The sequence below is a fragment of the Macadamia integrifolia genome, chromosome 11, assembly GCF_013358625.1.
Source record: "Macadamia integrifolia cultivar HAES 741 chromosome 11, SCU_Mint_v3, whole genome shotgun sequence".
NCBI classification, from domain to species: domain Eukaryota; kingdom Viridiplantae; phylum Streptophyta; class Magnoliopsida; order Proteales; family Proteaceae; genus Macadamia; species Macadamia integrifolia.
In genome coordinates this window covers 31547913-31612483 of record NC_056567.1, presented here as the reverse complement: position 1 = coordinate 31612483, position 64571 = coordinate 31547913, and the positions used below count along the sequence as shown (strand labels likewise).

At 38.6% G+C, this 64571-nt stretch overlaps 3 protein-coding genes across 3 annotated transcripts; 2 read left to right on the top strand and 1 right to left on the bottom strand.

Annotated features, from left to right (window-relative positions):
• Positions 1–20920: 20920 nt before the first annotated feature.
• LOC122093092 lies at positions 20921–21721 on the bottom strand. Its single transcript, XM_042663342.1, has one exon. It carries the CDS (start codon positions 21719–21721, stop codon positions 20921–20923), a length of 801 nt encoding a protein of 266 aa, XP_042519276.1.
• A 1657-nt stretch (positions 21722–23378) lies between these two features.
• LOC122093091 (probable protein phosphatase 2C 63) lies at positions 23379–24124 on the top strand. Its single transcript, XM_042663341.1, has 2 exons — positions 23379–23649; positions 23754–24124. The coding sequence occupies exons 1-2, from the start codon at positions 23379–23381 to the stop codon at positions 24122–24124; spliced, it is 642 nt and encodes a 213-aa protein (XP_042519275.1).
• Positions 24125–29960: 5836 nt separating this feature from the next.
• LOC122093413 (F-box protein At3g07870-like) lies at positions 29961–32482 on the top strand. The gene is made up of 2 exons (XM_042663754.1): positions 29961–30333; positions 32155–32482. The coding sequence occupies exons 1-2, from the start codon at positions 30020–30022 to the stop codon at positions 32177–32179; spliced, it is 339 nt and encodes a 112-aa protein (XP_042519688.1). The 5' UTR covers positions 29961–30019; the 3' UTR covers positions 32180–32482.
• The last annotated feature ends 32089 nt before the right edge of the window (positions 32483–64571 follow it).

Here is a 64571-nt window from a genome sequence, read left to right as displayed (position 1 = left end):
GACCCACCCATGTGAATTACTTAGTATTTTAAAGAAGTATATATAGCATTTATACTTTTCTTTTCTTTTCTCATTTATGACACTCAAACGTTGGTGAGAAGAGTAAAGAGGAGAGAGAAAAGAAAGGGAAGAAGAAGAGAAGAGAAGGAAGAGGAAGAAGGGATGGATTTTAGCGGCGTCGAGGCTTGATCTCACCATTCCGGCGCCGGAAGAGTGATCTTCAACACTAGATCTACATTTGGAGGTAAGCAAATTTTGGGTTCCTTAAACCTTCACCATACCCAAGTAAAACCCTTGATTTGGGTAGGGTTTCTTGAGGTCTTGTAAATCCACTTTCAAATGATGAATCTAAGGTTTAATAGATGATTTATGTGTTGATCTTGAAGGATTTGAAGAAGTATTTACAAGGTTGGAGAAGCATTGTGGATTTGAAGTGATTTTTGGGGTTTGAAGGTGTTCTTGAGCAAAGAAGGTAAGATGGCTTCCCATTCCTTAAATCTAACCTAAATCTAGGTTAGAACCATCCTATAAGACCTTGAAGGTGTGAAGAATGGGTTTGAAAAAGCCCCATTTGAATCCCCAAAGAATGGAAGAAGTTGGGAAGAAACAACAGGTTTCCCACCAAGACCGGTGGGCCATCTGGCCCGCCTGTGGGCACCCGCCTGAGAGGGCAGGGCCCTCGGGCACAACCGACGGGCTAACAGGCAGGCCACCCTACCCACCGGTCTTAGCAGACCCCCTAGCCCAACCGGTGGGCCAGACCGGCGGGCCAACCAACGGGCCAACCTACCTGCTGGTCCAGACCGGTGGGCAGACAGGTGAGCTGTCTGACCCACCTGAGAGGCTCCGAATGTGATTTTTCCATCCGTTTGGGTCCAAATCGGGCGTGTGACCTTCTTTTAGGATTATAAACATGATCGTGTCATTGGATCGTGTTAATTTTGATTCTAAAATGGTGAAATACTAATCCCGCTCACTCATGTTAGGTTCACCAAATCCTATGTTTCTCGCACCGGATCTCACCCATACCGAACGGGAATCCTTGTACACTACAGGTACATGGGGAGAGGACATTTGGCATTGTTTCAAGGCATTGTTTGGCATTCATTTAATTGTATCTAGTCTAGCCATGTCATCATGAAAATGCTATGTAGATTAGTTCATCCTCACATTGTTATGCATGAGTGTTATGTTTACTTTCCAAATGCCAAGTGATAAGATGCTCATGTGATGAATGTTGACATCATTGTGCATAGTGCATTAATAGACTAGATGTCGTAGTCGGCTTGGAAACGAGTGCATTAGTGGCCCGTGGTATGGGATGCGGTGGTACTATGCAATCGTACTATTGTCATATAGGAGCATGCGGTTTGGGATTTTTACCATCCTGTGCTACGACCCTTCCCAACAAGGGTTAAGGTGTTGGGTTACCATTTGGGGGGAAGCAGTGGTCGCGGTTGTTGGGTCACTGTGGCGGTTAGACATAACGCCCGGTGGGTCATTAGGACAGTCGGCAACCCCGGTGGTATATTCAAGAGGGCCAATCGTACTGATTTTAAATTGTTGGAGTCAGTACCTTTAATTTCAGTCATTTACTTTTCTATTGAGAGCCGGTGGTCGGCATGTTTTTACTTTTTCGAGTACTCACGGTGGGCCTTCTCCGACAGCCCTATGGGCGTATCGCGGGATGGAGTTCGCGGCTCGTACTAGGAGTATACGCGCACTGTGACTGTAGTAGCACTAAACCAAAGACTTAGTAATGTTGCTTAGGTGGATGTGATTTAAAATGTATTGCATAGCATGTAGTGCATATGATTGTGTTTTGTTGTGTGGACTGCTGTGTGGTCCATCTTTCCACTTACTGAGCTAGTGAGCTCATCCCATGTGTGCACCCCTTTTTAGATGATTTTGCAGGTCATCCATCTAAAGAGCACGGGTCGGGTCCCACGGTTGAGTTCCCTGAAGAGGACTGGTGGGCCCCTGACGAGTTAGAGCACGGCACTGATTGCTCGTGCGAGAGTTGTGCTGGGGGACCGCAGTTCTGATGCCGAGCTAAGCTCCACTTTTGAGGCCGAGCTGAGCTCTACCATGTGATGCCGAGCTGGGCTCAACCCTTGATACCGAGCTGAGCTCTAGCCTTTGATACTGAGCCGAGCTGTATACTCTGATTTTTTATGGTTTCCTTTATGTACTTGATATGTGAATTGTACTTTTATTGTGTAAGTATCATGCCTTCGGGTCCACATGTATATAACTATTGTATCACAATTCGGGTATCAAGTATTATGGGAATATTCACAGGTAAACCAAGTCTTCTGCTGATCTGATAAGCTTTTATTAGTTGTGTGTATGCTGTGGTGGAATACAGTATCAGATGATCCTGACAGGTTTGGGATTAACCGGTGTTAACCCGGTCATTGGCCCGATTCAGTGTGAACGGGGTGTGACAGAAGTACCCAAGAGCGTAATAGAAATTAGAAGTTTCTTGGGTTTGGTAGGTTACTATAGACGCTTCATCAAGAACTTTTCTCGGATTTCAGCACCAATGACCAAGTTTACTAGGAAGGGTATAATGTTTGATTGGTTAAAGAAGTGTGAAGAAAGTTTTCAAGAGATGAAGAAGCAGCCAGTGTCAGCACCAGTGTTGATTATTCCTAAAGGCACAGGTGGAATGACAGTGTATGCCGATGCTTCCAAAGTTGGATTGGGCTGTGTACTTATACAACATGGCAAGGTGGTAGCATATGCGTCTAGACAGTTGAAGGACTATGAAAAGAACTACCCTACCCATGACTTGGAGCTAGCTGCGGTCATTTTTGCCTTAAAGATTTGGCGTCACTACTTGTATGGTGAAAAATGCAAAATATACAGTGATCATAAAAGTCTTAAGTACTTTTTCACCAAAAAAGATTTGAATATGAGACAAAGAAGATGGCTTGAGCTTATGAAAGATTATGATTGTGATATTCAATATCACCCAGGGAAGGCCAATATAGTGGCAGATGCATTAAGCTAGAAAGCTCAAACTGTGTCACTTTCCTATCTAGCTGTCAGTCCAGAGCTCGTACAGGAGGCAATGTTAATAGATGAAATCCTCTTGTATGAGGGAGTGACCTTGGAACTAGAGCACCAATCAGGTGATGTCCAGCAGTTGATTATGTCCTTGGCAACTCTACAGGTACACTTATCCATCAGGGAAGAAATCCTAATGAAACAGCCCTTGGATTCTGAGTTACAACAGACCAGAGAGAAGATTCAAGAGCAAATAATAAATGAACCTAGCTTTGTGTGTACCCTGTGATGAGGCAATACAAGACAAAACGGTAAATAAAGCACACAGTTCTGAGTACTCTCTTCACCCTGGAAGTATCAAGATGTACAAGGACCTAAAGCAGCACTACTGGTGGCCAGTAATGAAGTCCACAATAGCTCTGTATGTGTCGACTTGCCTTGCATGTCAAAAAGGCAGAGCTGAATGGCATTGACCTTTTGGCACTCTTCAACCACTTCTAGTACCTGAATGGAAGTGGAATAACATTACAATGGACTTTGTCACTGGACTACCACGTACACCCAAAGGAATGACTGTAATTTGGGTAGTAGTTGACAGGCTTACTAAGACAACTCACTTAATTCCGATTAGGACCAATTACACTATGGATAAGCTGGCATAGCTTTACATGGATAATTTGTAGGCTTACATGGTGTACCAGAAAGCATTGTATCAGACAGAGACCCGAGGTTTACCTTTAGATTCTGGAGGGGCTTCCAGTAAGCCTTGGGATCACAATTGAATCTGAGTACAACCTTCCATCCATAGATAGACAGACAGTTCGAGTGGACAATACAAACATTAGAAGATATGCTCCAGGCCCATGCCATAGAAATGAGTGGTAGTTGGGAGGGGTATATACCTGTTATGGAGTTTTCTTACAATAACAGCTACCAAGCTACAATTGGGATGGCTCCATATGAAGCATTGTATGGTAGAAAGTGCAGAACTCCTCTATACTGTGACGAAGTAGGTGATCGTCAAATGCTTGAACCAGAAATGATTCAGATGATATTTGATAAATTTGATGTCATTAGAGAAAGAATTAAAGTAGCCCAATCACGTCAAAAAAGCTATGCAGATAGCCGTAGGAAGGAAATAGAATTCCAAGAGGGAGAGAAAGTGTTCCTTGAAATATCTCCTACCAAAGGCCTGCGCAGATTTCACAAGAAAGGCAAGTTAAATCCGAGATATATTGGGCCATATGAGATTTTGAAGCGAGTTGGAGCAGTAGCATACATGTTGGTATTACCACCTTCTCTCAGTAGTGTTCACAATGTCTTCCATGTATCCATGTTGAAGCAGTATGTTCATGATCCATCCTACATACTACCTGTGGAACCATAATACTTAGAAGCTGATATAACATATGAAGAACATCCGGCTGAGATCTTAGATTGGAAGGTGAAAACTCTCTACAACTGCTCCATCGCTTTTGTGAAGATTCGGTGGGCCAACCACCCGATCGAAGAGGCATCTTGGGAGAAAAATGATGATATTCAAACCTTGTATCCTCATCTTTTCGGACAACTAGGTACTACAATTTTAGGGATGAAATTTTTAAAAGGGGGGGTAATGTGATACCCTACTTCTAAACCCGATCTAATTACCTGTATTGACTTGGTTGATCATAAAGGGGCTGAACCGGAGAGAACCGACACAAGTACCATATGGAATATGGTAGCAAGGGTGACCTCGAACTGGGTTGGCCTGACATGACCGAGCGGGTGTCAAGTGTAATACGTGCACCCAAGCCTTGCATTTGCACGCACCATGAGGCCACATATAAAAAGTAAATGTACGTACTAGTATTTGTGGGTGCCAACGTAATCTAATATTATATGAGTGTTTATTGCCATTGAAGCCCACCTGAGATAACCCACCTGAGATTTACCTGCCTGAGATAGCCCACCTGAGATATACCCAGCTGAGATTTAGCCCACATGAGATTTACCTATTTGAGGTATACCCACCTAAGATATAGCCCACATGAGATAGCCCACCTGAGAATAGAAGATATTTTAGGGGGCCCAAGTATAAAAGAGGAGACATTAATTGTCTTTTCCCTCATTAATATTAGTTAGTCGGTGGGGGAGTAAAGAAGAGAGAGAAAGAAGAAGAAAGGAAAAGAGGAAGAAGAAGAAGAAGATAGAAGGAAAAATCGACCGTAGAGCTTCATCGGAGCTGGGTCTTAGTATTTTAAGCCCGGATTAATGATCAACTCCCTGAGATCTTCGATTTGAGGGAGGTATTGTGCACATTCTATGGATTTTTAGGGAAACCCCTTTCTTAAACCTTCTTTTTGATTTTTAGGAAAAAACCCAGTTGGATCTTGCTAATCCTACTTAGATAATCAAATCTAAGGTCTAATGGAAGGTGTGTATACTGATTTTGAAGGATTTGGAAGGAGTGTTGGTGAAGATCCAGAGTATTTAGAAGTTTTTGAGCAAAAGAAGTGAAATTTGGGGTTTTATTGGTGTTCTTGAGAAAGAGGTAAGAATCTTTCTTTTTCTTTTGATTTGATCTTAGATCTAGGTTGAGAGTACATGATTGGACCTTAGATAAGTGATTTGAGTCACCGGATCGTCCCCAAACAAGTTCCCTAAGCTGGAGGAAAGTCGGGAATGATATTGAAAAAAATTTCGTTTAAAGACTGGGGGGTATTTTTACCCTACCTATTTTCTGGTTTTAGCCCACCTGAGTTCCTAGAACTCAGTTTCTAGGCTCTGGTGTAATAGCCCGCTTGTCTTTGGCTCTAGCCCACTTAACTTTCTAGAATTCCTAGAATTGGTCTAAATTTGATGGGTAACCCCCATTTATGATCCTAAACCTGATTTTAGTGTTCAAACATGATTTTGACCTCAAAATAGTGAAATGAGTGTTTATAATATGTTATACTCAATATACGCGTACCCACACATTAGATTTCTTTCGTACCGGGTACAAGCACCATGTACATATACAAGGAAGTGGGGAGTGGACTCTGATTTAATTTCAAAATGTTATGCATCCTTTAACATTTGTTAGTATAGTCATGTCATCATATCACTTGTGTGTAGACTAGACATCTCATATTCCATATCACGCATTGTATGTGCATTTACATAACATACTATACTTTGCTTTATGATGAATATCCTTTATGTTTTGATGTATGTGATGGAAGAATTTTATTGGACATGATGTATATGCTAAATTAGATGCCGTAGTCGGTTTGAAAATGAGTGTATGGTAGCTTGTGGAATGGGACGCGGCCCCATTGTGTAATCGTACTATGCTCATGTAGAGACATGTGGCTAGGATGTGATTTACCCTTGTGCTATGACCCTTTCCAACAGGGATTTGTGTTGGGGGATCATTGGGGGGGGGAAACATCGGGTTACGATTGTCGAACTCCTACAGCGATTAGAAGTACGCATGACTGATTGCTAGGACAGTCGGTATCCTCAGTGATATATTCAGAGGGCCAATCGTACTGCTTTTATTTCGGATGGAGTCACCCATTCACTTTTTATCATTTAAATTTATCGGAGGTCGGCGTGTATTTAAATTTTGGTGCCAACGATGGGCCTTTTCTGACAACCCTATGAGTGTATCGCGGGATGGAGTTCGCGGCTCGTACCCAGGGCATACGCGCAGTATGGTTGTGAGTAGCACATAACCTATGACCTAGTAATATTGTTAGGATAATAGATTTAAAATGAATTGCATATAGGTGCATTTGCGTTGTGACTGTCTGTGTGATTTTCCTTGTGTGATCTTCCTTTCCACTTATTGGGCTAGTGAGCTCATCCCACGTGCACAAATTTTTTTAGGTGATATTGTAGGTTACCTGCCTAGAGATCAAGAGAGGGGTCCCACTGTGGAGTTTCTCTCTGAGGACTGGTGGGTCCCTGATGAGTTTGAGCACGGTGCCGATTGTACGTGCGATGATTGTGCTGTATGGCAGTAGTGACTCCTATGTGATTCTTTTTGATTCTTTTGTTGTACTCCCTTTTGATTACTTGATGCTTAAATTGTTATATCTTTGTGTATATATCATGCCTTCGGGCCCAAATGTATATAAATTTTATGAATCAATTTGGGTATCAAGTATTTGGGAAACAATTACAGGTATTATTATGAACAGGTTTTCCGCTGAAAAAACATGTCTTATCTTAGTTTAGCAGATATATGCTATATTGCAGTTACTGTATTATTGATCTGGGCAGTTTTGTGAGTTAACCAGAGTTAACTCGGTCACCGGCTTGACTGTGTGCGAGCAGGGTGTGACACTATCCTTTCTTGAGTTATTCCCATTTGATATAATCCAAGTGATTACCTAGATTCAGTTACCTCTCTACCCTCGAAGAAGAAGAGCAACCCAATGCACGAGGCTCCTGCTACTGCAAGGTTTGGGAGGGGCAAGTAACCTCTACACCCCTGCATCTAAAATTTGGTTTGCATTTTGGGGATCTTGCTGTAAGTTTCATTTGATTTTTGGCAGTTTTACCGACTAAAGAAGTAACCAAAATCTTTTACTTCCCAATTCGAGTAATTCTGTGGATTGGTATGAGTTTGTGACAAATGCAATTTTTTCTGTTAGTATAGTTTATTTCAAAATATTTATATCGTCGCTTTTATATGGGCCTTTTTAAAATTAATGAGGATCAAACATGAAGCTATGGCAATACAAATGAGGAGAGTTCAAAGAATTAGAAGGTATCAGGATCTGATGCTCTGCCACTTCCAATTTGAAATGGGCGATTCGCCCAATCCAATTCCGATTACTTCAACCATGCTGAATGGAGGAAGAAAGTTTTTCAATGCCAACTGAATTCTCGAGGTCCAAGGGGTTAACAGTAAGCTGTCCTTTTAAATGTTCCATAGAGTGACCTATTGCTTCAATAAGCTAACTGTACTTGCCCTTAAAAAGGAAGAAATGAAATGTAACAATGGAGACATTAACATAGAAACCTAAACGAACTAGATTAGTAATTAAGCCACTGCATCTAATGTGGTAACCTAGAAGAACCTAAGGATTGCAACCATAGTAGACATTAGGAGTGGAGCTGTAATAGGAACTGCCATTAATTTAACTGCACCATTGTGACCTGAAGGCAGACTTTGGTGGTTCCAACACCTCGATGATCATCTTCTGTCCTCTCTCGCAGTGACCCGATATGCCGCTGATGAAGTAATACACTCCCAGACGATCTAACATGAAGGTGGTATCACCATTGTTGGAGAAGAAGATTGGATGTGAAGAATGGCAATTGTCATACTCGTCATTAGTCACTTCCAACACTGAATCATCCTTGTACTTGAAATCTGAAGAAACCATTAATTGTGAAAGTACAACATAAATCAAAGTGCACTTAAAAAATTGGTAGAAGAAGCTAGATAACAATGTAATGTTAGTTTTGGGTAAATCGTACTTAAGGACAGTGTCGTCCATTAGGAACCGATGTTTAAATGCCCATTGGTTATAGAAATCATTACCATCTCTGGAAGAGGAAGGGAGAACTCAGCCTTTATCATCACCGACTTCAAATTCATGTGAATCCACCGAGAAGAAATGGGTGGAAGAGAGGAGGATTAAGCATATCAGGATTTTGTAGGAATCCATCATGAAGTGAGAGTAGGCCATATTTTTGTTCTTTGAAGCTGCAGTGTGAGCTGAGTAGTATGGTTTGTGAGAGAAAAACAGAGCAAAGCATAGCAGATTACTTGGGTTGAAATTTGATTTTGAAGTGTGTTGTTAGGAGTTAGTTACATAGATAGGGAGAGAGAGAGAGAGAGAGAGAGAGAGAGAGAGAGAGAGAGAGAGAGAGAGAGAGAGAGAGAGAGAGAGAGAGAGAGAGAGAGAGAGAGAGAGAGAGAGTTTATTGGAGTTTACAGTTACTGAAGCTAACTTTTGACTTGGTCCCAAGTCCTAACTGTATTTCAAAAAGAGCCATACATGAGCCTGAATGCAAGATTCTGAGTCAATCAACACACTCAAGAAAATGATCTTTCTTGCACCCTGTGTTCTGATGCTAATCTGTGTAAAAAAATGTACATTTCATGTGTGCTCTACACAGTTAAGAATTGCATATTTTAGACCTTAACTGTGTAGAGCACACATGAAATGTACATTTTTTTTTTCTTCACTTGTTCTTCTCTAAATATATAAATTTCTGAAGTTCCATGTTGTTACTGGATAAAGTCTGTAGGTAAGAAAATTATCAGATGTAAATCTAATTTCTAAAAACTAGACATGAAGAGGAAATAACCATTGCACCAACTACTGCTCATTTATATATTAGACTTGAATTTCTCTGATTTAAATTTTTTATTTTTTTCAGAGCTTGTTTGTCTGCTCAAAGCCAGAATTTGATCCCTTTCTAGATCGATGGTTGTTCTGGTTTAGCAACATATATGGTTTCACCTGAAAATGTTCATTTCACATGGTTCATAAGTGGAGACAACAAACAGTGCCTAAATGGTTAACTCCTAAATCATTTGCTCCATATTTCTTATTTTATTTTATTTTTTTAATTTTCCTTTTTTTGCTATTACATTCTAAAGAGCTGCCTAAGGGGACTTTACTCACACACACTAGAGGGGAGGGGAGGGGAGGGGAGGGGAGGGGGGAAGGGGGGAAGGGGGAAAGAGGGGTGGGGGGAGAAGAACACATGTGACAAGAGTCGATCCTTAGACCCCACACTCTTGACGCCTCCAGTGCATCTACATTTCTACACAAGGTGAAATGACTCTTTTATTTCACAATTAATTTCTGTAGAAATTCCTTAAAAAAATGTGGAAATTAATTTCAGTTTCTTAGAAATAAGGTGCCAAAATCATATCAGACACCTCGGAAATTGAAATCACCCTGATCATTTTCGAAAGCATGCCAAGAGCATCTAGATTGTGTGTAAGAACTCTTGGCTCGAACCCTAAACCGCTGAAACCGAAAGTTTCATGCCCCTATAGCAGAAAACCCTTCCCTCTTTCCATTTCCATTTACAGTTCTCAAAGTTTTAGACGAAGCAAGATCCTTTCACTAATGGAGGGGAAAATGGGGTTTTTCTATGATATTTATTTAACGTGACAAATCTTGGATTACTCTGCAGGTTCAGTTAATGGGGCTGTTGAGGTTTGATTTCAATGTTGGAAGTCAAGAGGCTGGCTCAGACGGAATTGAGATCGATATTCGATGGGAAACACATGGGTAGGACCCAATCTGGGCAACAATGGATCCTTATAAAGTGTGTTTTAGGGTAGACCCGTTTAGAGCCTGTTAAGAGCCTGTTTAGATTTAAATATGTTTGTAACCTAGTTTAGGCTCGTTTAAGGTAGCTTGAATAAAGCCTGATAATGATCGGCCTAATTATAAACCGCACCATGCTCTTTAAAGCTAGGCCTGTTTACTTAATCAGACGTTCAAGGTGTAAAATTACCAAGTGGTCAAGCCCGACTCGGCTCAACCAAGACTGACCTAGCCTGATCGAGTGACCCTTGTAACTGCAGGGACCATAGAGACTATTTATAATGGTCTACTCTGTCATAACCTAATCCCACAATAGGTGGGTTGGACCTAGCCCCTTAATTGGGTTTAACCACTATGACCCAATGGGTCACCCATATTAGTGTAGCCCACAACCCAACAGATACATCAGAGCTAGTTAAGTTAGTTGAAGCATTAGCGCTGAAGGAACCAAAACCTGATATACATAGTTTCAACGCATTGATTAAAGGACTTTGAAATGATGGGGATTTAGAGGCGGCCATAAGGATTTATAGTGAATTAGCGAAAAATCATCACACTGAATCAATCTACATTTAAGGCACTTGTCCCTTGCCTTTGTAAGAAGAGGGATTTTGATCTGAAAGGTAATGAACAAAACACTCATCAGAAAGTGCATGGAATAAGAACCTGACAATTTAATGATATCAAAGGGGCTTCTAAACAATGTTTCTTTTTTTCTTGACTGAAATTACATAAATGGCTCTTTCTGTATGTTCAATAGCTATTCCATTGCTAAATGTGTATGGGAAATTATGAATTTACCCACATTAGGCGCAAGAATGTCTGAGGTTTATACTGAAGTTGTTGTTGCCCATGATCTTTGCATAAAGTTCATGACTGCTTGATCAGGCACGCCCATACCCAGAATCCATTCTCTTAATTCTCTTATCAGATGCCATGTGATGGTTTGGTTGGGGCTCAGTTTGGTGGACATGTAATCCGCATTATCTTTATTTCTATGATAAATGTCTTACCAATTTAACATCCTTGTATCATTATAGAGGTTTAAAAAAGATTAAAAATTCTAAGAAATGAACTCCACATGAATTTAACAGGAATTATTGAAAAATTAAGGGGGAAAAAATCCATAATGGTTGGACACTAGAATTAACATTGGTGATCCCAAATCCATCCAACGGTCGTCAGCCTTCCAATTCATCAATCTACATGGTTGAAAAGTGATAGGCGTGACAGAATATTATTTTCCTTTTCATCATTGTATCATCTGAAGAGCCAAGAAAGAGAGAATACATGGATAAAAAAGGATATAGTTGAGAGATGGCTTATCAATGGATTTGGAAATTAAGGGGGACTTCATTAGTTTCACGCCAGTAGAGCAAGGGTATGCTAATTAGCTGTTGCTTGGATTTTATTTGGAACTTGATGTGGATCAAAATAATCTATGGATTAATCGTTCAAAATTTTTAATGTTAAGTTTGTCTCGAATTCTTGATCCGTTTTGAGGAATGATTCCTTTCGACATATTTTGGTGGTGACCTGAATGGTATTTTTTTTCTTCTTTTCTTTCTAAGATTTGTGATGGAAGCAGAGGGGTTGGGTTGGTCCGATAGACCCAAGCCCGGGGCCCAACACTGATCTCGTATGGGGGTGCAGAGGCATAGCCCCTGGGTACAGTTCAATCCGATCAACTGTGACCTGATCGATCAACCCACGACTTGGAGGAATATATAATGTACTATCGTCTTCTTGAGCAAGTAGTTGTAATTTGGTGTTTTTGAGTTAGGAGTTTCAGAGTGAGTTTTATTGCCATTGTTTGGGTGTAATATCTCTTTTACATAATGAAACTTCTTCTTCTTCGCACGAGGACGTATCACATCACATCGGTGTGTGAACCTTGTTAAATCTCTGTGAATTGTGCGGATCTATCTTGATTTATTTTTGTATTTATTGGTGTTTGGTATGACATTTAAAATATCAAGAAAATGTCCATTCTGTTAGCCCTTGTAAGCAGTTGAGACATGGAGCCATCATGCTTGGTATACACGCCGTAGTATCTTCTTACTTTCTCATGGTTTCATTGCATCAAAGATCGACACCTTATTCATCGGTCAAACCAGTGGCATTGTGCTCTATTTTTTAATCTATGTTGATGAAATGCTACTCAAGGGAAATGACTCTGCAGCTATTAAAGATCGCATTCAGGTCTTATCTTCCACATTTCCTCAAAGGACCTTGGGGATTTGCATTATTTTCTTGGACTTGAGGTCTCTCGATCCCCTATTGCCTATTGGTATGCTCATACCTCAGCGGGAGTATATTACAGAGCTCTTTCGAAGCTCTAATATGGCTATGCCAAGCACATCTCCACCCCTCTTGCTACTGGCCCTTCTTTTGGTCTTCGTGACTGTGGTATGCCTTTGGATGATGGTTCTGAAAATTGTCTTATTGTTGAAGCTCTCCAATATTTGACAACGACCAGACCTGACATCAGCTTTGCTGTTAACAAAGTTGCCCAGTTCATGGATTCCCTAACAAATAGTCATTGGTCTGTTGTAAAACGCATATTGGGTTACCTTAAAGTACTCCAAATGATGGTCTTGTCCTGAGCTCTTCTGAAAAAATGGTTCTCACAGCTTACTGTGATGCTGATTGGGCGAGCTGCCCAGACAATTGCAAGTCAACGATTGGTTATACTGTGATTTCTAGTCCTAATTTGATATCCTAATGTTCCCGCAAGTAACGAGGATTGTCTCTTGGTCCTCCATGGAGTCTGAATATCCAGTTGTTGCATCTGTGGCTACAAGATACTCGGATTACGATCACTGCTCTTTGAGCTTGGGGTCTTTCCCTCCCAGACTTGACTTATTCTTTGTGATAACATTGGTGCAAAATACCTTGTGTGAATCCGGTCTTTCATGCATGTATGAAACACATAGAAATTGATTTTTATTTTGCAGTCATTTGCAGGTTCGCTATGGTTCAATTGATCAATTTGCGGATGGTCTAACAAAGAGCATCTCTCGACATCAGTTCAACCTACTTAAAGGCAAGCTCATAGTGGGATCTCCCCCAGGGCCAATTAGAGATAGGAGTTAGTTAGGACTAAGTTATGCCACATGTTCAACTGTAATTGGTCATTCATTTGACTTCTCTGCTATTGTACCCTATATATATATAGATATATATTTTGTTCCTCAATAATATCGACATAACTTCAAATCACTTTATCAGCACTTGGTGATGGTCTCCGTCAATTACGCCTTTTCCAATGGCCGTAATCCAAGCTTGAAGATGAGAAGACTCACTTTCCTCATTTACAAAATACAATATTCTCTTGTGTTTTGCAATTAGGTTTCGGTGTTAGCTTTTAACATGGAGCTAAAATTGGATGTTACAATATGATGGTACTCATCCTCTCAAAGTGATGTGATCCTAAAAAAGTAGTCTTTGAATTGTCTTTAATTGCACAAAATGAAAATCTTACCAAAGATATAACCTAAAACCCCGTGATAGAAAAATTTTTATTACGTTTTCTCCCCCACACAACTAACACCCACAATGGACCTTGTAAGCATGAAATATTATCACCTTCATAAACCCTAATCCATTGAACCATAGAATGAGAGTATTATGACCTATGGCACTGAGTATACGCAAAAAAGTTTGAAAACACTTTCCAAATAATATTTATTTGATAATAATAAAATAAAACTCTTTTGACTCTTCATAAAATAAGCATACCAAGTCAAACATTTTGACTGTCACAATCAGAGGAGTCACTCACTTTGTTATTCTCTTTAATAAAGCAATGAAAAATATATTGAACGTCACTGCGTTCACATTCATACCCTGCACGGTGAGCAAACTGATATATAATCAATTCTATGAGGAGACAAAGTTAATAGAGTTGATTGGGTCATAATTATGAATGAAATTATTATTTAATTGTTGATTTTTTTGTATATCATGATTAAAAGGATTCTCATTTGCTATTTTATAGTGATTATAGGGTTTTAAAGGTAGAATTGGATTTTTAAAGAAAAGAGAAAAAAAAAAAAAAAAAAAAAAAAAAAGAACCACACGATCTCTATCTCTCTCTTTCTCTCACGTCCCTCCCTTCTCCCTCCCCTAAAAAATCTCTCCAATTTTTTCTCTCTTTTTTGTTTTCTAAAACTTCTCACCTTGTCCAAAATGGAATAGGATCCCATTCGCTCTCTTTTGTAATTTTCTTCTTCTACTATCTCTCCGTCACACGTTTCGCTCTCCTCTATTTTTTTTTTCTCTCTCGCGCCATCTCTTTCCCTCTGTTTTCTACCACTCACGCCTCACACTCAATCTCACACTACCAATTTTCTCTCCCATCCAAATGATTTCCCTTTTTCCTTAAAATCTCTCTCCAAATCTCTCACGCCCTCTTTTCACCTAAAATCTCTCTCCTATATTATCTCTCCCTCCCATATCTCTCTCACTCCAAAAGTCTCACGCCAATTCTCTCTTTTATCTACTCCCACAACTCCATCTCAGCCCACAACTCCATATTCTCCATCTATTTTCCAGCGACTCCAACACACAGTAGTTCTCCCTCTTCTTCCTCTCCTCCATAGACAACAACCATCTCTTCTATCTCACACTACTACCATTTTTTCTGGAGAAGACTTCATGGAGAATACTATCGTTCACCGGTGTTCGTTTGCATCTATGGAAATCTATAGTTGTTGTTCTTCATTGATTCACACCATGAGCGATTATGACTCTTTTTATCTTTAGGTTTAGATGAAATTTCGATTTATTATTATTTGATTTCTGTTTGTAAAGCATAGATGATTGTTTGATGTTAAAGACCCCTTCTCTTGTGGATGGTTTTTAATAGTTAAGTTAATTTAAAATATTTGTCCCTGTGATCCACTTGTTCTATTCAAACAATCGTTTTTATGTGATTTTTGGCAAATAGTGACGATAGCCTTTTAATCAAACTAAGCATTCTAAGTGAAAGCAATAGATGGCAATGTTTGACAGAATAGGTAATACTTAGGGTAGTCTGGGATTATAATTTTGTTGTTGCATTGGAACATTTAGTTTTAGTGATTTGAAGTATAAGCCATAGATTAGATAATAATATCAAAACGGATTCAAACCCTAAAGATTACTTCTTCTAATTAATTCACATCTTTGTTAATTAGCTCCTACTTATGTTTATTTTGAATTTTGAATTTTACAAATTTGATTTTCAAAACAACATTAACATCAATTTTAGTAAATTTAGCATTTCAATTCTCTATGGGTTCGACCCCTTTCTTACCACTATCTCATAATTCAGTTAGGGTTTTATTTTGATTTGTTCATGACAGCAATCAGATGCGAACTGCTGTTAATAGGGGTGTCAATGGGTTGAGTTGGGCCAGGTTTTTTAAAACCCCATCCCAAACCTTAGGTCTCTTCACTTAGTCCATGCCCAGCATAGCCCTAGGTCGGGTTGGGGTATCTTGGCCTAGGCCCAACCTTTTGGGCTCAGCTCAACCCAGCGCAACCCTGATTGATCCTGATTGGGCTGGGCTAGACCGGGTTGGCCCTAATTGACTCTAGCAGCCCCTATACATTGTCATTTGTGTCCCTATATGAACTGATCAGAAAAAAATGAAACATGTTGTCAACCTATAATATATAAATCAATAGAACGTAACCGTAATATATCAATAACATGTAATACAAGCATCAAAATAAAAATAGTTCATATTTCATAAGCAAACTTCAAAGTTCAAACCCCCCACCCCCCCAAAAAAAAAAATTGATAATTATATTTTTATATACATATACTAAGATAAACATAGTATCTATAGGGTTGGGTTGGGTCGGCCAGGCCTGGCTTGGACCCGCCTCGGGCTTTAAAATCCCAGCCCAAGCGCGTTGTACGGATTGAAAAATTAAGCCCAAGCTTTGTCTGGCCTCTGGGTGGGGTTGGGCAGGCTCGAACTGACTTGGCTTCTATGACACCCCTAGTTGTTAATTAGGTCAACTGATCAAGATACCATGAATACCAATAATATTATATGTACTATAATGAAGAGGCAAAATTGGGCAAGTAATGCTTTTGGCTACTGACTGAACCAGCCCTAGTTAATGATCCCTTTCAGGCATAGGACAACCTCCAGGTTCATGTTGCATTGCTTGAGTTTAGTGAGCTCTCTTTGTTCATCCCAATTCTTTGTTTTCTTCGTATGGAATCTGTTAGCTATCTTTTTTTGTGGCCCATGTATATTCTTATTGTAAAAATGCTTAACACAACAAGAAATTTGAACCTTCTTGATTTAATGGTTGACCTTAAAACCCTCAAAAGTGATGTGGGTTGGTGGGTGAAGTGTCCAATATGGTTTGTATTCGGAACATGCTCAACCTAAATTGAGCCAATGACTCTATATAATACAACTTTGTCCTAATCAAACCAACACTTAAAAATTCAGGTTACGTAGACGAGTTTGGATCACCTCCCCTCAGGGAAGGTCCCCTCTGGTGATCAAGTGACATAGGGGGGCCTTACCATGAGTCAGAGGTGTCAGACTCCATAGACGGCTGGATAAAAATCATCTATTTTTCTGCATCCTGTTTTGCAGTGTTTTGCTACCTGCAGAAGAAGACACGTGTCCAGTTTTGCATCAACGGTCAAGATTAGATTGGTTTGAAAGGGTTATTAATCCAGTTTAAATGGATGACTCGAACCAACCATTTTTGAACTGGTCCTTTACCAAACAACTCATTCGTAGGTTTGAATTTCAAATCCCTAAAACCCATTTTTGAATTTCATTCTCTGTTGGTTGCTTTCTCTCTAAGAAACTGAATTTCATTCTCTGTTGGTTGCTTTCTCTCTAAGAAACTGTCTCTCTGTCCCTCACATCTCTCGAAGCTCACGAATGGAAATCTCCCACTGGTTGCCCTCTCTTGCACGATACGCTCTCTCTCATCCGTCTCTCTATCCCTCACATCTCTCACTGCTCACAGAGGAGAAACCCTAGTGGTGGTTTCTTCTACTACTCCAGGTCAAGGTCGAAGCTCACGAAGGGTTTTTACTTGTAGACGAAGGGGATTAGTTGTCTCTCTGTCTTGCAAAGGGGATTTTTTGCTGGGTTTGAGTCACTATCGTGCCAAACTTTTTTCTGGGTTTGATTCATTCACTTTTTTTTTTTTTTGGTGTTGTTCTACAATGGAGGTTTTTTGCCACGACGGGTTTTCTCTGCTCTGTCGCGGTCTCCTCTGCTCGTGAAGGTCTCTCTTCCTCCAGAGGTATGTTTCTAGTGTTAGGATTTTTATGTGGGCTTAACTGATACCGATTGATCCATTGGGCCCAAGCAATTATAGACCCACTCTGATTAGGAAACTCCTAGCCCAATCCATTATGTGAATGAATTAGGGTTTTAGGGATTCTATTATAAATAGAAGCTAAAGGTCCCTGTAGCCGTTACTTTAACACCTTCATGGTTTTGAAAGTATGGACTCCCCCACAGGAATAGTGCATGTGAGTGTATTCCAAGGGTAAAAGGCTGCAGAAGATCTTAGCGGTTGGGATTCCATTGTGTAGTTCTTTGTTACAATTTTCATGGGACTTATCTTCAAGCACATGGGAGAGAGTTAAGTGATCAATACTTATGGGACTTCTGAACTTACACACATATGTTCTTCTACTCCAATTGATTATCATGTATGGGGTAAATTTATATGTTTGTGTGTTCTTGGTTTAGGGACTACACCAATGGTTAATCTTTTATGATTGGTTTATGATTCTTGTATTCTAACATCAATAGGGTTATTCATATGATTCTATGGTAAAGAATCCCCAACATCCAGATCTGAACAAGTAATGTAGTGTTGTCATCGTGTTGCGTCTCAGTTGTAAATGTGGATGCTGTTGAACATTTCAATATGGTTCATATTCCAGATCTGAACAAGTAAATGTGGATGTTGTTGAACATGTCAATATGGTTGTTTTGTTTAAAAAATTCTATCGGATATTCCTTCTTCTCTATTGTGCCCGCGTCTGTGGTTCTCTATTAATTCATTTATTTGTTTGTGTCTGTGGCATTTTTTTTCTTCTTTTTTCCAGTTTATTTAGTTCATTTTGCATTGCTTATATATATATATATACTGTTCTTGATCCAACCTATAATTGAAGCATAGAAATTTTGATTTTCATGATTAACATGTTATGTAGGAAATTGTAGACCTATTTGCAAATCCATATTTCCGATTGGAGATAGGTTTTTTATTAAATTAGAATCAATCATGATTATACGTTGTAGTTGTTTGTTCTCTTACAACATGTATTCTGAAGCGTATATATAAAATTGAAGTGGGCTTTGATTGATTTGCCTTTTGTTAACCCACATAACAAAAGGGGTACTAGGTTGTTCAGAACAGATTGGAACAATATCTAGAAGTATTAGGACCATATCTAGAACAATATCTAGAAGTGGGTAAGGAGTCTTTAGCTCAAAATGGTAGAGCATCTGGGTTAATGCCCAGGTTATGGTGGTTCGAATCCACCAAGACTTTGGACAAAACACTTTTGAAACACTGTTAATGTTTATTTTGAGTTTTTGATGAATGTAGGTTTGGTGTTATTTTTTTGGGTTGTAATTGTATGCTTTCTGATGAATTAACTACTTCACTTCTCTGATTTCTTGAATCTGAAGTTTATGTTTCTGGTTCTGTTGATGATTAAATGCTAATGAATTGAGTTCAAATTTGAATTAGTTTTGTAAAACTAGATTGACAGTACTGTGTGCTTCTCATTGTTATGGAAACTACTTCTCATTGTGCTTCTTAATGTTTCTCTATCTGAATTTGTTCATTCTTCAGTAGAATCATTTTTTTAGGTTTTGAGGTGAGAAAAAAGTTCTAGTGTCTGTATTTCTTTCTTCTATTAGTAGAAAATCACTCTGGTAGTTGATACCATTGCATAATGGTTATCTCACTCTTTTGAGTGTCATGACCTGGTGACAACAGGGCCCAGTCCTTAACAGCTGTGGTAGCTAGCACCTTCATGTATTTGCTTTCTTTCAATTAGAAAGAAGGAACAATTAGTATGGAGAGATGGACAAACAGGTTTTTGAGGTGGCATTATATTAAATGTTTCTTGGCTTTGATCAGATGTTGCAGGAGCTACACTTAGTGAAGCATGATGATGGTAAATAGTCCTGGTTTCTAACTTGCCAAGAAAATAGGTGTTAGTGGATGGACTGGGTAGCTCTGTCGCGTGACAAGGCGTGTAGTGCAAATTCAAGGGCTGGTATCCATGCCTTGGGCCGTGTCCAAGGGCTCCCAGCCCTTGGATCTGTGCTACACTGTAACACTCTACAGAGGAGCCAGATCCTAGTGATACCAGTTGGAAACAATCCAAGTAATGGTTACTTTCTTTTATTGTACCAATTGGGAAACATGAATTGTTCATAAGAAAAAAAATATCCTGTGACAGTGAAAGGAAATTTTCCTACAATTGGGATTCCAGCACAAAAAATACATTGGAGCATACTTTTGTATCATCAGGTGAATCATGGATATATGTACTTAAATCTTGGCAAAAGGTACAGTATCTATTCCTGGTGAGCACACACAATAAACCGCATGCATAAACTCTCAATCAGCCAGGCTTCCTCTTAAATGCTTCAACATATCACAGAGTGATGGCTTGGAGTTGCAGCTCATCTGTTGTGGTGATCAACTTGAAAATCTGCCTTTAAATTTGCTCTTCTAGTAAAGTCCACCTCACACTGCTACTCTTATGGATCATTGCCTTGTTGTTGTGTATTTTCCATGATCCATCCAACATCTACCTATGGAACCAATAGACCATGATGTCAGATTGCCCCCTCCATCCCCACCTTAGTTAATTCGTGTGAGCTTTTGGCTGATCCTGTGATACTGCAACTAAAGTAGATTTGCACCCTTTGACAAGTTTCATATTGATTTTCTTGAATGTATGGTTTAACATTGCTTAAATGCTTGATTATCTAGATTCAATGGTAATTAAGATTGCTGAAATGCTTGATTATCGAAATGATTTTCGGTGATTAATATGCATTTGGTGATGGTGTAGTCAAACATGCCTAATGAGGAGAATGATCATGAAATTGATCATGGTGGTATTATAATGCCTTTTGTTGGGTTGGATGATCTTGAGTTCTTGACAAAGCACAGGCAGTTGAAAACTCAGATGGAACATTTTTTTTTTTCATTGTCAATCATTATTACTTACATAGCATTAAGGAAGTATTGAAGTCCAATTACATGCCCATTTCATATTCAGTCCAATTACATACCCATTTCATTTCCTACTAGTGACCTTGTGAAACACAGACCAAAATCTTCTTCAGGAGCAGTGGCAGATAAATTCCAGTTGGTACTTAATGTTATTTTCCTTCACTTCATTGCAATTGGAGGAGGAAAATAAGTACAAAACACTATTTTCTCCTCTTCCTTCCTTTATTCTGGCTTCTTTTTTTTTCTTTTTTTTTTGTTAAAAGATGATATTATAAAATAAAAGGGGAAAATACACCAACATAAAAGAAAGGAAACATAGCCGAGACCACTAGAGAAACTTGCTCTCTCCACCTTCGGCATGGCCATCAGCAGAGAAAGCAAGAAACACCCTAGTAGAATCTAAATCTATGCCTGTCCATTGCATCATTTTCAATCTCCATCATAATATGGTTGGGGAATGTCACAGAGGTTTCTGTGATTCCTGATTTTGAAGCCTTCCTTGCCAAATAATCTGCAACCACATTTGCCTCGCGAAAATAATGTGAAATTTTCCACGAAATAGAGTTCAAATAGGGGAGAATAACTCTCCATCGTTGGAGCACAAACCATGGAACTTGGTTCTTCTGCACAGTAGACACCACACCAGCAGAATCTGACTCAACCCACACTTCACTCGCACCATATCTCTTTGCCATGATCAGACCTTCCAAAACTGTTTCAAACTCAGCCTCAAAGATTTTTTTAATGCCTAAATAAATACTAAAAGAGTTGCAAATCTGACCCTCTTTGTTACGAGCAATGCCACCAGCACTTGCCCTTCCTGGATTCCCCAGAGAACTCCCGTCTACATTGATTTTAAACCAATTTGAATGGGGTTTACACCAATGAACTTCTAGAGGCAGAATATACTTAGGGGCCTCTACATGTAACCCTAATTTCCTGCAGCATAAAAGATTGCTGATGCTCTTCACTTCACCCTTCGAACTACCCAAACAAAGACCAATCTCATGGCAAATTAATTCAAAAATATGCGCATCAGATCGAGCCTTGTCCTCATGGCTTCGTCTATTTCTCTCCCACCAAATATTAGTGGCAATGATTGAGAAGCTCAGTAGCCATGGGTTTTTTAAGTTTAAGATTCTTGCCTTGGACTTCCACCATGTTATCAAACCTTCTATAGATTGATGCATCGGCCAAGAAATCCCAAAACAAGCATAGAACCTTTCCCATATGCAAGTTGAGTATGGACAGTGAATAAATACATGGTCAATGCCATCTTCATCTTGGTTGCAAAAGAAACATCTCGATGCCATCATGATGCCTTTCGCTTTGATCAGCTCGTCCATTGGGAGTTTCCTATGAGCAAGCCGCCATCCTAAGGTAGAATACCGTGGGGGATGACCTTTCCTCCAAATCAAAGAGAACCAAGGAACTTTTGGGGATTTTTCTCTAATTTCATCCCATGTAGAAGCCGTAGAAAAATTCCCCATAGGAGATAATTCCCAGGCACAGAAGTTAGGGTTGGATTGGGTCGGGTTGGGCTGGGCCTAGAACTCAATCCGGGCCTGACCCAACCCTGACCCAAGGTTGTGGCTTTTCAACCCCAACCCGCCCTCAGGGTCAAAAACTTGGCCCAAGCCCTTTTCGGGCTCAGGACAGGTTAGGGCGGGTTTGGGTTGTCAGGGTCCAACTTTCACCCCTAATGCCAGCCTTGCAGTCAATAATGTTAGCCACATACTCTGCTCCTATTAGACATTCCTCAAATAAATTGCAACCAATGAAACAAAATAGAAGATAGAGAATGAACTATCCGTTTTAAGCTCAAAAGAAACTATAGAGACCAATAGGACAAGTCTTATCACAAAATCTTCATGTCAGCTAAAAGAGAGCATGTTCTTATGGAAAACTATCTATAGATAGCAACACACCACATAGATAAAAGAAAAGAAAAGAACTTCATTAAATAAATAAAAAAGGGTAATTTACAATGCCACCCCCTAGAGAATGCCAATATTATAGAGACACCCCATCTCTTTCACTAAATTAGACTTGGACCCTTTTCCATCATCACTGTTAAATGAAGAGTTAAAATGACTGTTATACTCTATTCACTAAAACTCATGTTTTAACCCAAGATTTAAAAAGAGAGAGAGTGTGTAAACCCAACATGCATGTCTACCTTATACTCTCCAGTTGAGAATCTATGCAAAGAAGAAAACAACGGCTTACCGGAGTCTAGAAACCAGATTCCATCCACACCTCCCTTACCCCATGGTCCTTAACCTTACCCTTCTCTTTCCAAGAGTAATAAAAAAGGGGGTTGAGTAATAAAGATGCAACTATTTATTCTATCCAAGAAAATCTTCAAGGATCTTTCTTTCTTTGTGATAGATGATGATCTCTCTTCTCTTCTTCAATAATGTCAACCAAAGAGAGCAGCACCGAACTGGAATATTATCCTGCTTGCATCTCCTACAAGATTGATGAGAGTGGTACGGAAGAGAGAGAGAGAGAGAGAGAGAGAGAGAGAGAGAGAGAGAGAGAGGCTGGATTCACTGTCGCTGATGAGGAAAACATCCTAATCTATGAGGGAGAGATTACAAGAAAATGTTCAGTGAAAGTACAATACCAGAGGAGGGAGCTGGTTCAATCTAGGTTCCTTCGGGTCTGAGCAATCATAGTCACCCAGAAGAAAAAGGGAAAAGGAGGATCCCAGTTCATCCCATAGATAAAAAAAACCCAACCCAACTCATGCAACAAAACAAATAGATTCAACTAGGAATAAGACAGTAGAGAAGAAAAAGGCTCCTCCCCTTCTGTTTAGCCACATGTGCAAGGAAGAAGACGATGGAGAGAGAGAGAGAGAGAGAGAGAGAGAGACTTTCACCTTCTGGTTTGGGCGGCAGCGATGGCGGAGGCAGACTTCTTTGGCATATGGACTTGAAACCTCACGCTTTTGGCGATTTTTTGATTGCTGTCGTTCAAGCTAACTCTTCCCTTGAAGATCAAAGCCAACTCTTCACATCTCCTTCAGCCACTTATGTTGGCATCTACGATGGACATGGTGGCCATGAAGCTTCTCGATTCATCAATAACCATCTCTTCCCTTATCTTCACAGTAACCCACGTTACCAATTTTCCTTTTTCTTCATTCTGTTTTAGATTATTCTATTGGTTAATGAGGACTTACTCAATTTCTTCTTTGTTCCACTATCTCTACAGAGTTTGTGGCAGAACATGGGGGATTTTCAGTGGATGTCATAAAGAAGACTTTTGATGCCATTGAGGAGGAGTTCTTGCATTTGGTGAAGCGTTTGTGGCCGGCCCGACCGCAAATCACTTATGTGGGTTCTTATTGTTTGGTTGGTGCCATTTCTGATGATATGTTGCATGTGGCCAACCTTGGGGGCTCTAGGGCTGTTCTTGGGCAGAAGGCATCCATTGGTCAAAGGATTCCGGTGCTGGCGAAACGCTTGTCCACCGATCATAATGTTGCAGTGGAGGAAGTAAGGAAGGGTCGAGATGCTACATCCATACGAGAACGTGGAGTTTGGCGGGTTAAGGATATAGGACGAGTACCAAAATGTACATAATTTTAGGTAGTAAGGGAATTTTGGTATTTAAAATAAAATATAGTAATTGATATTAGCATTCTTGGTATATTCTGCAACACTGATTGACGGTAGGGGGTCCAAGTCTAATTTGGTAAAAGAGAAGGGGTGTCCCTCTAATATTGGCATCTTCCAAGGGGTGGCGCTGTAAATTACCCATAAATAAAAAAAAAAAAGACAATAGAGACTCCACTGGACTTGTAAAAAAAATTATTTAACATCAATGCAAAGAGTAAATAAAACCTTCAGAGTTTTGTCTCTAGGAATTCTTCAAGCCAGAACTATTAAAGCCACTTGACTCTATGGGGTAGAGCTGGTTCTTGGTAATGTCTCCCCATTTTTTGAAATCACACAACCAAGTAGGCATACTCTGTTACGAGGGATGGAAGGGTCGATCTTGGTTACATTGGCAATGTCCACCCCAGTGTTTCACTAAAACTGGAGACATGTAAGAACTGAAGGTCAATGAACAAATGCATGCTATACTTATCCCCAAACATCCAAGTATCATTAATCTTTTATAATGTTAAATCTTACATTTTCTCAACCATATACACTTGGGTTGAAATGGTTAACAGATTGTACAATATTTTCTCCACCATCTGGACCCTTATGTTGATGTTAGGTAGACTTCATACTATTCAACAGAAAGATAAGTAAAATGAAACTACTTGGGCTGACTCAGAGGCTACATTGAATTTCTCCCTGCAAACAGAGTAACAAGATCAGCTCTAGGAACAAATAAGGATGAAACATAATCAAGAAAGAGCAAACATCCACCTAGCTCACCTCAATGAAAACCAAGAGCAACTGATTCAGTCAATCTATCACAAACCACAAACCAGTTTGACTGAAAACAAATACCCACTCTTCAGCATCCCTGAACTTACACAATGTTGTTACATGTCAAAATGATATTTTTTTGTTCCTTTTGAATGGCAACCAAAGCCACATAAACTCACAAAGAGAAAGCAATGAAAGTCTAATGGTAAAACATAAAGACAAATTTTAACAAAAAAAAAAAAAAAAAATCCCAATGTAGAAGCTACATTCATAAAATGAAGGGTAATTTACAACGCCACCCCCTAGGGAATGCCACAATTATAAGACCACCCCTTCTATTTCACCAAATTAGACTTAGACTCTTTATGTTAGTCACTGTTAAATGAAAAGTTAAAATGACCTTTATACCTTCCCTATTCACGAAAACTCAGGTTTTACTTTTGATATTCAGTACGAGCTCCTCGACGGCGACAACAAAGGAAACTCATAGCCCTCCCCTACAACGAATCACTGGATGTCATCACTTTCATCTCCTCCCATGCCCACAACGGTAAGATCGGCTTTCTTCAACACAACCACCGGTCGCTACCTCATCTTCCCCCAAGTCTGGTGTGCGATTGATTCCATCACCTCCTGTCTGTCTGAGATGGGTGTTCGAAGGGCAACGTTGTTCTCCTCCTTTCCCCCAATTCCATCTTCTTCCATGTAATCTTCCTCTCCGTCATGTCTCTCGGCACCATCATCACCTCCACTAACCCTCTCAATACCCCTCAAGAGATCCATAAACAGATCGTCGATTCCAAATCCATCATCGTCGATACTGGTGGCGCTAATCAACCATGCGGAGGTGGTGAAGGTGAAATACGATCTTAGACTACTGTTGACTGGCTCTTTTTCTCATTGCAGGGTGCCAACGGTTAATGGTTATTAGATGTTGTAGATTGTTTCTTTGCAAATTCTCATTTGATGGGCCTGAGACGCTATTACTTTGGATTTTGTGCTTAGCTTCTGTACAATTGAAATGCTTGATTCTGTTTGGTGTGGGAGTCAAATTATACTTTATGTTTGGATACCCATTTCTACAATGACCAATGTGAGAAACTGTGTTGGCGAAAACCTTTCATTCGAAGCACTAAATGCCTCAAAAGCTTGTATTGTACAGCTAAAATTTCAAGAGCATGTTGATCTGTCCGATACAGACCTGCTTCATTGGAACCATGACTAAATTAAAGCACAAAGCATATTCATTATTTGTGGGGATGAATAGTCAGTCAGGGGTACTCAGGACAGTTAAGATACAATCACAATTGCAAACTTATCCTCTCAGATATTCTCATGATGTTTGAAGAAATTTGATCACCACCCAAATTCCACACCACTTTCCCCAGCCGCAGCTCGCATTATGTCCTCGATCAATCCCACATTTCTCAATGGTCACCGCTCTCCCCTCCCCTCCCCTCAAGAAGATTAGTAGATGACTTGTGACTGTACCTGCGTATATAGATGGAGAGATGCTGGAAGGGTTGAAACGGTCCTTAAGCCGCCGCCGTGATCTCTGGTGCTCTGAACGATCGTCAGTGGTCCAAATGATTTACGGATGAGACTTATTACATGGGTATTTTACGTACTTCATATTTAGTAAGAGCATTTTGGTATTTAAAATAAAATATAGTAGCTGACATCAGCATATAAAGTATATTCCTTAACAAAGACTGACAGTAGGGATAACATATTCCTTTGGAATCCTTTTACTAGACAACATTGAAAGCTACCCGTTTCACTTCCTGAGTATTTTGATAAATACAGTAGATGCCTTTTTTGTTTTTGGATTGGGTTATGACCCCAGCTCTAACGATTACAAACTAGTAATGTTTATGCCATTTTGTGACTGTGGACCTCTGGAGGTGATGATCTACTCACTTAAGAGCAATTCATGGAGAAGGATCTAGTACATGGCCCGGGACTTCAACATCCCCCTCTATTGAGCATTTGGGGTTTTTGCAAATTCTGCTTTTCATTGGGTTGCATATCGACAGGCGGCACCTGCTCATTGTCCCAGTGTTACCAAATTATTGTTTCCATTGACCTTCAAGATGAGAAGTATTGAGAGCTACCACTGCTTGACTCTATGTGTGATACCCTACTTTCTAAACCTGGTCTAATTACCCCTATTGACTTGGTTTGATCATATAGGGGCTGAATTGGAGAGAACCGACACAGGTACCATATGGAATATGGTATCAAGGGTGACCTTGGAACTTGGGTTGGCCTGACATGATCGAGCGGGTACCAAATGTAATACGTGCACCCAAGCCTTGCACTTGCACGCACCACGAGACCATGTATAAAAAGTAAAGGTACATACTAATATTTGTGGGTGCTAACGTAATTTAATATTATGTGGGAGTTTATTCCCATTGAAGCCCACCTGAGATAGCCCACCTGAGATTTAGCCCACCTGAGATAGTCCACCTAAGATTTAGCCCACTTGAGATATACCCACTTAAGATATACCCACCTGAGATGTACCCACTTGAGATATAGCTCACCTGAGATTTAGCCCATCTGATTTAGCCCACCCGAGATAGCCCACTTGAGATTTAGCCCCCCTGAGATAGCCGACTTGAGATTTAAAAGATATTTTGGGGGGCCCAGGTATAAAAGAGGAGACATTAATTGTCTCTTCTCTCATTAATGTTTGTTGGTCGGTGGGACAGTAAAGAGGAGAGAGAAAGAAGAAGAAAGGAAAAGAGGAAGAAGAAGAAGAAGAAAGAAGAAGGGAAAACCATAGAGCTTCACCGGTGCTAGGTCTTGATATTTTGAGCTTGGATTAATGATCAACTCACCGAGATCTTCGATTTGAGGTAGGTGTTGTACACATTCCAATGATTCTTAGGAAAACCCTTTTCTTAAAACCTCTTTTTTGATTTTTGGAAAAGAACCCACTTAGATCTTGCTAATCCTACTTGGATAATCAAATCTAAGGTCTAATGGAAAGTGCGTATAATGATTTTGAAGGATTTGGAAGGAGTGTTGGTGAAGATCTAGAGTATTTGGAGGTTCTTGAGCAAAAGAAGTAGAATTTGGGGTTTCATTGGTGTTCTTGAGAAAGAGGTAAGAATCTTCCTTTTTCTTTTAATTTGATCTTAGATCTAGGTTGAGGGTACATGATTAGACCTTAGATAAGTGATTTGAGTCATCGGATCGTCCCCAAACAAGTTCCTTAAGCCGGAGAAAAGTCGGGAATGAGGTTTGAAAGAATTTCGTTTAAAGACTTGAGGGGTATTTTTAGCCCACCTGAGTTCCTAGAACTCAGTTTCTAGGCTTTGGTGTAACCGACGGGCTGAAACCGATGGGTTACATAGCCACCTGTCTTCTGGCTCTGACCCACCTGAGTTCCTAGAACTCAGTTTCTAGGCTCTAGTGTAACCAGCATGCTGAAACTGGCAGGCTACATAGCCTGTCTGTCTTTGGCTCTAGCCCACATGTCTTTCCAGAATTTTCAGAATTGGTCCAAATTTGATGGGTAACCCCCATTTATGATTCTAAACCCGATTTTAGTGTTCAAACATGATGATTTTGACCCCAAAATAGTGAAATGATAAACAATTATGTTTATGATAGGTTACACTCAATATACGCGTACCCACACATCGAATCTTTTCGTACCGGGTACAAGCACCGTGTACATATACAAGTAAGTGAGGAGTGGACTCTGATTTAATTTCAAAATGTTATGCATCATTAACATGTGTTAGTCTAGCCATATCATCATATCACTTGTGTATAGATTAGACATCACATATGCCATATCACGCATTGTATGTGCATTTACATAACATGCTATGCTTTGCTTTATGATGAATATCCTTTATGTCTTGATGTATATGATGGAAGAATATCATTTAGATATGATGTATATGCTAGATTAGATGCCGTAGTCGGCTTAAAAATAAGTGCATAGTGGCTTGTGGTATGGGACGCATCACCATTGTGTAATCATACTATGCTCATGTAGAGGCATGTGGCTAGGATGTGATTTACCCTTGTGCTACGACCCTTCTCAATAGGTGTTTACGTGTTGGGGGATTATTGGGGGGAAGCATCAGGTTACGGTTGTTGAACTCCTACAGTGGTTAGAAGTACGCACGACTGATCTTTAGGATAGTCGGTAACCTCGGTGGTATATTCAAAGGGCCGATTGTATTGCTTTTATTTCAGGTGGAGTCACCTATTTACTTTCTATCATTTAAATTTTCCTAAAGTTGGCTTGCATTTTAAATTTCAGTACCAACGGTGGGCCTTCTCCGACAACCTATTGGGCATATCGTGGAATGGGGTTCACGGCTCGTACCCGGGGCATACGTGCACTGTGGTTGTGAGTAGCACATAACCTATGACCTAGTAATGTTATTAGGCTAATATGGTTAAAATGAATTGCATATAGGCGCATTTGTGTTATGATTGTTTGTGTGGTTTTTCTTGCGTAGTCTTTCTTTCCACTTACTGGGCTAGTGAGCCCATCCCACGTGTACAACTCTTTTAGGTGATTTTATAGGTTACTCGCCTATTGGTCAGGAGTCAGGCCCCACTGTGGAGTTTCCATTTGAGGACTGGTGGGTCCCTGATGAGTTCGAGCATGGTGCCGATTGCACGTGAGAGGATTATGTTGTATGACAACTGTGACTCCTGAGTGATTCTTTTTTATTCTTTTTGATGTACTCCCTTTTGTTACTTGATGCTTAAATTGTTATATTTTTGTATATATATCATGCCTTCGGGCCCAAATGTATGTAACTTTTGTAACTCAATTTGGGTATCCAGTATTTGGGAAACAATTACAGGTATTATTATGAATAGGTCTTCCACTGAAAATACAGGTCTTGTCTTAGTTTAGTAGATGTATGTTGTATTGCAGTTACTGCATTGTTGATCCTGGCAGGTTTGTGAGTTAACCGATGTTAACTCGATCATCAGCTCGGTTTTGTGCGAGCAGGGTGTGACACTATGTTCGCCATCTTGACTTATGTTGGTGTTTGTGGAGGACAACTCTTTGTGCTCGGTAACTTTATTAATCATATTGAGGTTAGGGTGATGAAGGATTACAACGTGATGGATTCTTGGGTGAAAGAGTTCTCAATCGAACGATGTGGTGGACTCTATACCAAATATACGGAATTTGATGACACCAAACCGGTATGCTATTTAAAGAATGGTGAAATTATACTCAAGATTGAATTCCTAGCATTGTTCCTATATGATCCCAGTAGAGGAAGTTATAGGACTCTTGGGATTCGTGGTGTACCATATAGGTTTGAAACAATGATTTGCGTTGGGAGTCTAGTTCCACTCGATGCCAAAGATGGAGCCGAACAAGCAGAAATGGAGAAAAAGAAAAGGAAGCAGAGGTATTACTATGATATAATTTATTATCATGGTAATTGTTAGAGTAGATTTTACACTTCTAGTTCCTGTTCCTATATTTACAATTGTTTCCTCTTTGTTTGTGTATCCTTCCCCTGAATAATTGTTGTTTCATCTCAAAACTTGCAATGTCGAACTCGTAATGCAAACAATCAAATTTCAAGCTGTTTGCATTCAAAAAGAAAGAAAAGTAGGGTGAAGTCATGAATTTACCCTTGCATGTCTATTGCAAAATGCAAGTTTCATACAAAAAAATTACCTTTTGTTTGTTAGGACGAATGCACTCGGGTGATGTGAAAGGGGTATTAGTTGGCATGGAGGGGACACGGTACTCCGCCTTAGGAAGTGAGGTCCTGTGATCAAACCTTCGTGGTTGCACCTAACTTCTTGGGGCCACCGCACCAGCGTTTTCTGCTCAGACTGACTCGGTCCTATGTAAGCGGTATCATAGTGACCCTAGGGATGAGTTGGGTCAAAGATCCAGACAAAAAAAATAAAAAATAAAATGAAAGGGGTATGTAATACTTTTCCAAAAAAAGAAAGAGGTATGTAATTTATCTATTTGTTGTAATTAATTAAGATCTTTCCATGTGAATCAAAGTTATTACTTGGATAAGAGTGAGCCATGCTTCCTGCATATATTATTTTCGATTTAATTAATCTATGGAAGGGATTTTGGAAATGATGCTTATTTCCCTTGTTAGAAGATACATTATATGAATTGCTTGTTGAAAATAGTGATATTTGTATATCATTATATACCGATTGAAGTTTTTTTCCCTAACTGGAATGGACTGCAAGAAGATAATTTGAGAATCCAAATATGAAGTAGTTTGGAGTAGGCTTGTTCTAAGTTTTGGGTGCTGTCATATACTCTTTTGTAATGGAAGTTTATTGTCCCTATTCTTGTAAATGCTTTTTTTTAGAGTAGCGCAGCAACCCACAGCCACAGTCTCCACTTAAATCGTAAATGCATAGATGGGGAATCGAACTTGAGACCATGCGCCTATCCATACAATCCCCAATTTGCCCTACGTCTATCTGCTTAGAGTATTGGTATGTTTGAGTTAACATCTTATTATTAACAGAAATGAGATACAAATACTGAAAGTGAATCTTGTTGTCATATTAGCCAATCGATGATATTTTTATTTCTTACTTATCTTATACACATTTGATGTCTGACCACTGGTTCTTGTTCCTTCCTGGGCTAACATTGGACATGTGGAGCTCGTTGGAGGAGTTTGAGTTATTTTGAGGATGAGAAAGTTGAATAGAAAAATTTTAAATAGGTACATGAAGGGCAAAAGAGGTGCTTCTGTTGTAATCCAGCAGTCACTGAGAGTGGGGGTGAATCATTGAGTTCAATTCCGATTCCCAAAAACATGTCCGATATCTAACCAAGCAAAACCTGATACACCTATCCTTGTACCTATCCCTGTTTGCACATAGTCATATGCACACTCGACCTCTCATAGGCACTTCTAAGTGTGCACACCATTCTGCATGCCACGCACTTCAATCCATAAACAATGATAGGATTGTGTGCACACCCATTCCAAGCAGCTGTTGTGTATATATTCTCAATTGTTAATGCTATATGATTGATTTAGAACCTCAATCTATAAACAATGATAGGAATTTGTGTTATTTTCTATCTTTTGTTAATGTGGTAAGAGTATGAATATATATATATATATATATTTTTTTTTTTTTTTCTATTTACCTTGATACTCTAAAGTATCTCATTTTTTTTTTGGGGTAAGCTATAGTATCTCATTTGTGGTGAAACGTTGTTCTCTCAGGTTGACATTGCGATTGGACGGTTAGCAACTAACTAATTGAGAATGGAAAAACAAAGGCGTGGGCTTACATAGTATATCTCTTGGTATCCCTTCTTTTGGAGTGCATAATCTGTTAACAGTACTTGGAAATTGCTGATGGTTCCCTTATGTTTGTGGTTTGGAACATATTACAACTCCCTATTTTCAGTCTTTTTGATAAACACCTCAAAAATATCATTACAAGAGTGGCGGGGGCCTATCTTTTATATCTATCTGTACTCACTTTCCTTCAGATTTTTTTTTTTTGTTAACATCATCACTATATGCATTGTTGCTGAATATTTCACTTCACTTTGGTTGTTATTTTTCCTAATATCACAATCGTTTAGACCACGGTTTTGAGACCAGTCCAACTTTGAATATGCATCACTGCTCGATGAAGGAAGATAGGGTCCTGATGTGACCCCGTCTTTCCCCATACTTCTCCCACCCTCCTATTGTACAGTGCCGAAGCATGGTGAACTGATGGCCATTCGCTATGGCCTTAGGGAAACCTTCCCCATTGACTTTTATGAAAGACTCCATTGAACAGTTCAACCAAACTGTTCGGTCAATTTCTCAAGAAATATACATGGTGATTGAAGGTTTCTGTAATTACAAATGTGTTGGTTAGTGTTCCTTGTTCCACGATTACGTAACTAAATAGCCTATGAACTCATTTCTACAGCAGATGAGATTTTTTGTATTTTAGTTGCATCTTAGGGAGCTATGTAATCTTCTCAAAGAGTCAAAAGTAATGAAGAATGTTACAAGAGCATCTTTACAATAGTGAAGAAAATTTGTACAACCATAGCTTAATTACCTATAGATGAATTTTAGTGTACAACTCGTTCACTAGGCAATTGCAAATTCTCCTTTGTGTTTGTTTGCGCTTATTTGCAGTACATATGGACATTAATCAAACCAGTATGAGTGCTGCTTTTGAACCATCATCCAACCTCACCTAAAAAAAAAAAAAAAAAAAAAAAAAAAAAAGATCATGAAAGGAGCTCTCCTTCTATCTACTAAAAGCATGGAAAAGAGGAAGCACATTTTCCTTCTTTGTAAGACTTAATAGCAAAGATCATAGAATTTAGATTTTCACATACAAAGATCTATTGAAAAAAGAGAAAACAAGAAAACACAAAACTAAAGAAAGTGGCAATAGATGGAAACTCAAAAGACAAAAAGGCATAAAAGTCTCTTGGAGATTAAGAAGCAGCAGTAGATGACTTTATGCAAGAAAATTGCAACACTACATTATTAATGTTGGATACAGGTAAATTCCTGAACAGCTCAGACATGATGCATGCGCAGTACCTACTGTCATCTATCAAATAAACCATATGTTTTAACACTTTTCATTTCATCTTGCGGTAACCAAAATATATGTTAGTCATCCAGATAATTTCCAATTTCTTTCAAATGTGCATTGTCCTCAATTTCTTTCATCAATGTGCATCTAGTGGAAGCTGGCTTCTATACCCCAATCCCCTCCCTACTGCCCTCCACCATGAACACATCAGAAGAATGATAAGTATCAAAAAGGTCTCTGCTAATTTTTTCTAGAAAAATAAAAAACAAACAGAAGAAAAGTCAAGGTTAGGTCTAATCATCCTTGGATGTTTTCATCATGTTTGAAGAATTTGACCATTTATTGTGTTACATTATTCCCTCATCCTTTCATAAGACCCATCTTTGTTTACATTTCATTCAAATTGGCTTCGTACAACACTCTTCCATACACTACTTACAGCCATTGGACTCAACCTCAAGCTTGTAGGTTTTTTACACTTCAATCAATATGCTCATCTTGTTGAATCAACAGTAAAAAATGAAGGTGAGGAAAAATTCCTTTTTGAAAATAGTAGACTGTAACTAACATGGTAGAGTAAAGCAAACAACCTACAAAATCCAGAAAATTAAAATAAAATTAAATAAAGAGAGAATCTGTTCAAACAGGCAGCAGGATTCTTGCAGAGGTGGTGCTGTTGCAGTGGCTGCCTAATCCTTGTGTCACTTAAGAAGCAATTAATGAAGCAATTGGTGACAATGCCCCTAAAATTATTTGGTTGGTCTAGGCTGAGTGCCATTGGGTCAGTTTCTCGACAGGCCAGCCATGTTGGACAAGGGATCTTAACTGGAAAACTAACCCATCAAAATAGGAGGCTTCGTACTGAAAATTTAAGAACAGGGGTAGATAATAAAAGGGTCAATGTCCCATCTTGACCAGCTGGTCTAGTTCTTAAACCAATGGCTTCGATAGGTAGGAGGGCTCGGTTTAGAATTGTCATGGATCTAAATAGGGCCCTTGTGCCCTTGTAAGATGAAATTTTATACAAAAGGAAGGATACAACTTTTCCAAGACATTAATAGTGTTCCAAACTACATGTTATGTAGATCTAGAATCGTAATTTAGCAAACTCATCATTCACTATATTTTTGGATCCAAACTCCAATCCAGAGCCAAATTACACTCATTGTGAACATAACAAAAATTCACATGAACGATCATAAATACAAGTCTACTAACAAATTTGAAAGGATGCTCGAGTCCATCAGACTCGCTGAAACGTTTTGTTGCTCAAAAGATATGACACGTGGTGGAAGGAGACTGTGAAGCCCAAGTCTATCCCATTTCTTTTCACTGAAAATGGGAAAAAAAATCAACCTGAAAATGAAGGAAAAAAAGATTTATTATTCCTACTAGTCAAGAAATGAATACAACAATAGTTTCTACAAGCTAAGACATTTTATTATCTTCACCTGAAAATGAAAGGAAGATAAGATATAGTGCTTGGTATTTCTGTTTTGCTGAAGCCATCATGTAATTTAGCTATAGTTATTTGTTGCCCAAGATTATGAAACAATGACAAAACAAAAATTAGAATATCTTGAGTAGTTGGGGTTTAGTCATCTCAAGGATAAAAAATACTTAAACTGAAAATTGATAAAGAAACAATACATAAATCAGAAACAAACTTAATTTTGAAACGATAATGAAAGAAGAGGATAATATTTCAACAGCTATGTCATGTAGCTGGTGTCCAAGTAGTTGTAAAGATAGATGGCTGGCTTACTTGTGATCAAGCCTAGTTTCATTTAGCTCATAACCAACTTGCCACATAGCTAACAGAGGTGGTTCCACCTCTCTTTGGCCAAATTTGAACACAAGAAATGCATGAGGATCGGCAAAAAAGTAACTGCAATAAACAGCATGCTAAGACAAATCTTTGGGTAATGAGAGCCCCAACTCCTGCGAGAATAGCAAATATTCCCAAAAAAGGAGATGTCATTTTTGGCTAAAATGCCACATTTGGCTAAAATATCAAACAGATTCTTTACCAGCTTATGGAAATTATAACTTTTATTGAATAGAAATAGGTTAGTCAACAACAGAAATTGTAACTGGATAGCACACAAATTTTAGAAAGCAAATGCATTCCAAACAAAAAAGTGGTGGGTTGTAGGAAGAAAAGGCTCAAACCAGATAAATTACACCTCTTTAAGCTCTATTTTCACATTCTTAAGGCCACCAATATCAAACTTTGAAAGCATTTCATTTTCCCTGCACTTCTCGCCTCTACTCTCCTCTCTATCTCTCTCACGTTCAGCATTCCTATCGCGGTCACTGAGGTGCTTCTCAGAATGGCTCTTAGGCTATTCTCCTAGAAGTCAACCCCCTCTTCACAGAATCAATTGTCCTTTTGGGGGTATGGGTGGGGGTGCGGGTGCAGGTGCGGGTGTGGGTGTGGGTGGGGGGGATGTTCCTACTATTGTTGATGTAGTTAGCAAATGGTGGCAAATGGGCTTGCCATCTTTTTCAAATTTGCCACAGTAAGCACATAAAAGGATTAAAACTGTTATCACTAAAATACAATAGGCATATAGAAACAAAGAAAACCCGGTGGAGGTACTTACTGAGACATCTTCTGGTCTTGCGAGCAAATGTCTTGACATAATTCTGATAGTGCTTTCTGAAGTGCCCATTAGGCACAACATTGCTATGCTTAAAACTTGTACTTTAAGTCCGATTGGTTCATTGGTTAAAGTTAGGTGCAGACCACATTGCGCTTGTGGTGCTGGATGATCGTGGTTCATAAATGGTAGACCTTATATCTTGACCTATGAGTTAACATATTGATCAGTCCTTTTGATCATATGATCAGAACCATCAAAATAGTTTCTCTTCTAACAGAAAAGGATTTTTTCCAGAGCTAAGGCTCCGGTGAATGTTATCACAAAAAGATATAATACTAAATATCCCACCATTTTAGCTCCTCTGGCTTTTCTCTATATTAATACTTCCTTCTTATCTCTAGTTTCCATTCGCACACACACATAAGAAGAGAGAGAGAGAGAGAGAGAGAGAGAGAGAGTGCTCTTCATGAGAATATCTCTAATACCAGAGAAGAAGTTAAGAGATTTTCCAAACCACCATCACTATGTGTAGCCCAAACACTATTGGTAGTCCATCATTCCAACCACTGCCATCAACGCGGCTGTGATCGGAAACCGACTGAACAAGTTCAATACAAACATGAGAAGTTATTAGAAGGTAAAACAGTGACAAATAAGAAACACAAGCTAACAACAACAATGAAAATAAGGTCACCGACATTCTCACTCACAACAGATACATATAGGAAGAGAGATCAATTCATGCAATATAAGCATGGGCTCAAAATACACACACACACACAGAGATATGAATTCACCAAAAAAAAAAAAAAAAAAAGAATCACTCCAAGCAATTTAGATTGTTGGCTTGCTTCTCCCTTCTTTGTTCTGTTTGGCTCTAAATCAAAGAGAGAATCAATTGCGAAATACAGAGAGAAGTGTGCCTATATGGATCTTTAATTAACAAAATTATGGGGAAGATTTACAAACCTATGCAAACGTGGGAGTCTGAAAATGAGTTTGGGCATGGCAGAGTAACTATCAAATTGATCTTAGGTATCAAATTTTAACAAAACAAACAATAGATCTGAACGTGCATACTTGCGCTACCCAATCTAACAAGGAACCAGAGATGCTTAAAGCGGAAATATAGAGTTACATTAATTATATTATTTTAAGAAAGGGTTGGGGTTTTCTGGTCGGACACCCCTTTTAAGAATCTTTTGAAGAGTATATTTTGGACCGTAGGATCTGAACAAACAAATCTTGATTGTTAATTTATTTATACTATTAATATAACATCAGAACGATATACATATTATGTTTTTTTTTTTCCTGTAAGTTATAGCATGTCTTGAAAAAAAAAAGAAAAGCAAGAAACCCAATTTTCTTCTCCTACCTGCATCTACCCTTACCATTTCTTCTAGTTTCCTCTTACATGGAAACCCCTGAGTCCCTGACCTGCCTATATTGTTCTTCAAAACTCCCATTTCTTCTCACACATGATTTCCTATCCCCTCCTTCCAGGCGATAATCGAAAGCTTGTTTTTTGAAGCTATTGAAAACCCCCATTTGGTGGTGATTTCTGAGTTGCAGAACGTGAAAACTTAGGGCATGCCCTAGCTCCCTTTGTTAATGGTCAGGTTGGCTCTGTAGTTGTTCTTCCACCCAAATATAAAATTTCAAACCCCATTTGGCGAAGGCGTTCATCCTTTGGAGGCTCCAGCAGTTGTTCACCCTCACCTTCTTAAACACAGGTATACTTTTCCTCTCTCTCTCTCTCTCTTTCTCTCCGCCTTTGCCTTCTCCAATTGAAGCATCTAACAGGTTTGTGAATTTTGGATCCATATTATTTCATATGATTCTTCACTATTTGAGTAATTCCCTTTCTTAAAGGAAAAAGTTTTTCTGGTCCGCTCAATCCCATTCGTCGAATTGGCATAAGAAAATCTCATTCGTTGGTTGAATTACATAACCTAATATGACATACATGTCAATTTTTAAGGCAAAATATGAACCCAATTACCAAATACGTTCTCTGCTATCAGTGTGCTTCATTTTGAGAAAATATATTGATGGTTGCGGGAGACCGATCCCAATTTTTAAGGAAAAATATGATCCCAATTCCCTTATACACTCCTGTTCTCTAATCTCATTTCCATCTTCATTTTACAATCAAGGTCTACAACTAGTTCAAATCAAGGATTGAAAAACCCTTGCTGCTTGGGGTGCCGCTACAAAGGGTCTTCATTCATCTCCGGCGAGGTATCTCTCTCTCTCTCTCACTCTGACTCTGGATTTACAGTAACTTACTGCCCTTTTCTCACCTAGGTTTGTGATCTCAGAGTACGAACAAGGGCTATCGCTGTCGAGGTTTGAACAGGGATTGTAGTCGCCGACGAGGTATCTCTCTCTCTCTCTCTCTCTCTCTGTCTCTCTCTCTCTCTCTTTGGTGTAAATCCTTCCTTAGTCCATATGAGAGGTGCAATAACCAGTAACTAGTTAGCTCAGGGTCTCTTGCTCTTGTGATATGCTTTAATAGGGAAACCATTGTTATGGCATCCATGATTTCCAATTTTAATACCTCTTACCTTTGCTCCTATATGATAATGATGAAGTAATTAAATTATGTCTGGACATTTGAGACTTGTCTGTGATTAGGTAATACTTATTCTGAGCTGAATAATTCATTTTAGGGTAATTTACATCACCACTCCCTAAAGAATGCCACAATTATAAGAGCACCCCCTCTGTTTCACCAAATTAGACTTAGACCATATCGAAATAAATACAGAGCAATCCGTTGCAAGAACCCCCTAACTTGGGCTCCCTTGAGTTTAGGCTTATGTTGTAGCTTTAGCTTTAACGGCCGAAGATTGAGTTCTAACGTTGCTTTCTTTTCACAAGCATTTTAGTCGACAGAGTATAAAGAGGAGCCAAATTCTTGTATGAAAATGATGCTACCGTTGGTATCGTTTTCAATGGATCGGTTGAGGTGCATTTTAACGAAAGCAGGTTCAGTTATAAGAGCACACTAGGGTTTGCATATGCACATGAACCTTAGAAGAGACTTGACTGGAAGCCTTAAAAGTATGTACTCCACAATGACCTCAGGGAGCTTCTTGGTCGACAATGGCATTGTGTCCTCCCTTTCGCTTATTTTCTCCTTCTTCTTCTCAGCCATGGTTGTTCCATACAAATGAAATGAAAAATGGAAAAGCAGGGCAGAAATGGTGGATCACTTTGCTTTATGTGTGAGGCAGTGAGTGGGTGGGTGGGTAGTACTGAGGATCAGAGTCCTTCTGATGTAGGCCCCAACCAATTCCTTCAAGTCAAACAAGTCATTGTTTGACTTGAATGCATTGTTCTCTAATCCAAAGCTCTAATCCAAAGCTCTGATACCAAATGTGTTGGTCGGGGCCTGCATCACCTTCAGAGCAGATGAACTGAAAAGTGAAACTTCCTTTACCAAAAGGTAAAGTCTCTCTGTCCCTTCAAGGAAGACGAACCGAAGACTGGAATTTTCTTCACCAAAAAGGTAAAGTCTCTTAATTTAAAGTCCAACCATTGGAGTTGCAGAGTTGATTTTTCCTAATTTTAATGTAAGAGATGAAGACTAAAAAATAAAGAGTCCTTCCTCCATCTGCTTTTTTCTATTTTTGGTAAAGTCTCTCTATTCAGCCATCGGAGTTGTATGATTGCTTTTTCTAATTTTAATGTAAGAGATGAAAACTAAAAAAGAAAGCCTGCCTTTATTTATTTTTAGTAAAGTCTCTCTGTCCAGCCATCTCTTTCTTCTTTCTGTTTTCCCCACTATTTTTGGTTCTTCTTATCCTTCCTCTATTTTACTGTAGTTGAAAGATGGACCGATGTCGGAGAGACTCCCACAGACGGAATTTTCTGGAAAGAAGACCCCATTTTTTCAAAGTGATCATCCATTCAACTGTCCATGGCGGACAGCTTGTAAGTGTGTTTTCTCTTACTCACACACACATCTTATAGGTTTTTCTTTTTTGGTTTAGTTGGCTAAGTTTCAATTAGTATTACCCTCCTGGCTCCAACTGCTCCCTCCCTTTCCCCCTTGGTTGTTAATGGCCACCTTGTTTAAATCATGAAAAAAATCCCAATTACGGGGCCTCTGGTAGGAGCATGACAATGGAAGGACCATAACAATACTCTAGATATATTGTCATAACAATTGCTGGATGTCTCTCTCTCTCTCTTTTTGCTAGAAATTCATTTGTATATTAAAAAGAAAAAGAAAAAGAAAAAAGAATAATGTACACAAGGGCTAGGAAACAACCAAGAAACAAGAAGAAAGAGGAGAGAGGGGATAGACATAAGCCACCTTTGGCATTGCCATCAACAGAATAAGCTATCAGACCTAACTTCTCCACAAGAAAGAAAAATTAGAAATACAAACTACTGCAGTCTGTATCTTGGACGACCTGAGGCATCCATGTCCAAGTCAAACTGAATCAAGGCCGGCCAGAAGCTAATAGGGGAGGATTCTTCAAACTGAGCAGCCGATTTTGATAGAAAATTAGCGATTGAGTTAGCTTCCCGATAACAGTGAGTGATCTTCCACTCTACTCCTTCGAGATAAAATGAGCAATTCATCCACCGTTGGCGCACCATCCAAGGCAATTTCTTTTTCAACAAGAGAGAAACCACCGCGACCGAGTCGCATTCGATCCAAAGCTTTTGCTCATCTAACCTTTTTGCATGCTCAATTTCTAAAATAATGGCTAAGAATTCCGCATCAAAGTTTGTATAAACTCCAAGATAATCTCTAAAATTTGAGATCACTTCTGCCCTCTCATTCCAAAAAACGCCCCCAACACTTGATTTTCTTGGGTTTCTTAGAGAGCAACCATCTGTGTTTAATTTCAACCATCCAATTAAAGGAGCGCACCAAAAACTTCAATATAAACTCTAAGCCTCCATTGAACCCCTGAAAAGCCCAACCTTCTTACACACATAAGGTCTTCAAAGGAAACAACCACTCCTGTGTGAGCCAGAGATTGGCAACAAATCTCACTTTTAACCCTTGTAAAACAAACATTCACAGGGTTGTAAATTCCTTCATAGCGTCTAGAATTCCTCTCCAACCATAAGAAATATGGGACCAACACAAAGCCGTTTTGCCATATGCCTTTTAAAGTCACAGATTTTTCCTGGATCTTCCACCAAGAAATCAAATGGTCTTCACCTGCAAAGTTAGACCACTGTACCCCAAAGCAATTACAAAACATCTTCCACATCGAGGAGGCAAAGCTACACTCATAGAAAATATGAATTTTACATTCCTCTGCTTGGCCATACAACTTGCACCTAGAAGACGATGGAACCTCCCTTCTTTTCACATTATGGCGAGCTTGTTTTTCAACAACCTCTAGCCAGAAATAGACTGACGAGGCTGAATGGAGGATTGCCACAAAAGAGATGACCAGCTCACCTTAGGCGACCTTCTAATTGACTCCCAAGCTGATTTCATTGTGAATGTACCCGCTGTGGTAGGACACCAATGACACACATCCATAGTGTCTGAAATATAAATGGATTTTTCCTGCTTAAAAATTTCAGCCATAAAAACCAAGTTCACAGGAGGGAAATTCCATCTAGAATTCTGAATGAAATCTGAAACTCTAGCTTTCAGATTCATAAAAATTCCACCATCAAATTCAGACCTCTCTTCAATGGATGAATGCCCCAGCCACCTATCCGTCCAAAAGCTTATATTCTGCCCATTGCCAACTATCCAATGCTCATTAGAGGTCACAAAATTCCATACCTTTTTAATGCCCAGCCAAATAGAGGAAGCTATATGACCAGTCTTGAGGGAGCCATCAGCTTTAAAAAGCGAGCCCGAAAGAACTTACTCATGAAAGAATCTTTATGCTTAATCTGCCAAGCCAATTTGGACAGGCAAGCAAAGTTCACATCTCGCAGCCTTCGAATACCCAAACCCCCTTCCTGTTTTGGCTTGCAACATCGTCCCATTTCACCACAATTTTCTTAGTCACCTCGATGTCTCCAGACCAGATGAAGTTGCGTATCCATTTCTCTATCCTTTTGATAGAATATTTAGGCCACCAGTAAATTGCAAAATTGTGGATTGGTATGCTAGAAATCACAGATTTCACCAACTACACTCTCCCAGCCCGTCTCTCTCTCTCTCTCTCTCTCTCTCTCTCATATATATATATATATTATATATACCAATGCGACCTAGGAGTCTATATGCTTCAAACCAATGAAGAATATCAAATTGACAAACCCTTACTGCAAACCGATTTTGAATCACCAAAAAACAAACCAAAACATGATTGGTTCTTCAAAACTTTTAATCTTGAACAACAAGATCAAATTAGAACAAATTGGTATAATTTCATGACAAATCTTAAAACAAATGTTTTCCTTTTTACTTATTTTGATATTTATGCTCAGGACAACGATATAGATTACCTATGGCATAACTAAATCTTTACTCAAATTGCTACCAACAAATCTTGGACCCTTAGCATCGGTCCAACTACTACTGCTATCCATCCCCCGGTGGAAAATATCAAATATACCATAAAAAATATAGAATTAACTGCTTTCCCGTTCAAAGTAACCGAACAAGATGACCCAAATAGAAAACAAATTGAACAATTAAACTTTACAAACCTAAGTCTTCAAACCATAGGAGATCAGCTCTCCCAAGTTGAAAGTCTTGTCCAACCAAATCCTGTGTCCTCTATGACACCAGTTACCATTCCACCTTCAACCCCCCTTTTCAAACCATACAATATACCCCCAACACACCAACATGAACTTAATAAATCATTTTTATTAGACCAAATCAACCATAGGCTCGCAACCTTAACTGCATCCGAAACTCCACCACAAACACCAACACAAAATCCACAAACTGTCGAATCTTTCAATCGCCAGGTTCTTACCCTTGTTGGATATTCCTCCAACTCTTCGTCTAGTTCTGACTATGAGTCTCCGGTTACCCCACAAATTAATCAAATTGGTCAAAGTTCAAACCAACATCCGGTCTTCCCTGACCTCCAAATCGAAGTTAGAGGAACTGCTCCTCAGGCTTCTTACCAAAGTGGGATCATCTATGAATGGAACATAGATGGTTTGTCTGAGCATAATCTCATGAACAAACTTCAAGAAATGACCATGGTTAGTAACGCACACCGTATCAAAAATACGACCGATAGTGTTGTTGCAACCTTACTCATTTCTGGCTTTCTCGGCCAGCTCAAAGGTTGGTGGGATAATGTCCTGACTGACAACCAAAAAACTGAAATCTTAATGGCTGTCCAAAATACCCCTGAGGTACTCCCCTTCTTGACACCGAAGGATTAACAATTGAAGATGCTGTTAATACTCTTATTTTCAGCATAGTTAATTATTTTTTAGGTAACCCTTCTCGTCTCAAAGATCGAATAGCCAAACAATTATCAAACCTTAGGTGTAAAAAATTACACGACGTCAAATGGTACAAAGACACCTTCCTGACCAAAGTTTTAACCAGACCTGACGCAAACCATCCCGGTTGGAAAGTAAAATTTCTTACAGGTCTTCCAACTTTATTTTCAAAAAAAATCAAACGTCTCCGTAAAGAAAATGATGGGATTAATCCCATATGATCAAATGACTTATGGCCAAATTATAAATTTAATTCATAAAGAAGGATTAGCCTTGTGTGCTGACATTAGGCTAAGAAAGCAGATTAATAAAGAAAACAAATTTTACAAACGAGAGCTAGGAGGTTTTTGCGAACAATTCGGTTTTGCTCCTCTTAGACCTCCAACAAAACATAAACACAAATCTTCCAATAAATACTACAAAAAGTTTTACAAATCAGAGAAACACGCTCCCCACAAACCTTTTACTACCCTTGAATTTTAGCAAAAATCTTCCAAAAATCCTAAGTATAGCAAATACAAAAAGCCTTTCAAGGCACCTAAAAATCCAAACAATAATCCAACTTCCTAAAATTGTTTCAGATGCTGTGAATCTGGCCACATCGCCAAATACTGTCGAGCTTCAAAAAGAATTATTTCTTTACAAATTTCTGAAGAAAACAAAACCCAAATTTTAGCCCTTTTCCAAGACACCTCTTCCTGCTCATCTTCTGATAAGCAAAATTACAAATTAAACCAAGTAAAAGCCTGCGAGCATTCCGTCTCCAGCTCAACTGATAATGACAACTTCCAAGCCTGTGCTTGTGATTCTTGCATTATTGGTTTAAGTTGTGAAGATTGTGCTCCCAAATCTGTTCGCATGTTGTGATCATCTCCCCAATCACATATTTTTGAATATATTGATAATTTGACTAACCCTAAACACAAAAAAGAGTGTTTCGAACATCTCAAACAAAATATCAAAAATCAAATTTCTGTCCAGCCTTATAATTTACAAAACATACTTCACAAATTTGATAAAACACAAATCTCAGCCCCTGACCATTCCACTCGAATCAAAACCCTTAAGACTACTACTGTAACCTTACAGCATGAGATCAAAACAATCAAACAACAAATATCTCTCCTTACTCGACAATCAAACTAACAAAGCACCCCTAACCCAAATCCTTCTGAGTCATTCACAAACCCCTTTTCAAGCTCAAACCCATCTATTGGTTTCATTAGGACAATTTCAAACCCAAATTGGAATATTCACATTACTCTTGTTGTTAATGCTTCCTTCAAACTTTCTACCATTGCAATTGTTGACTCAGGTGCTCAACTTAATTAATGAAGGAGTCATTCCAACTCAATACTATGAACGTACTACCCAAAGACTAACTACTGCCAATGGTGCTGGGTTAAACGTCCAGTACAAATCATCAAACACCCATATCTGCAACCAAGGACTTTGTCTTCCACAGACTTTCCTTCTTGCCAAAGATCTTGACCAAACCATTATTTTAGGACAACCATTCCTTAATATGATTAAACCTTTCAAAATTACTCAAGATTCTATAACCACAAAATTCCAAGGATAAAAGGTTATTTTCCCATTTTTACAAGCTCAAACCCCTATACATCAAACCACGTCCAAAGCTAAACAATTAAATTTTCTTAAAAATAAGCTTCTCCATCAAAGAATTATAGAGCAGATCAACCATCTCAAAACCATTCATCAAATAAACCAACTTCGTTCCAAATTTGAGCGTGAGTTTTGCTCTAAGGTTCTGGATGCCTTCTGGCATTGGAAGAAGCATATGGTTTCCCTTCCTTGCACCAAAGATTTCTCATACTTCCAAATCCCCACCAAGGCATGGCCTGCTCAAATGAATCAGACCCTTCTTGAAACTTGTAAACAAGAAATTAACGACCTTCTTGCTAAAAAACTTATTAGGCCTAGCACCTCTCCCTGGAGCTGTACAGCCTTCTATGTTAATAAAGCCTCTGAGATTGAAAGAGGAACCCCAAGGCTAGTCGTTAATTACAAACCCCTTAACAACACCCTTTAATGGGTTCCTTATCCAATTCTCAATCAAAAGGATATTTTACAAAGAATTTATCAACCAAAAATATTTTTAAAATTTGATATGAAATCTGGTTTTTAGCAGATCCAGCTTCATGAAAATGATCGTTACAAAACTGCCTTCACAACCCCCTTTAGCCTCTATGAATGGAATGTCATGCTATTCGGCCTAAAAAATACTCACAGTGAATTCCAAAAAATTATGAATGACATCTTTAATTCCTACGAAAAATTCACAATTGTCTATATTGATGATGTTCTAGTTTTTTCAGATTCAATTGAGCAGCATTTCAAGCACCTTCAAACTTTTTACCAAATCATAAAATCAAATGGCCTCGTCCTTTCAAAAAGAAAAATGGAATTCTTCCTCACCAAGGTCTGCTTTCTCGGACATCTGATCGAAAAGGGTACCTTAACCCCTATCAATCGAGCTATATCTTTTGGTGACAAATTTTTTAACCAAATATTGGACAAAACCCAATTACAAAGGTTTCTAGGAAGTTTAAATTACGTTCGAGACTTCCTTCTACAAATTAGTAAAATTACTGAGCCATTATATCTCAGGCTCAAAAAGAATCCGGCACCATGGTCTTCTACCCAGACTAATGCCATTCAAACAATCAAAAAATTACTCAACGAGATTCCTTGCCTATTTATTCCTAATCTTGAGGCATTTAAAATTGTAGAAACAGATGCCTTTGATTTCGGATATGGTGGAATTCTCAAACAAAAACTCCCACATACTAACAAAGAGCAACTTGTCCAGTTCACCTCTGGTATCTGGAATTCTGCACAAAAGAACTATAGCACCATCAAAAAAGTTCTCTCCATAGTACTTTGCATTTAAAAATTTCAAAATGCATTACTAAACAAACCATTTTTAGTTCGTGTTGATTGCAGTGCTGCTAAATTTTTTTTTATAAAATGATGTCTCAAATTTGGCTTCAAAACAAAATTTTGCCCTATGGCAAGCCTTACTTTCATTTTTTGAATTTCAAATTGAATATATTAAAGGAGAATCCAACTCTATCCCAGACTTCCTTACCCGTGAATTCCTACAGAGCCAGACTCCGTAAATCAACCTTCTCAAGATGGCTCCCCCAAAGGAGTCCACTTCTTCAAATTCCTTAGTTCGATCCAAATCCAGCTACGACACTACTGCTGCTCCCTCAAACTAAATCATTACCTGTAGACAATCCCAGTTGGCTTCTTCAAATCGACCATATTCCCATGCTATGGTCCTTTCTTCGGCTCCCGGCCCCCTTCAAACCACAAACAAAGCCAACTCCAGCCTTCAAACAACCTAGGCCAAACCCCTCCAAACAGCTCAGGGATCCAAACCCAAAAGTCAATACCATGAAAAACCCCTCAAAGAAGATCTCTTCACTATTGAAGAATCTCTTCAAAATTATATTGATTCACCAACCAATATAGCTCAAAGAGTATTTTTTCAAGGGTGGCATTTTTATTCCCCTTTCCTGCAAAAACACAAGAATTCTACGAATACATTCTCGTAGATACTGACTCTGTCAGACTCAATCTAAACTTTGACCAAAAGGACAAATCCCTGGTTACACACACTACTGTAACCATATGCAAAATCCTTAGCCTCTAAGACTAAAACAATCATCCCCTTATTGCAAAACATTTCTCAAATACCTATAACCCCTCTGGTTATACTTACTATGATTACCAAGAAGCATAGTACAAAACTTTCTGTTTCCAAAACAGAATTAATCGCCATTCTTGGTTTTTTTATTTTGATTACAAGTTTAACAACCAAACCCCCCTCTGGTTTCCTCAGTGGTGGGATTAATATGGTCCTATGTTTGACATTCCCTCACCTCAAATTCAAGATTCTTACCAAACATTTTGAAAACACTCTCCACAGCAACCTCACCAACCTGATCTCCTTCGGTTTTTCCTCCACTACCATCTGGCATGGATCCTATTTTGGGAGTATGAGATCAATGACTGCTAGACCCCTGACTAGATTACCTCGGTCCTCTATCGGGTGTACAATGTCAAAATGTGGGACAACTGTGACATCTCAAAATATGAAAAGTCGGCCCTCATCCAAAGCCTCACGAGCCTCAAACTAGTTCCGATTCTACCATCTTCCTCAAAATCAAGCATCAAAAGTGAGAAGGAAGCTCTTCTGGCTCGTCTCGCCGAACTCGGCTCCGACTCAGAAGAAGAATCAAGTGACGGAGCCTACAGCCTCAGCTCTATCAAAAGTTCCATGGCAGCCCATTGCCACACTCAACAAATGGCCCAAGACCCTTCTGATGATGACCCAGATGCTCCCTCTAGCAAGGCATTATCCTCAAACAAATTCAAGACGATGACCTCTTGCAAGTCTCGTCGGGCCACCTTAAAATCAAAATCCTTGACCAAACACTGATTTGGTCTATAATGTCTGCTAGGATGGTTCTAAAACTAGCCGACCGGTGATGTCGATAACTCACCTAGTCAGTTAACAACGGACAACCTCTTAGAGGAAAGGTGGTACTGTTACTTTCTCTGGTTAAAGGACAGTTAGGCCAATACCAGGCTCAGTCAAATATGGTACAAACTCCTTAATCAACCTAATGTGAAACTGTGTCCTGGACACGTGGAATTCCACGGTGTGATAATTGAAGATTCCAAATCAAAGGTCGAGATCAGTCCCAACTTTCGACGCCAACAGTGCTTTCAAATAGTGCTCTAAATTCAAGTGCACAGTACCAAATGAAATGTAATTCGGCACTATTTCAAATGTAATTTAGAATAGTGTCAAATGAAACTCAAATGCGTCGCAAACACAAATGAAATGTAAATGTATTCTCTTAGTCTATAAAAGAGACACTCCTCCTCTCAAATCACTTGACCAAACACTTGGTTATTTTCTCCCAAAATTAGACTTAGAGAGTGAGAAGCCTCCATCCAAAGGAATCGTCCCTCTCAAGTTATTCAAAGATCAAAGCTCTGTTGGACTAGCTCAAAGCTCCGCCGATCTTCAACAACAAGCTCCGATCGTCCCCTCCAAGTCTGATCACCCTCAAAGATTAGCATCAACAACCCTCAAAGCTCCATCAAAGATCCAAATATCCTTCTTCTTCTCAAATCCTCAAACCCAAGCCTGTATCCAAAGATCTCCAAATTATAAGCAAAGTGTACTTTATTTTCAAATTTATTTTGCATCATTATTTTCTTGAATCTGCATTTTACATAGCTTGCTTCTAGTTCTATCTTCAGATCAAAGCCTACAGAGTGCCTTTTGATTCTGAAAGATAGATTTGGTTAAGCAGTTTTTTATTTTGAGTTCTTGGTCTTGCTTTCTTTCATTATTTTAATTTTACACAAATTAGTTCTAGTCACGGTATTGCACCTATCCTAGTTCTCGTTTTCTTGTCGGATCGGAGTACGGTATTGCATCGATCTCGTTCTTCTCATCATATAGAACCAGGAGAACCCTATTTTCCTAAATTTTGGTGTAGATCGATTCTGTTATATGGTATCAGAGCCACGGTGGTGGTAAATTCGGTTTTCTTGTTTTGTAGATTTTTTTTCTTTTGTGTAATCATTTTATTTTTAGTTTTTGACGGTGTATAAGCCTTTAGACTGTTGGGAGTAGTGGTAGAAAAGTGTAAGACCAAATTTGTGCTCAACTTATGTTGGAAATACCCCTTCAAATGACTAGATCTAGGAGGTTACCTCAAGTTTAAGTTTTCTTAAACAATGAATTGTCTATCCCGCTCCATGTCGATGAAATCGACCAGTGAGGCGAGCATAAGTTCTAATGTGCTCAATTATGATGAACAAATATCTGCCATAGACAAAAGACTCCAAAATTGGGATATGCCTAAAATTTCACAAAGAGATGTTTACGAAAATGACTGACAAACATACTTTGAAATGATTAAAACCGTTGAACAAATCATAAATTTCACAAATGAAACACAAGAAATTACCCTTTTTTATCCTAGGTCTTTGCAAGACCATCTAAAAAACAAATTTAATTATGTACATATCGACCTTGTCCAAGTGGCCATAAAACCTCTTCACCGTGAAGGCCTTAACACTTCCATGTTATTGGCCTTACGTGACCAAAGATTCTTAGATTTCGATGATTCCCTTCTAGGAGCCATTGAAACAAGCCTTTGTTATGGTCCTGTCCATTTTAATGTTTATCTGGACATATCCATAGCACTGTAGGACCCAAGTATTTTGTATTCCCTCAAAATTAACCTCAAAACCCATGGATACAGAATGATGCATGGATCAGTTCCAATTGCTATCATTCATCGTATCAAATATAAACCAAAGAAAACCGTCAAACCAAGAGCCCTCAAACGATCTCCCAAAGGACAGACCCTTTACCTTGAAACTGACTGTATCCAAGGTCAAGTTATTTATCCTAGGCTCGTCCAGTGGAAAGATATCTCTTTCCCTACTGAGTGGTAGCTGCAAACGACTGACCCTCAACCCCAAATTTCAAATACCAATATCCAGTCTATCTCCCAAACAATTGATGGATTAGTTACCCTTTGGTTTAACTGACAAATTCCCCCTCCTATTTACCAAAGTTCCCGTAGGTCTTACTCTGATGCTTCGACCTCTTCAAATAATTTTCCCTTAAGTCCTCCCCTTAGGACTCCTCCTATTCCAAACCTTTCTAGATTAAACTCCGGTCAAAATGTTATCTATGGAACCTATCAGACTTCGTCTTCTGTTTCAGAATCAACTTCATCTGACCAAAATCATCCCCAGTCTCCAACTAAGGCTCTGATTGTCTCTTACAAGTCCGATCGCCCTCAAAGGTTAGCATCAACAGCCCTCAAAGCTCCATTAAAGACCAATCACCCTTCTTCTTCTCAAATCCTCTAACCTAAGCCTACCCAAACCTTGGAATCAAAGATCTCCAAATAATACCAAAGTTTACATTCAAATTTATAATTTGTATCATTATTTTCATCTACATCTACTATCTGCTTCTAGTTTTATCTTCAGGTCAAAGCCTACAATAGTGCCTCTTGATTCTTAAATATAGATCCAATTAAGCAATATTTACTTTATATTCTCATTTTGAGTTCTTGATCTTGCTTTATTTATTTGTTTATTTTAATTTTACATAAATTAGTTCTAGGTACGGTATTGCACCTATCCTATTTCCTAGGATTTTGGTGTAGATCGATTCTATTATATGGTATCAGAGCCATAGTGGTGGTGAATTCGATTTTTCTTGTTTTGTAGATCTCTTTTCTTTTGTATAATCGCTTTATTTTTAGTTTTTGATGGTGTATAAGCCTTTGAACTGTTGGGAGGAGTGGCAGAAGAGTGTAAGACCACATTTGTACCCAACTTATGTTGAAAATACCCCTTCAAATGACTAGATCTAGGAGGTTACTCCAAGTTTAAGTTTTCTCAAACAATAAATCGTCTATCCCGCTCCATGTCGATGAGATCGGCTAGTGAGGCGAGCACAAGTTCTAATGTGCCCAATTATGATGAACAAATATCTGACATAGACAAAAGACTCCAAAATTGGGATATACCCAAGATTTCACAAAGAGAAGTTTAGGAAAATGACTGGCAAAGATATTTTAAAACAATCAAAACCATTGAACAAACCATAAATTTCACAAATGAAACACAAGAAATTACCCTTTTTTATCCTAGGTCTTTACAAGACCATCTCAAAAACAAATTTAAATACGTCCATATCGATCTTGTCCAAGTGGCCATCAAACCTCTTCACCGTGAAGGCCTCAACACTTCCATGTTATTAGCCTTACGTGACCAAAGATTCTTAGATTTTGATGATTCCCTTCTGGGAGCCATTGAAACAAGCCTTTGTTATGGTCCTATCAATTTTAATGTTTATCCGGACATGTCCATAGCACTGCAGGACCCAAACATTTTGTATTCTCTCAAAATTAACCTCAAAACCTATGGATACAGAAAGATGCACGGATCAGTTCCAATTGCCATCATTCATCGTATCAAATATAAACCAATGAAAACCGTCAAACCTAGAGCCCCCAAATGATCTCCCAAAGGACAAACCCTTTACCTTGAAACTAACTCTATCCAAGGTCAAGTTGTCTATCCTAGGCTCATTCAGTGGAAAGACAACACTTTCCCTGATGAGTGGCAGTTGCAAACCACTGCACTTCAACCTCAAATCTCAAACATCAATATCCAATCCATCTCCCAAACAATAGACGGATTAGTCACCCTTAGGTACAACCGACAAATTCCCCCTCCTATTTACCAAAATTCTCGTAGGTCTTGCTCTGATGCATCGACCTCCTCAAACAATTTTCCCTTAAGTCCTCCTCTTTGGACTCCTCCAATTCCAAACCTTTCTGGACTAAATTCCGGCCAAAATGTTGTCCATAGAACCTATAAGACTTCGTCATCTGTTCTAGATTCAACTCAATCTAACCAAAACCATCCCCAATCTCCGACCCAGTCTGAGCTGGCTCCACCTCAACGTGACCCAGGTGTCTATATGCTTCAAACCAATGAAGAATATCAAATTGACAAACCTCTTCTACGATCCGATTTCGAATCACCAAGAAACAAACCAAAACGTGATTGGTTCTTCAAAATATTTAATCTTGAACAACAAGACCAAATCAGAACAAATTGATATAATTTTATAACAAACCTTAAAACAAATGTTTTCTTTTTTACTTATTTTGATATTTATGCCCAGGATAATAATATTGATTACCCATGGCATAACCAAATTAGTACCCAAACAGCTACCCACAAATCTTGGACCCTTAGCACCGGTCCAACTACAACTACTATCCATCCCCCGGTGGAAAGATTCAAATATGCCTTCAAAAATATAGAATTAACTACTTCCCCATTCAAAGTAGCCGAACAAGATGACCCAAATAGAAAACAAATTGAACAATAAACTTTACAAAATTAAGTCTTCAAAACATAGGTGATCAACTCTCCCGAGTTGAAAGCCTTGTCCAACCAAAACCTATGTCCTTTATGACATCAACTATTATTTCACCTTCAATTTCTCTTTTCAAACCATACAATATACCTCCACCACACCAATGTGAACTTAACAAATCATTTTTAGTAGACCAAATCAACTATAGACTCGCAACCTTAACTGCATCTAAAACTGCACCACAAACACCAACATAAAATCCACAAACTGTTGAATCTGTTAATCGCCAGGTTCTTACCCTTGACGGATACTCTTCTGACTCTTCGTCTGATTCTGACTTTGAGTCTCTGGTTATCCCACAAATAAATCAAATGGGACAAAGTTCAAATAAACACCCGGTCTTCCCTGACCTTCAAATTGAAGCAAGAGGAACTGCTCCTCAGGCTTCTTACCATAGTGGAATCATCTATGAATGGAACATAGATGGTTTGTTTGAACATAATCTCATGAACAAACTTCAACAAATGACCATGGTTAGTAATGCACACCGTATCAAAAATATGGTCGACGGTGTCGTAGCGACCTTACTTATTTCTGTTTTTACCGGCCAACTCAAAGGTTGGTGGGATTTTGTCCTGACTGATGACCAAAAAACTAAAATCTTAATGGCTGTCCAAACTACCCCTAAAGGTACTCCCCTTCTTGACGCTGAAGGATTACCTACAAAGTATGCTGTTAATACTCTTATTTTCAGCATAGAAAATTACTTTTTAGGAAACCCTTCTCTTCTTAAAGATCGAACAGCCGAACAATTATCAAACATTAGGTGTAAAAAATTACACGACTTCAAATAGTAAAAGATACCTTCCTGACCAAAGTTTTAACCAGACCCGATGCAAACCTTCCCTGTTGGAAAGAAAAATTTCTTATAGGCCTTCCAACTTTGTTTTCCAAAAAAATGAAACGTCTTCGTAAGGAAAATGATGGGATTATCCCATATAATCAAATGACTTATGGCTAAATTATAAATTTAATTCATGAAGAAGTATTAGCCTTGTGTACTGACATTAGGCTAAGAAAGCAAATTAACAAAGAAAACAAATTTTACAAACGTGAATTAGGAGATTTTTTCGAACAATTCGGTTTTGCTCCCCTAAGGCCTCCAACAAAACATAGGCAGAAATCTTCTCAAAAATTCTACAAAAAATTTTACAAATCAAAACATTACCATTCTCACAAACCGTTCACTACTCCAGAATTTTACCAAAAACCAAAGAATAACAAATATATAAAAAACCTTTCAAGGCACCTAAAAATTCAAACACAAATCCAATTTTCCAAAATTGCTTTAGATGCAGCAAACCTAGCCACATCGCCAAATACTGCCATGTTTCAAAAAGAATTAATTCTTTACAAATTTCTAAAGAAAACAAATCCCAAAATTTACCCCTTTTCCAAGACACTTCTTCCTCATCTTCTGATGAGAAAAATTACAAACTAAACCAAGTAAAAGCCTAAGAGCACTCTGTCTCCAGCTCTACTGATAATGACACCTTCCAAGCCTGTGCTTGTGATTCTTGCATTATTGGTTTAAGTTGTGAAGATTGTGCTCCCAAATCTGCTCGTATGTTACGAGCATCTCCCCAATCAAACATTTTTGAATACATTGATAATTTGACAGAACCTGAACAGAAAAGAGCATGTCTCGAACACCTTAAACAAAATATAAAAAATCAAACCACTGTCCAACCTTATAATTTACAAAATATTCTTCACAAATTTGATAAAACACAAACCTTAACCCCTAACCATTCCACTTGGATCAAAACCCTTGAAACCACTACTACAACCTTGTAGCATGAAATCAAAACCATTAAACAACAATTATCTCTTCTTACTCGACAAACAAACCAACAAAGCACCCCTGACCCAAATCCTTCTGAGCCATTCACAAATCCCTTTTCAAGCTCAGACCCATCTACTGGTTTCATTAGGACCATTTCAAACCCAAATTAGTATATTCACATTACTCTTGTTGTTAATGCTTCCTTCAAACTTTCTACCATTGCAATTGTTGACTCAGGAGCTCAACTTAATTACATCAATGAAGGAGTCATTCCAACTCAGTATTATGAACATACTACCCAAAGACTGACTGTTGCCAATGGTTCTGGGTTAAGCGTCTAGTACAAATTATCGAACACCCATATCTGCAATCAAGGACTTTGTCTTCCACATACTTTTCTTCCTGCCAAAGATCTTGACCAAACCATTATTTTAGGACAACCATTCCTTAATATGATCAAACCTTTCAAAATTACTCAAGATTCTATAACCACAAAATTCCAAGGACAAAAGGTTATTTTTCCATTTTTACAAGCTCAAACCCCTATACATCAAACCACTTCCAAAGCTAAACAATTAAATTTTCTTAAAATTGAGCTTCTCCATCAAAGAATTATGGAGTAGATCAATCATCCCAAAACCATTCATCAAATAAACCAACTTTGTTCCAAATTTGAGCGTGACCTTTGCTCTAAGGTTCCTGATGTCTTCTGGCACTGGAAGAAGCATATGGTTTCCCTTCCTTACGCCAAAGATTTCTCATACCTCCAAATCCCCACCAAGGCATGGCCTGCTCAAATGAATCAGACCCTTCTTGAAACTTGTAAACAAGAAATTAACGACCTTCTTGCTAAAAAACATTTTAGGCCTAGCACCTCTCCCTGGAGCTGTACGGCCTTCAATGTTAACACGGCCTCTGAGATTAAAAGAGGAACCCCAAGACTTGTCGTTAATTATAAACCCCTTAACAACGCCCTCCAATGGGTTCGTTAGCCAATTCCTAATCAAAAGGATCTATTACAAAGAATTTATCAAGCCAATATATTTTCAAAATTTGATATGAAATCTGGATTCTGGCAGATCCAGCTTCATGAAAATGATCGTTACAAAACTGCCTTCACAACCCCCTTTGGCCTCTGTGAATGGAATGTCATGCCATTCGGCCTCAAAGATGCTCCTAGTGAATTCCAAAAAATTATAAATGATATCTTTAATTCTTACGGATAATTTACAATTGTCTACATTGATGATATCCTAGTTTTTTTGGATTCAATTGAGCAGCATTTCAAACACCTTCAAACTTTTTACCAAATTATAAAATCAAATGGCCTTATCATCTCTAAAAGAAAAATGGAATTCTTCCTCACCAAGGTCTGCTTTCTCGGACATTTGATCAAAAAAGGTACCTTAACCCCTATCGATCTAGCCATATCTTTTGGTGACAAATTCTCCGACCAAATAAGAGACAAGACCCAATTACAAAGGTTTCTAAGAAGTTTAAATTATGTTCAAGACTTCCTTCCCCAAATTAGTGAAATTGCTGAGCCATTATATCTCAGGCTCAAAAAGAATCTAGCACCTTGGTCTTCTTCCCAGACTAATGCCATTCAAACTATCAAAAAATTAGTCAAAGAAATTCCTTGCCTGTTTATTCCTTATCCTGAGGTATTCAAAATTATAGAAACTGATGCCTCTGATATCGGGTATGGTGGAATTCTCAAACAAAAACTCCCAAATACTAACAAAGAACAACTTGTCCAGTTCACCTCTGGTATCTGGAATCCTGCACAAAAGAACTGTAGCACCATCGAAAAAAAGTTCTCTCCATAGTACTTTGCATTCCAAAATTTCAAAATGCATTACTAAACAAACCATTTTTAGTTCGTGTTGATTGCAACGCCGCTAAATTTGTTTTACAAAATGACGTTTCAAATCTTGCTTCAAAACAAATATTTGCCCGATGGCAAGCATTACTTTCAATTTTTGAATTTCAAATAGAATATATTAAAGGAGAATCCAACTCTAGCCCTGACTTCTTTACCCATGAATTCGTATAGGGCCAGACTCCTCAAATCAACCTTCTCAAGATGGCTCCCTCGAAGGAGTCTAACTCTTCATATTCCCTAGTTCGATCCAAATCTAGTTACGACACCACTTTTGCCCCCTCAAATCAAATTGTCACTTGTAGCCAATCCCAGTTGGCATCTTCAAATCGGCCATACTACAATGCTGTAGTAATGCCACCCTTGAAAAAGACTCTTTGAGCTATATTAATGGGTGAATCAATATAATTTTGAAGAGATTCTTCAATGGTGAAGAGGTCTTCTTTGAGGGGTTTTTCATGGTATTGGCTTTTGAGTTTGGATCCCTGAGCTATTTGGAGGGGTTTGTCCTGGGTTGTTAGAAGGCTGGAGCTGGCTTTGTTTGTGGTTTGAAGGTCGATTTGAAGAAGCCAACTGGGATTGACTATGGGTGACAATTTGATTGGAGGGGGCGGCAGTGGTGCCGTAACTAGATTTGGATCGAACTAAGGAATTTGAAGAGGTAGACTCCTTCAGGGGAGCCATCTTGAGAAGGTTGATTTGAGGAGTCTGGCCCTGTAGGAATTCACGGGTAAGGAAGTCAAGGACATAATTAGATTCTCCTTTAATATATTCTATTTGAAATTCAAAAATAGAAAGTAATGCTTACCATCAGGCAAATATTTGTTTTGAAGCAAGATTTGAAACGTCATTTTGTAAAACAAATTTAGCGGCGCTGCAATCAACACGAACTAAAAATGGTTTGTATAGTAATGCATTTTGAAAATTTTGAATGCAAAGTACTATGGAGAAAACTTCTTTTTTGATGGTGCTATAGTTCTTTTGTGCAGAATTCCAAATAGCAGAGGTGAACTGGACAAGTTGCTCTTTGTTAGTACTTGGGAGTTTTTGTTTGAGAATTCCACCATATCCAAAATTAGAGGCATCAGTTTCTATAACTTTGAATGCCTCAGGATTAGGAATAAATAGGCAAGGAATTTCTTTGACTAATTTTTTGATAGTTTGAACGGCATTAGTCTGGGAAGAAGACCAAGGTGTCGGATTCTTTTTAAACCTGAGATATAATGGCTCAGCAAATTTACTAATTTGAGGAAGGAAGTCTCAAACATAATTTAAACTTCCTAGAAACCTTTATAATTGGGTCTTGTCTAGTATTTGGTCAAAAAATTTATCACCAAAAGATATGGCTCGATCGATAGGGGTTAAGGTACCCTTTTCGATCAAATGTCCAGGAAAGCGGAATTTGGTGAGAAAGAATTCCATTTTTCTTTTAGAGAAGACAAGGCCATTTGATTTTATAATTTGGTAAAAAGTTCGAAGGTGTTTGAAATGCTGCTCAATTGAATCCGAAAAAACTAAAATATCATCAATGTAGACAATTGTAAATTGTCCGTAAGAATTAAAGATATCATTCATAATTTTTTGGAATTCACTGGGAGCATTTTTTAGGCCGAATGGCATGACATTCCATTCATAAAGGCCAAAGGGGGTTGTGAAGGCAGTTTTGTAACGATCCCTTTCATGAAGCTGGATTTGCCAGAATCTAGATTTCATATCAAATTTTGAAAATATCTTGGCTTGATAAATTCTTTGTAAAAGATCCTTTTGATTGGGAACTGGATAACGAACCCATTGGAGGACGTCGTTAAGGGGTTTGTAATTAACGACAAGTCTTGGGGTTCCTCTTTCGATCTCAGAGGCTTTGTTAACCTAGAAGGCCATACAGCTCTAGGGAGAGGTGCTAGGCCTAATAAGTTTTTTAGCAAGAAGGTCGTTAATTTATTGTTTACAAGTTTCAAGAAAGGTCTGAATCATTTGAGCAGGCCATGCCTTGGTGGGGATTTAGAGGTCTAAGAAATCTTTGGCGTAAGGAAGGGAAACCATATGCTTCTTCCGATGCCAGAAGGCATCAGGAACCTCAGAGCAAAGGTCATGCTCAAATTTGGAATGAAGTTGGTTTATTTGATGAATGGTTTTGGGATGATTGATCTGCTCTATAATTCTTTGATGGAGAAGCTCAGTTTTAAGAAAATTTAATTGTTTAGCTTTGGATGTGGTTTGATGTATAGGGGTTTGAGCTTGTAAAAATGGGAAAATAACCTTTTGTCCTTGGAATTTTGTGGTTATAGAATCTTGAGTAATTTTGAAAGGTTTGATCATATTAAGGAATGGTTATCCTAAAATAATGGTTTGGTCAAGATCTTTGGCAAGAAGGAAAGTCTATGGAAGACAAAGTCCTTGGTTACAGATATAGGTGTTTGATAATTTGTACTGGACATTTAACCCAGCATCATTGACAGCAGTCAGTCTTTGGGTAGTATGTTCATAATACTGAGTTGGAATGACTCCTTCATTGATGCAATTAAGTTGCGCTCCTGAGTCAACAATTGCAATGGTAGAAAGTTTGAAGGAAGCATTAACAACAAGAGTAATCTGAATCTACCAATTTGGGTTTGAAATGGTCCTAATGAAACCAATAGATGGGTCTGAGCTTGAAAAGGGATTTGTGAACGGCTTAGAAGGATTTGGGTCAAGGGTGCTTTGTTGGTTTGTTTGTCAAGTATGAAGAGATATTTGTTGTTTAATGGTTTTGATTTCATCCTACAAGGTTGCAGTAGTGGTTTTCAAGGGTTTTGATTCGAGTGGAATGGTCAAGGGGTTGAGGTTTGTGTTTTATCAAATTTGTGAAGTATATTTTGTAAATTATAAGGTTGGACAGTGGTTTGATTTTTGATATTTTGTTTAAGGTGTTCGAGACACGCTCTTTTGTGTTCAGGGTCTGTCAAATTATCAATGTATTCAAAAATGTTTGATTGAGGAGATGCTCGCAACATGCGAACAGATTTGGGAGCACAATCGTCACAACTTAAACCAATAATGCAAGAATCACAAGCACAGGCTTGGAAGTTGTCATTATCAGTAGAGCTAGAGACAGAATGCTCCGAGGCTTTTACTTGGTTTAGTTTGTAATTTTTCTCATCAGAAGATGAGGAGGAAGAAGTGTCTTGGAAAAGGGGTAAAATTTGGGATTTGTTTTCTTTAGAAATTTGTGAAGAATTAATTCTCTTTGAAACACGACAGTATTTGGCGATGTAGCCAGGTTTGCCGCATCTAAAGCAATTTTGGGAACTTGGATTAGTGTTTGGATTTTTAGGTACCTTGAAAGGTTTTTTATATTTGTTATTCTTTGGTTTTTGGTAAAATTCTGGAGTAGTGAACGGTTTGTGAGAATGGTAATATTTTGATTTGTGAAATTTTTTGTAGAATTTTTTAGAAGATTTCTGCCTATGTTTTGTTGGAGGCCTTAGGGGAGCAAAACCAAATTGTTCGCAAAAACCTCCTAATTCACGTTTGTAAACTTTTTTTTCTTTGTTAATTTTCTTTCTTAGCCTAATGTCAGTACACAAGGCTAATCCTTCTTCATGAATTAAATTTATAATTTTTCCATAAGTCATTTGATCATATGGGATAATCCCATCATTTTCCTTACGAAGACGTTGTTTGATTTTTTCTGAAAATAAAGTTGGAAGGGTTGTAAGAAGTTTTTCTTTCCAACAGGGAAGGTTTGCATCGGGTCTAGTTAAAACTTTGGTCAATAAGGTATCTTTCTACCATTTAAAGTCGTGTAATTTTTTACACCTAAAGTTTTATAATTGTTTGACTATTCGATCTTTAAGATGAGAAGGGTTTCCTAAAAAGTAATTTGTTATGCTGGAAATAAGAGTATTAACAGCATCCTCTATAGGTAATCCTTCGGCGTCAAGAAGGAGAGTACCTTCAGGGGTAGTTTGGACAACCATTAAAATTTTAGTTTTTTGGTCATCAGTCAGGACATAATCCCACCAACCTTTGAGTTGACCGGTAAAGCCAGAAATAAGCAAGGTCGCAATGGCACTGTCAGTCGTATTTTTGATACGGTGTGCGTTACTAACCATGGTCATTTCTTGAAGTTTGTTCATGAGATTATGTTCGGAGAAACCATCGATGTTCCATTCATAGATGATTCCACTTTGGTAAGAAGCCTGAGGAGCAGTTCCTCTTGCTTCAATTTGAAGGTCAGGGAAGACTAGGTGTTGGTTTGAACTTTGTCCAATTTGATTTATTTGTGGGATAACTAGAGACTCAAAGTCAGAATCAGATGAAGAGTCAGAATAGTATCCACCAAGGGAAAGAACCTAGCGATTGACAGATTCAACAGTTTGTGGATTTTGTATTGGTGCTTGTGGTGGAGTTTCAGATGTAGTTAAGGTTGCGACTCTATGGTTGATTTGGTCTAATAAAAATGATTTTTTAAGTTCACGTTGGTGTGGTGGAGGTATATTGTATGGTTTGAAAAGAGAAATTGAAGGTGAAATAGTAGTTGGTGTCATAAAAGACATAGGTTTTGGTTAGACAAGGCTTTCAACTCGGGAGAGTTGATCACCTATGGTTTGAAGACTTAAATTTGTAAAGTTTAATTGTTCAATTTGTTTTCTATTTGGTTCATCTTGTTCGGCTACTTTGAATGGGGAAGCGGTTAATTCTGTATTTTTGAAGGCATATTTGATGCTTTCCACTGGGGGATGGATAGCAGTTGTAGTTGGACCAGTGCTAAGGGTCCAAGATTTGTGGGTAGCATTTTGGGAACAGATTTGGTGATGCCATGGGTAATCAATATTATTATCCTGGGCATAAATATCAAAATAAGTAAAAAAGAAAACATTTGTTTTAAGGTTTGTCAGAAAATTATACCAATTTGTTCTGATTTGGTCATGTTGTTCAAGATTAAATGTTTTGAAGAACCAATCACGTTTTGGTTTGTTTCTTGGTGATTCGAAATCGGTTCGTAGAAGAGGTTTGTCAATTTGATATTCTTCGTTGGTTTGAAGCATATAGACACCTGGGTCACGTTGAGGTGGAGCCACCTCAGACTGGGTTGGAGATTATGGATGGTTTTGGTCAGATTGAGTTGAATCTGGAACAGAAGATGAAGTCTCATAGGTTCCATGGACAACATTTTGGCCGGAATTTAGTCCAGAAAGGTTTGGAATCGGAGGAGGAGTCCTAAGGGGAGGACTCAAGGGAAAATTGTTTGAGGAGGTCAATGCATCAAAGCAAGACCTACGAGAATTTTGATAAATAAGAGGGGGAATTTTTCGGTTGAACCTAAGGGTGACTAATCCGTCTATTGTTTGGGAGGTGGATTGGATATTGGTGTTTGAGATTTGAGGTTGAGGTGCAGTGGTTTGCAACTGCCACTCATCAGGGAAAGAGATGTCTTTCCACTAAACGAGCCTAGGGTAGACAACTTGACCCTGGATACAGTCAGTTTCAAGGTAAAGGGTCTGTCCTTTGGGAGATCGTTTAAGGGCTCTAGGTTTGACGGTTTTCATTGGTTTATATTTGATACGATGAATGATGGCAATTGGAGCTGATCCGTGCATCATTCTTTATCCATGGGTTTTGAGGTTAATTTTGAGGGAATGCAAAATGTTTGGGTCCTGCAGTGCTATGGACATGTCCGGATAATTATTAAAATGGACAGGACCATAACAAAGACTTGTTTCAATGGCTCTCAGAAGGGAATCATCAAAATCTAAGAATCTTTGGTCATGTAAGGCTAATAACATGGAAGTGTTGAGGCCTTCATGGTGAAGAGGTTTGATGGCCACTTGGACAAGGCCGATATGGACGTAATTAAATTTATTTTTGAGATGGTCTTATAAAGACCTAGGATCAAAAAGGGTAATTTCTTGTGTTTCATTTGTGAAATTTATGGTTTGTTCAACGGTTTTGATTGTGTCAACATATGTTTGCCAGTCATTTTCGTAAACTTCACTTTGTGAAATTTTGGGCATATTCCAATTTCGGAGTCTTTTATCTATGTCAGATATTTGTTCATCATAATTGAGTACATTAGAACTTGTGCTCACCTCACTAGCCGATCTCATCGACATGGAGCGGGATAGACAATTCATTGTTTGAGAAAACTTAAACTTGGGGTAACCTCCTAGATCTAGTCATTTGAAGGGGTATTTCCAATATAAGTTGGGCACAAACATGGTATTACACTCTTCTGCCACTCCTCCCAACAGTCCAAAGGCTTATACACCATAAAATAGAGAGCATTGTAGAGAAGGTATTTTCGTGCATGTTATTTTTTATTTTTTATTTTTTTAAGGGGAGGGTTCCCTCCGATGTGCAATTTTGGGCATTTGAGGGAAGGTATTACTGAGAAACATGTCAAATAGAGAGCATTTTAGACAATTGAAGGCTGGTGCTACAATAATATGTATGGGGTGTGCAATTTTGATTTTAAGCTGGTGTGGTGACAAATTTAATCCTTTTTTATTTTTATTTTATTAATTAATTATTACAAGAACAACACTTTTAAGTCAAATAAGAACTGAAATCATGACCCCTCGGATTAATACGATTACTCAATAGTCTTCCCATCTTCTGAAATTCATTTGATAAGTAATATATAATTAATAAGAATATAAATAGTACAATATAAGATACAAAAAATATAATTGGTTATGTTACCAAAAAAAAAATCTAATTTGTTAAAATTAGAGGTGCAACCATGGTCGGATCACGATTCTACTACATTAATGAATGAATTTGTCATGAATTTGATTATTTTATATGGGAGAGGGTTCCTTAAAAGGCAATCTGGTTATTACGTCAGCGCATGGGCCAATGGAAGTTTGAGGCATAAACAACAGTGAGATTATTGTTTTCATGAAAAGTGGAGCGGTCATTTCGCTCCTTGTGTCTAGACATAGAGACCATACTGCCTTTCAGACTTCTTTTTCCTGTTTTATATTTACTTGACTATGTAACAAATTTTAGCTTCAAATTCAATAATTTATCCTTTCATGTGGTGCCATAGCCTCCCCGTGTATATCTATGCACTCTACACTATTTCTAAGCTCATGCATCCTCTTTAGAGTCTTGAAATATATTTTTCCACTTGGCAAACTCCACCAAGCTAATAGGGATCATAGAATCGATATGTTCAAAAAATTCCAGCCCCATTTGAGCTACCATGTAGTAGAATCAAAACCATGGTTCATTGCAATTATATATATATATATATATACACACACACACAGACATATATTTGAAAAAGAATGCTATTTGCTTGCGTGTGTCCACGCCTAGACATAGACGGGCAGAAAAAGATTGTGCTTCCCCCAACCCATTCGTTGAAGATGTCTCCGCACAACTCTCCGTTGATTTGCATGTTGGCATAATGGCCACGCAAGCGGGTGGTGTTCTCTTGCCCATATGTATTTAGGATAATGTTTTTTATGGGGGAGGGCGGCAGAGGAGAGAACGACTACGGGGACATTGGTGGAGGCTGTACTTCCCCAAAGAGAACACTCTCCTGAACATGAGGCAATTGTTGAGGTGGCAAATAGAGGAAATCCGTGTTGTGCCTAGGATGAGTGCAGCTATGAAGGAGATCGATCAAGGATTTTTAAGGCTCCATCTTACTGATCAATTGCATCTATGGCATCTTTATCCATCTCTATTGTTATCCTTTTATAGAGCCAATAGATCTGTTGAACAACGGGTCTCTTCTAATCAGCGGAATCGCCCCCAAATTTCTCCTTCCATAATGGTTACTTCTGTTATTGTAGTACCATGATGAGGCCGAATGGCCACCTCACCAACATCTCCCACTTGGCCATTCTAGCCGAATTCACATTTTCCATTCTCATTTCTAGGAACTAACACTATGAAAAAGTCCATTCACGTTTCCCAATTTTTAGGAACATTCACGATGATATTTTCATTTTCGTTCCCATTTTCAAGAACATCAGTCTAATAAAAATTCCATTTACATTTCTCAATTTCCAAGAACTATATCTATCATGATATTTTAATTTCCGCTCCCATTTCGAGGAGCATCCATTATGACATATCCATTTCCATTACCATTTTTAAGAACAATAAAAACATTATCATGATGAGGAACTTGCAGTTCTTATTCCAGACTTATAGATCTCAGTCCAATATATATATATATATATATATTTCCAAGCCTGTGCTTGTGATTATTGTATTATTGGTCTTAGCTGCGAAGAATGTGCTCCAAAGTCTGTTCGTATGCTTAGGGCCTCTCCCCAAACAAATATTTTTGAATATATAGACAACTTAACAGACCCAAAACACAAAAGAGCCTACCTTGAACACCTCAAACAAAACCTTACCTCTCAAAATTC

What these genes read in the sequence shown, in the direction of transcription:
- LOC122093092 (XM_042663342.1), bottom strand. Translation starts at nt 21,721, where the DNA reads ATGCATCAATCTATAGAAGGTTTGATAACATGGTGGAAGTCCAAGGCA.
- LOC122093091 (XM_042663341.1), top strand. Translation starts at nt 23,379, where the DNA reads ATGGAGAGAGAGAGAGAGAGAGAGAGAGAGAGACTTTCACCTTCTGGT. An exon ending in TCTCTTCCCTTATCTTCACA is followed by an intron (nt 23,650 to 23,753) that starts GTAACCCACGTT and finishes CTATCTCTACAG; the next exon opens with AGTTTGTGGCAGAACATGGG.
- LOC122093413 (XM_042663754.1), top strand. Translation starts at nt 30,020, where the DNA reads ATGAAGGATTACAACGTGATGGATTCTTGGGTGAAAGAGTTCTCAATC. An exon ending in AAAAAGAAAAGGAAGCAGAG is followed by an intron (nt 30,334 to 32,154) that starts GTATTACTATGA and finishes TTGTTCTCTCAG; the next exon opens with GTTGACATTGCGATTGGACG.